Source organism: Podarcis bocagei (assembly GCF_964188305.1).
Source record: "Podarcis bocagei genome assembly, chromosome: 10".
In the NCBI taxonomy this organism is placed as follows: Eukaryota; Metazoa; Chordata; class Lepidosauria; order Squamata; family Lacertidae; genus Podarcis; species Podarcis bocagei.
This window is the reverse complement of record NC_138135.1, coordinates 8,179,364-8,229,875: the sequence shown is the minus strand read 5'-3', so window position 1 is coordinate 8,229,875 and position 50,512 is coordinate 8,179,364. Positions and strand designations below refer to the sequence as shown.

The 50,512-nt window shown below is 48.0% G+C and overlaps 1 protein-coding gene and 2 long non-coding RNA genes across 3 annotated transcripts; 1 reads left to right on the top strand and 2 right to left on the bottom strand.

The window, feature by feature from the left end:
* Nucleotides 1–3,187: 3,187 nt before the first annotated feature.
* LOC308595588 (DNA excision repair protein ERCC-6-like) lies at nucleotides 3,188–8,783 on the top strand. Its single transcript, XM_081210005.1, has 2 exons — nucleotides 3,188–3,351; nucleotides 5,870–8,783. Exons 1-2 carry the CDS (start codon nucleotides 3,296–3,298, stop codon nucleotides 7,998–8,000), a joined length of 2,187 nt encoding a protein of 728 aa, XP_081066131.1. The 5' UTR covers nucleotides 3,188–3,295; the 3' UTR covers nucleotides 8,001–8,783.
* On the bottom strand, nucleotides 8,410–45,561 carry LOC308595907. Its single transcript, XR_014012203.1, has 3 exons — nucleotides 45,361–45,561; nucleotides 14,323–14,424; nucleotides 8,410–8,503 (listed from the first exon to the last, which is right to left on the bottom strand). It is a non-coding gene; the product is annotated as an uncharacterized lncRNA (long non-coding RNA).
* Nucleotides 15,761–17,227, bottom strand: LOC308595941. The gene is made up of 2 exons (XR_014012240.1): nucleotides 17,159–17,227; nucleotides 15,761–16,932 (listed from the first exon to the last, which is right to left on the bottom strand). It is a non-coding gene; the product is annotated as an uncharacterized lncRNA (long non-coding RNA).
* Nucleotides 45,562–50,512: the final 4,951 nt, after the last annotated feature.

Sequence of the window (50,512 nt, the reverse complement as noted above, 5' to 3'; positions counted from 1 at the left end):
AACAACCTTTCTCCCTCCTCTATGTGACATCCTTTTATATATCTGAACGTGGCTATCATATCACCCCTTAACCTCCTCTTCTCCAGGCTAAACATGCCCAGCTCCCTTAGCCGTTCCTCATAAGGCATCGTTTCCAGGCCTTTGGCCATTTTGGTTGCCCTCCTCTGGACACGTTCCAGTTTGTCAGTGTCCTTCTTGAACTGTGGTGCCCAGAACTGGACACAGTACTCCAGGTGAGGTCTGACCAGAGCAGAATACAGTGGCACTATTACTTCCCTTGATCTAGATGCTATACTCCTATTGATGCAGCCCAGAATTGCATTGGCTTTTTTAGCTGCCGCATCACACTGTTGGCTCATGTCAAGTTTGTGGTCAACCAAGACTCCTAGATCCTTTTATTAGGTCCAGTCGTGGCCGACTCTGAGGTTGCGGCGCTCATCTCGCTTTATTGGCCGAGGGAGCCGGCAAACAGCTTCTGGGTCATGTGGCCAGCATGACTAAGCCGCTTCTGGCAAACCAGAGCAACGCATGGAAACGCCATTTACCTTCCCACTGGAGTGGTACCTATTTATCTACTTGCACTTTGATGTGCTTTCGAACTGCTAGGTTGGCAGGAGCAGGGACCGAGCAATGGGAGCTCACCCCGTCATGGGGATTTGAACCGCCGATCTTCTGATCGGCAAGTCCTAGGCTCTGTGGTTTAACCCATAGCCCTACTCCTCATTTAATCCCCACAATAGCCCTGTGAGGTAGTTTAGGCTGAGACATAGTGACTGGGCCAAGCCACTGAGCATCATGGCTGGGTGGGTATTTGAACCCGTGTCTCTCCCAGGCCCTAGTCCAACACTCTAACCACTGCACAGCGCTGCCTCTTATTTTGCATGGTGCTTTCCTTCCCTGCGCCCTCAGTACCTTTTTTAAAAATTAGTTTTTATTAAGTTTTACATTTTTATCTTTGTCACAATAACATCATATCAAATAAAAGAACAATACCAAACAACACCCCCCACAATTTCCCTCAGCTTCCTCTTCTCATTTTTTGTATAAACTTCTTAATATCGTATTCTCTAAATTAAATGCTTTCTGTATTCTCTTTGCTGGTTATAAGTGCTTAGTCAAATCCTGCTAGTGAGTCCGTTTCTTTACAATGTTTCCGTAGATACATTTTTTTATATATATAATTTTTTTATTAGTTGTTTAACATATCATTTTGAACAGTGATTAAACATACTTTTAAATCTTATTCAATTTTTTTGACTTCCATCAGTCCTGTCTGAAAATTTTCCAGTCCAATCTCTCAGTATGCATTTCTTATCTTCCCTATTACATTTCAAACTCAGAACCAATATCTCTATCTTTTTCTACTTTGTAACACTTCGTGTATTTCTCCTTACAAAACTTCTTGTAGTCCTACTAGCGTAATTTGTTGATTAAAGTTGCTCTTCAAATAATTCGTATACTTCTTCCAATCTTCTGTAAATCTCTGGTCCCGCAGGTTTCGAATCCTTCTTGTCATTTTGTCCAATTCTGCATAGTTCATTCTTCTTTCGTCGGAATTTCTTCTTGTTTCCATTTCTAGGCTAATAATACTCTTGCCACAGTTGTTGCATATAAAAACAATTTAACATCTTGCCTATTAATGTCCTGACCTATAATACCAAGTAAAAATGCTTCTGTTTTTTTAAAAAATGTATATTTCAACATCTTTTTCATCTCATTATATATCATATCCCAGAAGGTCTTCTGTAGATACAACATAAATGGTTCCCAATCTTTTTTGAAGTCTCTATTGTCTTAGTCTCTTAGTCTTTCAGTTAGTTTCGACATTTCAGCATAATCCATTAGTTTTCTTTCCATTCTTCTTTAGCTGGTATCACATCACTTTTCCATTTTTGAGTTAGCAGCATCCTAGCCGCAGTTGTAGCATACATAAAAAGTTTCTTCTTCTCTTTTGGCAAGTCTTGACCTATAGAATGATCAAATTACTTTAATAGTGGCTGAATTTTTGAGTGCTGTCCATGTAGAAAGCCTGGCCCATTATAAAGAGATTTAGTGATTCTTAATTGATTGGTGATGCAGTAATGTTGTATTGTATTATTTATGCAAATTGATTTTCTCTGGAGTTAAAGATCTGACTGGGACAAACCTTGTTAAGTTGAGCTCATATTTAGCACAATTTGTATACGGTGTCTGTTTGATAATGTGTGGTTTGCTATGCCTAATAAAGGATATTTGATTGACCTATAATGCCTGATAAAAAAGGCTTCTGGATTTTTAGCAAAGTTTACCTTAAACATTCTTTTCATTTTGTTACAAATCATTTCCCAGTAATTCTGAATTATTTTGCATTCCCACCACATATGAAAAAAGTGCCGTCTTGCAAAAATCTATCACTTGCCCGATAATAAATGTTGGAAATGTAAAGAAACTGAAGGTACATTCTTTCACCTTTGGTGGACATGCCCAATGATTAAGGCTTTCTGGGAGATGATATATAATGAAATGAAAAAGGTATTTAAATATACCTTCTTGAAGAAACCAGAGGCCTTTCTCCTGGGCATGGTTGGCCAATTGGTGCCAAAGAAGGATAGAACTTTCTTTATGTATGCCACAACAGCAGCAAGAATACTTATCGCAAAGTATTGGAAGACCCACCTTGGAAGAATGGCAGATGAAGGTGATGGACTATATGGAATTGGCAGAAATGACTGGCAGAATCCGAGACCAGGGAGAAGAGTCGGTGGAAGATGATTGGAAAAAGTTTAAAGACTATTTACAGAAATATTGTAAAATTAATGAATGTTAGAATGATGTTGGATAGAAACTAAGCGGTTTATAGCTGTAACGTTATAAGGGAATATGAGAAAATGGACTATTAATAGGTAAAAATCTAATGTTACAATACTTTAAGATTGAAGACTAGGATAAACAAAGAGGAGAGGGATTTGCTGAACCAACAAACTGAACTGGAATACAGAAAAGGGAGGCGTGAGGAGGTCCGGGAAATAAGCAAATGAAAGATAAGTTATTGAAAGATTGGATTGTTTTTAACTATTTTTATTTTGTATTTTTCTTTTCTATTTTTTATTTTGTAATACTTTGAAAATCTTAATAAATATCTTTTTTTAAAAAAATGGAAAAAGTGTCGTCTTTTTTCTTTACACTTCCAACATCACCCTCAGTACTTTTAAGATTCTCGGTTCACCCATCCTTCCCACCCTATTCACCTCTTGTTTTCCTTTGTTTCCAGGGTTCTTAGATCGGATTTCTTGCTGGCTGGTTCCACAGCAGCACCATGATGACAGTAGTGAAGAAGAAAACGTCTCGCAGGCAGGTGGAGCAGTATCAAAGGTGAGAGTCCTGTCCGAATTCTCCCTCGGGTGACAAACCAGTGTCTGCCCGGTGCTGCTTCGGCCTGCGATGGAGGGCTTATGTAAGAACTCTAGGGAACTGCCGTGGTTCATTGGTAGAGAATCTGTCTTGCATTCCCAAAAGAATGCAAAAGAATTTTGGGGATTATAGGGACAGAACTACCTAAATTGTATAGAAATATATTTATGTATGCTTCTACAGTAGCAAGAATGCTGCTTGCCCAAAAATGGGGAAAAGCAGAGGTCCCAGCAAAGGAAGAATGGATACAAAAACTTATGGAATACAGTGGTGCCTCGCAAGACGAAAAGAATCCGTTCTGTGATTCTCTTCGTCTAGCGGTTTTTTCGTCTTGCGAAGCAAGCCTATTGACGATTAGCGGATTAGCGCTATTAGCACTATTAGCGGCTTTTAGCGGCTTATCGGATCAGCTGATAAGCGGCTTAGCGGCTTAGAAAAAGGGGGGGGGAAAGGAAAAAAAACCCGCAGGAACTCGCAAGACATTTTCGTCTTGCGAAGCAAGCCCATAGGAGATTCGTTTTGCGAAGCACCTCCAAAACGGAAAACTTTCGTCTAGTGAGTTTTCCGTCTTGCGAGGCATTTGTATTGCGGGGCACCACTGTATGCAGATATGGCGAAACTTACTGGAAGAATAAGAAATCAAGATGACAAACTTTTTATAAAAGAATGGAAATGGTTTGTTGAATATTTCCAGATAAGTTGCAAAGATAAAAACATTGGCAGGACTATTGTAATAACCTGCAGTTTCATAAGAGTACATATTTAAAGTAGCTAATTAAATGAATTTGGATATGCAGAAGATAAAAAAAAATAAGGAACCACAGAAAGAGGGGGAAGGAAGTCAGACTTTGAAACGTTAAAATGATTGTAAAATTAATGAAATATATAAATTTGAAAAGCATAGAAAAACCTTTTTAAAAAGAAAGAATCTGCCTTGCATGCAAAAAGTCGTGGGTTCGATTTCCCAGGCTCTTCCTGAAAACTTGGAGAACTGCTGCCAGTGTTGTTGTTGTTGTTGTTTAGTCATTTAGTCGCGTCCGACGCTTGGTGACCCCCTGGACCAGAGCACGCCAGGCACTCCTGTCTTCCACTGCCTCCTGCAGTTTGGTCAAACTCATGCTGGTAGCTTTGAGAACACTGTCCAACCATCTCATCCTCTGTTGTCCCCTTCTCCTTGTGCCCTCCATCTTTCCCAACATCAGGGTCTTTTCCAGGGAGTCTTCTCTTCTCATGAGGTGGTCAAAGTCTTGGAGCCTCAGCTTCAGGATCTGTCCTTCCAGTAAGCATTCAGGGCTGATTTCCTTCAGAATGGAGAGGTTTGATCTTCTTGCAGTCCATGGGACTCTCAAGAGTCTCCTCCAGCACCAGAATTCAAAAGCATCCATTCTTCGGCGATCAACCTTCTTTATGGTCCAGTCAGCATAGACAATACTAATCCCAATGCACCAATGGTCTGACTTGGTGTAAGGCAGAGCTTAGTCAGTAGAGAGTGCAAGACTCTCAATTTCAGGGTTCTGGGTTCGAGTCTCATGTTGGGCAAAAGATTCCTGAAATGCAAGCGGATGGATTAGATGACCATGTGGACGTTTTATGGGATGCATGTCTGTGGTTTGGTCTGTTCCACTCTCTTTAATTCCTCCTAACTTTCTGCCATCAAAGTTGTGTCATCTGCATATCTGAGGTTGTTGATATTTCTAGATTAGCTCAATTGAAGTTTGCCTGCCATACATACAAACACATTTTCCATTTCAATGTACAGTGGTACCTTGGGTTACATACGCTTCAGGTTACACACTCCGCTAACCCAGAAATAGTGCTTCAGGTTAAGAACTTTGCTTCAGGATAAGAACAGAAATCGGGCTCCGGCGGTGCGGCGGCAGCAGGAGGCCCCATTAGCTAAAGTGGTGCTTCAGGTTAAGAACAGTTTCAGGTTAAGAACAGACCTCCGGAACGAATTAAGTACTTAACCCGAGGTACCACTGTATAATTAAACAATAACAACCAGGGGGTCCCATTTGTCCTGAAAGACCATTCCCCTCCCCCAACCACACCCACCAGCTGACATGAGTTGTGATGTCATTTGACAGGCGAGATGGCAGACAGGAGTCTGCCTGGCAGTCAGGGAACGGGGTGCATAGCCAAACGTTGCAGGATTTAATCTCCACTCATCAGTCGGTGAGTGGGGGTTAAATCCTGCTTAGTTCAGCAGGATTGGCTCAGGAAAGGGGTCTCAGTGGAAACCCCTGCTAAAATGGAGGAAAACACCTTCCTTGCAAGGTGCTTTGAAGTCCCAACTTGGGGACTTCAAAGCACCTTGCACCTGTGATGCCAGGTGATTGACAGCCCTGCCTACCAGTAAACTCTGGCCTGTGGAGCCAGAAAGGTCCTCCATCCCTGTAGAAAGTGGACTGGCAGCCCCCAATTTTTTGGTTTCCCCCCCACCTGCTCTTCTAAACAGTCATTATGTTGTGCCTTGCAGATACGTGACCCAAGCAGAGCAAGAATCCATGAACGGAAATCTGGAGGAATCCCTCAAACTTTACAGCCAGGCTGATGAAATCCAGCCCAGCGAAAGTCTGAAGGGGTGCATCACAAACCTCGAGGAGAAGTTGGTGACCCTGGATTTGGATCAGGAGTCGGATGAATATGTGGACGTCTGTCGGAGTGGACTCCTGTTGTACAAGGAGATACACGACAAGCTGTTTGAGCATCAGAAGGAAGGTGTCGCCTTTTTGTACAGTCTCTTCCGGGATGGAAGGAAAGGTGGCATTCTGGCCGATGACATGGGCTTGGGAAAGACCATCCAGATCATCGCCTTTCTTTCAGGGATGTTCGATGCCAACCTGGTCAGGCACGTGCTACTCATCATGCCAGTTACCTTGGTTAACAACTGGGTGCAAGAGTTTGTCAAGTGGGCCCCGGGAATCCGGGTGAAGGTTTTCCACGGCACTAGCCGGAAGGAACGGCGCCAAAACCTGGAACGGGTGCAGAACAAAAAGGGGGTCCTCCTCACCTCGTACCAGATGATCTTGGCCAACTGTGAACAGCTCTCCACTTCAGACCAGCAGGAGTTTGTCTGGGACTACATCATCTTGGACGAAGCGCACAAGATTAAATCGCCGTCGGCTAAAACCACCAAATCGGTGTATGCCATCCCCGCCAAAAACCGCATCCTCCTCACAGGGACGCCAGTGCAGAACAACCTACGAGAGCTGTGGGCTCTCTTTGATTTTGCTTGCCAAGGGGCACTGCTTGGCACAGCCAAAACCTTCCGGATGGAGTATGAAAACCCCATCACCAAGGCACGGGAGAAGGACGCAACTCCCGGAGAAAAAGCCCTAGGCCTTAAGATCTCCGAGAACCTGATGACCATCATTCAGCCATATTTCTTGCGGCGAAGTAAAGGCACGATACAGACGCAGAGCTCAGAACGAGAAAGCTGTTCGCTGGGAGAGGAGAACAGCACTGCTGTCCTAGAGATGCCGTCTCTCCCGAGGAAAAACGACTTCATTGTGTGGGTTTACCTAGCGCCCATGCAAGAAGAAATCTATAGGAACTTCCTCGACTTGGACCATATCAAGGAGTTGCTCATGACGACTCGTTCCCCGTTGGCGGAGTTGACTGTCTTGAAGAAACTGTGTGATCACCCCAGGCTTCTGTCGGCGCAAGCTTGCATCCAGCTCGGCTTGGAGGTCTCGGGCTACTCTGAGCAAGAGGAAGGGGAAGCTGGGGCCGTTTCTGACATGACCCGGGAAATCAAACACGTGCCCAGTCAGGTTCTGATCGAGGAGTCCGGCAAGTTGAGGTTCCTCTTGGCGCTGCTGGAGAATCTGCGGGAAGAAGGGCATCAAACTCTCGTGTTCTCCCAGTCGAGGAAAATGCTCGATATCATAGAATGCATCTTGACGCATCGGCGTTTTAAGGTGATGCGTATCGACGGGACGGTGACTTGCCTAGCGGAGCGGGAGAAGAGGATTGGCGCGTTTCAGAACGACAAAGGCTATTCGGTCTTCCTCCTGACCACGCAGGTGGGCGGCGTTGGGCTCACCTTAACTGCTGCTTCCCGCGTGGTGATCTTTGACCCCAGCTGGAACCCCGCCACGGATGCCCAAGCCGTCGACCGGGCTTACAGGATCGGGCAGAAGGAGAACGTTGTGATCTACAGGCTCATCACCTGTGGGACGGTGGAGGAAAGGATCTACCGGCGCCAAGTCTTCAAGGACTCGCTCATACGGCAGGGCACGGGCGATAAGAAGAACCCCTACAGGTATTTCACCAAGCAGGAGCTGAGGGAACTGTTCACGCTGGAAGATACCAGGAGTTCGGTGACGCAACTGCAGCTCCAGTCTTTGCATGCCAACCAAAGGAATTCGGACTTGCAGCTGGACGAGCACATTGCGTATCTCCACTCTTTGCACATGTTCGGCATATCGGATCACGACCTGATGTACTCGCGTGAAACGGCTCACGAGGAGCAACCGGAAGACGAGGAGGCCCATCAGTACATCGAGCTCAGGGTCCAGAAAGCCCAAGAACTGGTGCAACTGGAGTCTCAGCTCGTAGATGCGAGACAGCAGAAACGCCCATCAAGATGTCTTCCGTGTAATTGAAGGCCTTCCCTAGATCTTTATTGCAATGTTTGTCTTACCGGGAAGGCCGGCTGCTGTAGGACTTTGGCGATTGCCGGAGTTGAGCAAGAGACTTCTGTTTTTCTGCCCCTCCAGAGACCTTTCTATCAACCAACTTGCTTTCGACTTCACTCATTTCTGGTTGGCCTGCTTCAGGAAGGGGCAGCCAAAGACGTACCTCCCCCACGTTGATTTTTGGTGGTGCCAAATTTCCACAACTCACCTTGTCCCAGTAATTTATTTGACTCTCCTGTTGGTTTTCCAGTAAACTTCGTTGGGTGTTATTGGGGCATTATTAGAAACCAGCGTCCACACAGAAAAATGGAGGATGAGAATATATTCTCGGTTCAAGGCTGAAATTTTCCCTTTCAAAGAACGAGTAGACTTCAGTGGAGGAATGGCTGGCAGCTGAACAATCTTCTAGTTCCAGGTAATAGTTTGCATGTTACTCCGCAAAGTTTAGCAAGGATCAGCCATGACTGTTTCTCTCCAAAAGGAAATGAGAGGGACAAATGTTGTATTAGACGCAGTGGAGCACATTTAGCTCAATAAGTGACTGGATATAATTGTTTGGAGTTACCTTTCTCCAGCTGGCGGGAGAGGAAATGAAACGAGCCCCAAGAAAGTGAAATAAATGGCTCTTTGGGGTTCTTCCTATTTGTCTTCTGAGCACTTGTTAAAAATAATTACTTGCATAAACTTAGATGCATCTTTAACTGTCTTTTCTAGTAGTAAAGTTTTTCAGATTAAAAAGCTAATATTGGAGTTGAGAGCATTATTTGGGGCTATTGGAAGAGGGAGCTGGGTTGTTTTAGGGGCAATCTTCATAAAGATTGAAGTGTAGGTGGGGTCCCACAAAGCAAGACACAGCAATAACCACAAGAACTTTTATTGAACTAACAAAACTGGACAACAGGGGCAAAGCAACTGCTTATATATATTTCTGAAGGCCGGGGCCACTCCCACTCCCAATGTGATTGGCTGTCTAAACTTCCAAGCTGCGAATCACGACTCAGAGTTTAAGGTCCAGTGGCAGAGGCCCAAATCCTGAATTGTTCTGTGATTGGATAGGTAAAGTAAAGGTACCCCTGCCCGTATGGGCCAGTCGTGTCCGACTCTAGGGTTGTGCGCCCATCTCACTTAAGAGGCCGGGGGCCAGCGCTTAACCTGAAGCACTATTTCTGGGTTAGTGGAGTCTGTAACCTGAAACGTATGTAACCTGAGGTACAACAAAGGAGATGCTAACTAAACATTGCCAAGAACTCTGTGACATTAAGAGCCGTTCAACAGTGCAAAAGGCTCTGGACTCTCCTTCACTGGAGGTTTTTAAGCAGAGGCTGGATGGACATCTGTCAGGGACTCTTTAGCTGTCATCCCTTCCAATTCTGCCGTTACAGTGGTACCTTGGTTCTCAAACGCCTTGGTACTCAACCAACTTGGAGCCCAAACACTGCAAACCCGGAAGTGTATGTTCCAGTTTGCGAACTTTTTTCAGAAGCCGAACGTGCTCCGTTTTGAGTGTTACGCTTCCGTTTTGAGTGTTACGCTGAGGTCTTGTTTTTGCTATTTATTTCGCATTTTTGCTTTTGTGGCTCTGTTTGTTCTGTTTTTGTGACTGGGTGGAACCCAGTTCAGCTACTGATTGATTGTGTGACTGCAGTACATTGTTTATTGCTTTCATTTTATGGATCAGTGGTCTCGTTAGATAGTAAAATTCATGTTCAATTGCTGTTTTAGGGGTTGTTTTTAAAAGTCTGGAATGGATGAATCCATTTTGCATTACAGTGGTACCTCAGGTTAAGTATTTAATTTGTTCCGGAGGTCCGTTCTTAACCTGAAACTGTTCTTTAACCTGAAGCACCACTTTAGCTAATGGGGCCTCCCGCTGCTGCCGTGCTGCCACAGCACGATTTCTGTTCTCATCCTGAAGCAAAGTTCTTAACCTGAAGTACTATTTTTGGGTTAGCGGAGTCTGTAACCTGAAGTGTATGTAACCTGAGGTACCACTGTACTTTCTATGGGAAAGCGGGCCTTGGTTTTGGAACGCTTTGGTTTTGGAACAGACTTCCAGAACAGATTAAGTTTGAGAACCAGGGTACCACTGTATATGATTCTATGGCCATGGAGCAGGACTTAGCCTTGAATCCTACCTAGAAGTAAACCCCGCTGAATCCTGTCTGTTTTGCTTCTGAGTGGACAAGTGAATTACAGAAGGGTTGAAAAAGGCCCGAGAAGGGTGGAAAATTCCCTTTGTGCGTTTTTCCCCTGAGTGCAGCCCTTTTTTTTACCATTCGCTCTGAAATGGCGCCAATTTTTCTTTCTCTCTGTTTTTTTTCCAGCCGGGCTTGGGCTGGGTCTTGTGTTTTTTCTGACCTCCTCACCTGCCCTTTACGCCGGCCTGAAATGCCGTTTATAAATAATTTGCGGGCCCCATGCGTGCCTTTCTGAGATATTTTCATCCCATTTATTAGAGTTTCCTGGCGTGCTCCCGGACCATTGTTCTCTCCTCCTGGCCAAGGAAAGCAAAATGTGGCTGGCCCAGGGATGGAATCCTGTTATCACAAGAGCCCACGCCAGCAAAAGTTGCCTCTGGCAATGCGGCTGGCTGCAAAGAAAGGAGCAGGGAAACCGAGGAAGAGGGTCTCGCCTGGGTCCCAAGGGAAGGTCGGGGAACGACCCCCCCCCAGCCCCAGATAAAACACAGGCCCTTGACTTTTGCAGGGCTTTGTCCCAATTTGGAATAGATGCTGCAAGCGCAGGGCAGAAATCAATTGTTAAGGCTTCTTTATGGAATAAAGGAGCCCAAAGTTTGTTACTCCTGGCAAACAAAGCCATTCTGAGTACAGTGGTACCTCAGGTTACATACACTTCAGGTTACATTCGCTTCAGGTTACAGACTCCGCTAACCCAGAAATAATGCTTCAGGTTAAGAACTTTGCTTCAGGGTGAGAACAGAATCATAGAATCATAGAATCATAGAATCATAGAGTTGGAAGAGACCACAAGGGCCATCGAGTCCAACCCCCTGCCAAGCAGGAAACACCATCAGAGCACTCCTGACATATGGTTGTCAAGCCTCTGCTTAAAGACCTCCAAAGCAGGAGACTCCACCACACTCCTTGGCAGCAAATTCCACTGTCAAACAGCTCTTACTGTCAGGAAGTTCTTCCTAATGTTTAGGTGGAATCTTCTTTCTTGTAGTTTGGATCCATTGCTCCGTGTCCGCTTCTCTGGAGCAGCAGAAAACAACCTTTCTCCCTCCTCTATGTGACATCCTTTTATATATTTGAACATGACTATCATATCACCCCTTAACCTCCTCTTCTCCAGGCTAAACATGCCCAGCTCCCTTAGCCGTTCCTCATAAGGCATCGTTTCCAGGCCTTTGACCATTTTGGTTGCCCTCCTCTGGACACGTTCCAGTTTGTCAGTGTCCTTCTTGAATTGTGGTGCCCAGAACTGGACACAGTACTCCAGGTGTGGTCTGACCAGAGCAGAATACAGTGGCACTATTACTTCCCTTGATCTAGATGCTATACTCCTATTGATGCAGCCCAGGATTGCATTGGCTTTTTTAGCTGCCGCGTCACACTGTTGGCTCATGTCAAGTTTGTGGTCAACCAAGACTCCTAGATCCTTTTCACATGTACTGCTCTCAAGCCAGGTGTCACCCATCTTGTATTTGTGCCTCTCATTTTTTTTGCCCAAGTGCAATACTTTACATTTCTCCCTGTTAAAATTCATTTTGTTTGTTTTTGCCCAGTTCTCTAATCTGTCAAGGTCGTTTTGAAGTGTGATCCTGTCCTCTGGGGTGTTAGCCACCCCTCCCAGTTTGGTGTCATCTGCAAATTTGATCAGGATGCCCTTGAGTCCATCATCCAAGTCGTTGATAAAGATGTTAAATAAGACCGGGCCCAAGACAGAACCCTGTGGCACCCCACTAGTCACTCTTCTCCAGGATGAAGAGGAACCATTGATGAGCACCCTTTGGGTTCGGTCAGTCAGCCAGTTACAAATCCACTGAGTGGTAGCAGAGTCAAGACCGCATTTTACCAGCTTCTTTACAAGAATATCATGGGGCACCTTGTCAAATGCCTTACTGAAATCAAGGTAGGCTATATCCACTGAGTTCCCTTCATCTACCAGGCTTGTAATTCTGTCAAAAAATGAGATCAGGTTAGTCTGACATGACTTATTTTTCAGAAATCCATGCTGACTATTGGTGATCACAGCATTCCTTTCTAGGTGCTCACAGACTGTTTGCTTAATGATCTGCTCCAGAATCTTCCCTGCTATTGATGTCAGACTGACTGGGCGGTAATTATTTGGGTCCTCTCTTTTCCCCTTTTTGAAAATAGGGACAACATTTGCCCTCCTCCAGTCTGCCGGGACTTCGCCTGTTCTCCAGGATTTCTCGAAGATGACTGCCAGTGGTTCTGAGATCACATCTGCCAGTTCTTTTAATACTCTTGGATGCAGTTCATCTGGCCCTGGAGACTTGAATACATCTAAACTAGCCAAATATTCTTGTACTGTCTCCTTAGTTATTCTGGGCTGTGTTTCCTTTGCAGAATCATTTGCTCCAAATTCTTCAGGTGGGGCATTGTTTTCTTTATCGGAGAAGACTGAGGCAAAGAAGGCATTGAGGAGTTCAGCCCTTTCTGTGTCCCCTGTTTGCATTTCACCATCTTCTCCTCTGAGTGACCCCACTGTTTCTTTGTTCTTCCTTTTGCTACGAACATACCCATAAAAGCCTTTTTTGTTGCTTTTAACCTCTCTAGCAAGCCTGAGTTCATTCTGTGCTTTAGCTTTTTTGACTTTGTGTCTACACGTGCTGGCTATTTGTTTGAATTCCTCTTTGGTGGTTTCCCCCCTTTTCCATTTTTTGTACACATCCTTTTTTAATCTTAATTCAGTTAAAAGTTCTTTAGATAGCCACCCTGGCTTCTTTAGGCACCTTCCATGTTTCCGTCTCATTGGTATTGCCTGACGTTGTGCTTTTACTATCTCCCTCTTAACAAACTCCCAGCCATCATGAACTCCCTTTCCTTTTAGTATTGCTGTCCATGGGATCTCACCCAGCACTTCCCTAAGTTTTATGAAGTCGGCTTTCTTAAAGTCAAGAAATTGAGTCCTAGTATGCTTGGCTGCTCCTTTCCGCTGTATAGTAAACTTCAGAAGAGCATGATCACTCGCGCCTAATGATCCTTCCACTTCTACCCCACTAACCAGGTCATCAACATTGGTTAGGACCAGATCTAAAATGGCTGTTCCTCTTGTTGCTTCTCCCACTTTCTGGACAATGAAGTTGTCTGCAAGGCCAGTGAGGAATCTGTTTGACCTTATGCTCTTGGCTGAGTTTGAAATTGTGCTCCAGTGGCACGGCGGCAGCAGGAGGCCCCATTAGTTAAAGTGGTGCTTCAGGTTAAGAACAGTTTCAGGTTAAGAACGGACCTCCAGAACGAATTAAGTTCTTAATCCGAGGTACCACTCTATGTATATGTATATGTATATGTATATGTATATGTATATGTATATGTATGTGATATATGTGTGTGTCTGTGAGTGTGTGTGTGTCTGTGAGTGTGTGTATGTATGTGCAGTGGTACCTCAGGTTCCAGACACTTCAGGTTACATTCGCTTCAGGTTACAGACTCCGCTAACCCAGAAATAATGCTTCAGGTTAAGAACTTTGCTTCAGGGTGAGAACAGAAATTGTGCTCCAGTGGCGCGGCAGCAGCAGGAGGCCCCATTAGTTAAAGTGGTGTTTCAGGTTAAGAACAGTTTCAGGTTAAGAACGGACCTCCAGAACGAATTAAGTTCTTAATCCGAGGTACCACTGTATGTATATGTATATGTATATGTATATGTATATGTATATGTATATGTATATGATATATGTGTGTGTCTGTGAGTGTGTGTGTGTCTGTGAGTGTGTGTATGTACGTACAGTGGTACCTCAGGTTCCAGACGCTTCAGGTTACATACGCTTCAGGTTACAGACTCCGCTAACCCAGAAATAGTGCTTCAGGTTAAGAACTTTGCTTCAGGATGAGAACAGAAATCGTGCTCCGGCGGCGCAGCAGCAGTGGGAGGCCCCATTAGTTAAAGTGGTGCTTCAGGTTAAGAAGAGTTTCAGGTTAAGAACGGACCTCTGGAACGAATTAAGTACGGTACTTAACCCAAGGTGCCACTGTACAAGCTTCCATGTGGCCATCAGGCAGTCCTGAGCTTAACAAAAGAACAAAACGGCAGCAGCAGCAGGAAGGAAGGAAGGAAAGCCTGAGAGAGAGAAGGCTGTTACTTACGAGGGAATCAGAAAGGATAGGTTCCCTTTCTGTCTGTCGTCCCCAGCTCAGGCACCGTATTATTCGCTCCATAAGATGCACCTGACCATAAGACGCACCTAGTTTTTAGAGGAGGAAAACGAGAGAGAAAATATTCTGAACGAAACGGTGGAGGTATGATTTTTGTGGTTCAGGCTGTGGCCACAGACATGTGATCTGATGGTGAATTTGGGGTGACCCAATGCAAAAATCCTGAGGATCCATGTGGATCCGTGCTTTGTAACCACGTTTTTGCGCCATTGCGGCCCCACACAACAGTGGGTGCATGATTTCTTTGGTGCAGGCTGTAGCCGTGGACATGCTATGTGATCTGATGGTGAATTTGGGGTGACCCAATGCAAAACTCCTGAGGATCCATGGGCTTTTACCTCCCCCCTCCCAGGCAGCTTCCGCTAGCGTCCCTTATCTCTCTTCCGATCCCACCGATCAGCTGCTTCCTTTCAACACTCTTATTTGCCTTAGTGTCTTTTCCTTAGCTGGAGCAGTTTTTTGCTCCTCCTTTTCTTCTAATTTCTCTCCTTACTGCTTTAGTCTTCCTGTTTCCCCCTTGGCAAGTTTGCTATCTTTACGTCCCCCCTCCCAGGCAGCCTCCTTTATCTCTAGCGTCCCTTATCTCTCTCCCCAATCGGCAAACGATCAGCAGATTTCTTTCAACACCCACTTCCCTCTTTCAAAAAAAAAAAAAAAAAAGGATGATCTGCTTTTTGCCCCTGAGCAATTAGGCTCCAGGGACCACGCATTCGCTGCATAAGATGCACAGACATTTCCCCTTACGTTTTAGCAAGAAAAAAGTGCGTCTTATGGAGCGAAAAACAGTATTGCAAGCATTGTTGCTTTAGTAGCAACAGACTAGACTCCTCCTCTGACTTAGGGATGGAGAGAAATTCACTCTGGTTTGTGCTTTTACCTGATGCCCATTTCCCAGAACAAGCTGTAATAAATGAAACCTGCCCTTATTCCCTTATGGGGGACACAAGAGCCCTTATAGAGTCCTTTGTAGGTTCTCCATCGGCATAGGCGCCGACTCCATGGGGCCTGAGGGGGCCCGAGCCCCCTCAAAAATTCGTTTGGGGGGCTCCGCCCCCCCAATAATCTCGGACGCCCCTCCAGCAGAGCGCCACCGCCGCCCCTCCCCCAGCCCAAAATGCACAGGGTCGGGCTGCATGCCTCCTGCCCTCCCTCCCGAGCAAAAGCTCCACCCAATTTCCTTCGGAGCTGATTAATAGGCGCAGCACGCTCTCCCCTATTCGCTCACGAGGAGGCGGCGCCACTTTATCTGCATATTCATGAGCTTATTAATTATTCATGAGCTTTCGCGGGCTCCCCCAATATTTTTTATAAGTCGGCGCCCCTGTCCATCGGTCGGAGAAAAGAACAGAGGCCAACCAGAGAATATTGAGAAGCAAAGCAGCTCGTAAGCCTGATCTTTATTGAACTGTTGCAACAGGGTGCTCCCCTCACACGCAGGAAAGGAGGAGGACCCAGAACCAAGGTGTGCCCCCCCCTTATATAGACATTTTAAATTGCCCACCCTGGAGTCCAAGACCACCCCCAGAAACATCATACATACATCACAGAAGGGGTGTAGCTCAAGACCACCCCCAGACACATCATACCTACAACACAGAAAGGGTGGTCTACAGCAGAAATCTGAGTGTGTTGTTTACCTCCTGTCTGGCAGGTGACCTGTTAATGCTTACTTGATTGGATACCCTGGGGAGCCTGGCCATTCTTTTGTAGTGATAAATACTTAGTTCCTGAGCCAGGTCACAGGCTCGCCCTATTCATACACAGACATACCCTTAAGACGGATTTGTGAATGAAAAGACAATGGGGGGGCTTTTCCATTTCCCTTTGACCTTGCAGAGAAAACATTTGGTCAGTTTGGGAGCCAAAATGGCTCCAGGGCTGCCCTCCTGTGCTGCCTCAGACATGTGGCCCATACATTTATGTACATGTTTGCCTGGCAAATCCATGAACATTTGTTATATATACGGTATATAAGACTTTAATTTTTTATTTCAAAACAAACCACAGCAATCCTTCCAAATTTGCACGGCTCCAAATTTTGTGGCACAGTTCTTCAGTGTATATGGGGGGAAGGCTTGCGTAAAATTTGTGGGGTTGCAGCTACGGTTGCCCTATTCCCCATAGTAAAAACCAGGACACTGCGAACGTTGTTGAGCTTTTTCTGGAAACCCAAACACAGCCATCCCTTGCTTCTCAAACGCAATCCGTTCTGGAAGTCCATTCAGCTTCCAAATATGTTTGAAAACCAAGGCACAGCTTCCAAGTGGCTGCAGGAGCTTCCTGCACTCAAACAGCAGCCGCAGAAGCAACGTCGGATGTTTGTGTTCCAAAGAACATTCAAAAACCGGAACACTTCCGGGTTTTCAGCATTCGGGACCCAAAACGTACGACTACCAAGGCGTTTGAGAACCAAGGTATGCCTTTAATTGTTGAGCATTTTTAAGGAAAACCCTGAAATTGTTGAGCTGTTATTACAATAACGTCAAATAAATGCAATTTTTCGATTGGCTTGCCTAAGATCCAGGGCAAAGCACCGCCTTTCGGAAATCCCCCCCCGGACATCAATTCCACCTTTGAATTCCTAGTTATGGCACAGGGAATTATGGAGTCATTGAATCACACAATTGTAGAGTTGGCAGGGACCCCAGGGGTCATCTAGTCTAACCCCCTGAGGTGCAGGAATCACAATGAATTATCAGTGCTCCTCTGGGTGGGGGGCAGGCTGGGGGTGACAGGAGCCGCAGTGCAGCAGGTTGGGAACACCTGATTTGGGCAGGTAGTGATTTGCTGAAGATGGCTAGGCGGAATTTGTGGTTAAGTATGGCTTTGAACCTGTGGCTTTAATCATCATCATCATCATCATCATTTATTATTTATACCCTGCCCATCTGGCTGGGTTTCCCCAGCCACTCTGGGCGGCTTCCAGCAGAACACTAAAATACAATAGTCCATTAAACATCAAAAGCTTCCCTGAACAGGGCTGCCTTCAGATGTCTTCTAAAAGTCTGGTAGTTGTTGTTCTATTTGACATGTGGTGGGAGGGTGTTCCACAGGGCGGGTGCCACTACCGAGAAGGCCCTCTGCCTGGTTCCCTGTAACTTGGCTTCTCGCAGGGAGGGAAAAGCCAGAAGACCCTCGGAGCTGGACCTAAGTGTTGGGCAGAACGATGGAGGTGGAGACGCTCCTTCAGGTATACTGGACCGAGGCCGTTTAGGGCTTTAAAGTTCAGCACCAACACTTTGAATTGTGCTCGGAAACTGACTGGGAGCCAATGTAGGTCTTTCAGGACTGGTGTTATGTGGTCTCGGTGTTCGCTTCCAGTCACCAGTCTAGCTGCCACATTCCGGATTAGTTGTAGTTTCTGGGTCACCTTCAAAGGTAGCCCCACATAGAGCGCATTGCAGCAGTCCAAGCGACAGATAACCAGAGCATGCACCACTCTGGCGAGGAAGTCCGCAGGCAGATAGGGTCTCAGCCTGCGTACCAGGTGGAGTTGGTAGACAGCTGCCCTGGATACAGAATTGACCTGCGCCTCCATGGACAGCTGTGAGTCCAGGATGACTCCCAGGCTGCGCACCTGGTCCTTCACACAGGGGCACAGTTACCCCATTCAGGACCAGGGAGTCCTCCACACCCGCCTGCCTCCTGTCCCCCAGAAACAGTACTTCTGTCTTGTCAGGATTCAGCCGCAATCTGTTAGCCGCCATCCATCCTCCAACCGCCTCCAGACACGCTTTTAATCCAGAGGTGTTTTCTCTCGGGAACACCAATAGTGTGGCGTGTGGTTGTAGCTTTTCCTACAACCCACACATGTTCCCTTGTTCCCGAGAGTGTGCAGGCTGCTGCCACTGCTTTTTTCTTTTTCAGTATCGCCAGAAAAACACCAGGGAAACTGGAGGGATACTAAATCGGAGCACTGGTCCATCCACCTCAGTATTGCCCACTCAGACTGGCAGCTCCTCTCCCGGATTCCAGACAGGAGATTCTCTCAGATCTACCTGGACACTGAGCCTGGGACTTCCTTCATGCAAAACAAATGCTGCCCCCACTGAGATGCAGCCCTTCTGCAATCAAAAGCCAATTTTCCTCACAGTACCTTCCTGAGCACGTGGCTTGCAGGAAACACTGGATGTTGGATCTCTCGGAGTGTTGAAATGTTCCAAAAAATTCTGGGTGTGGCCTCGTGATACATCTGCAGGAAATGTAATGTACTAATGTAGTTGTCTCTTGAGAGAACAGTCCCCACGAGGCAGGAGGGCGCCTGGGGAAAGTGTGTTATTGTTACGACTGCAAGTTGGAACTGCAGTAAAATGTTGCAGTAGAGAGTTGTTGTTGTTTGGTCATTTAGTCGTGTCCAACTCTTCGTGACCCCCTGGACCAGAGCACGCCAGGCACTCCTGTCTTCCACTGCCTCCCGCAGTTTAGTAAAACTCATGTTTGTGGCTTCGAGAACACTATCCCACCATCTCGTCCTCCGTCATCCCCTTCTCCTTGTGCCCTCAATCTTTCCCAACATCAGGGTCTTTTCCAGGGAGTCTTCTCTTCTCATGAGGTGGCCAAAGTCTTGGAGCCTCAGCTTCAGGATCTGTCCTTCCAGTGAGCACTCAGGGCTGATTTCCTTCAGCAGTAGAGAGTAGACCTATGGATTACTATGCTGCTCCATTCCACTCCAGTCTCCCCTCTTCCTGGGTTTCCCACCCACCCAGCATTCAGTCAGTATCCTATGGGCACTGAGGACCACCATTTCTTCATTAATCTGAGTGTCTGGGGGTCTTTTTTTGTCTTTTTAAAAATAAAATTTTATTAGTTTTACATAAAACTTATACACCATAAACATAACATTTTCACACATGAAAAAAGGGGTTCTTCTGAACCTTCCTTCCCTCCAGGGGTTCCAGTTCTAAATTTTATTCCTGCATCTTTTACCGTAACTCATCTGTTACATTATCATAGTATCCATAGTATGTTACAAGTGTCATCGTATTCCTGCCAATGATTTCAGCTGTTTACAATGACCTCTCCAGCATGTTAGAAAGCTATTCCAGCCTTTTAAGAATACTTGGTCTTTCTGGTTTCTGATCTGTCCCGTCAGTCTCACCATTTCTGCATATTCCAACATTCTGGGGGGTGTTTTCCAAGGTGTGTCTCCCTAAAGATTGTTCACACTGCTGCAAAATTTGAGGTTCCCCCCAAAAAACTAGGAATGGAGGAGAATTTTAAAGCAGTTTTGCACTTTCCTGTTTTGCCTCAGACAACAAAATGGGCCGGGCCGCTTCTGGGCCAGAGCGATGCAAAGGCAAAATCACTTCCTATACCTTAAATATCCGAGTACGGGAGCTGGTTGCCAAAAAAAGGTGCAAGTTTCCCTTCGCTTTGCATGGCCGAACTGTACCGGCTCAGTACAGATCCTCCTTCCAATTAAAGATACACGAAACCCGCCTTTTCCTTTCACATTTCTGGTTGTCCTAGAGACAAGGGGTCAGCTATGAGGAGGAGGATACCCTCCAACATTTCTCTGATGGAAATAGGGGCAGCCTATTCAATAATAAGAGCAGCACTGTGGCGCTGAGGGTTAAACCACAGAGCCTAGGACTTGCTGATCAGAAGGTCGGCGGTTCGAATCCCCGCGATGGGGTGAGCTCCCGTTGCTCGGTCCCTGCTCCTGCCAACCTAGCAGTTCGAAAGCACATCAGAGTGCAAGTAGATAAATAGATACCACTCCAGCGGGAAGGTAAACGGTGTTTCCGTGTGCTGCTCTGGTTCTCCAGAAGCGGCTTAGTCATGCTGGCCACATGACCCGGAAGCTGTACGCCGGCTCCCTCGGCTAATAAAGCGAGATGAGCGCCGCAACCCCAGAGTCGGCCACGACTGGACCTAATGGTCAGGGGTCCCTTTACCTATTAAATAACAATAACAATAATAATAATAATATTTATACCTTGCCCATCTGACTGGGTTGCCCCAGACACTCTAGGTGGCTTCCAACATATATAAAAACATAATAAAACATTAAACATTTTTTAAAAAACTTCCCTATATTGGGCTGCCTTCAGATGGTTCTGGGATCAGATAACTCTATACCCTCCAACATTTCTCCAGTGAAAATAGGGACATGCTAAGGAAAAGATGACAAACCTAGACAGCATCTTAAAAAGCAGAGACATCACCTTGCTAACAAAGGTCCATATATCCAGTTGTAGATAGGTAGCCGTGTTGGTCTGCCATAGTCAAAATAAAAAAAATTCCTTCCTGTAGCACCTTAAAGACCAACTAAGTTAGTTCTTGGTATGAGCTTTCGTGTGCATGCACACTTCTTCAGATACCTGAAGAATATCTGAAGGGTATCTGAAGGGTATCTGAAGAAGTGTGCATGCACACGAAAGCTCATACCAAGAACTAACTTAGTTGGTCTTTAAGGTGCTACAGGAAGGAATTTTTTTTATTTTGACAAAGGTCCATATAGTTCAAGCTATGGTTTTCCCAGTAGTGATGTATGGAAGTGAGAGCTGGACCATAAAGAAGCCTGATCCCCGAAGAATGGATGCTTTTGAATTCTGGTGCTAGAGGAGACTCTTGAGAGTCCCATGGACTGCAAGAAGATCAAACCTCTCCATTCTGAAGGAAATCTGCCCTGAGTGCTCACTGGAAGGACAGATCCTGAAGCTGAGGCTCCAAGAATTTGGCCACCTCATGAGAAGAGAAGACTCCCTGGAAAAGACCCTGATGTTGGGAAAGATGGAGGGCACAAGGAGAAGGGGACGACAGAGGACGAGATGGTGGGACAGTGTTCTCGAAGCTACCAGCATGAGTTTGACTAAACTGTGGGAGGCAGTGGAAGACAGGAGTGCCTGGCGTGCTCTGGTCCAGGGGGTCATGAAGCGTCGGACACGACTAAACAACAACAAGGAAAAGAGTGACTTTTTGGGATCAAATCAGAAACCGGGATGGTTTCTGTAAATCCGGGACTGTCCCTGGCAAACAGGGACACTTGGAGGGTCTGGAGGGGTGTGTTTCTCTGTGTGTGTGCATCTAAGCTCATCCCCACCACCACATCCCAACCCTTATGGAGCCTTTCTTCAAAGCCAGACCCGTCTCTCATTAATATCATTACGCGCTTGCTACGTGCTGTTTGCCTGTTCTTTGCCTGCCCTAAAGTACTTAGAGGGACTCCCAGGCCCCAGTAATCAGTTCCAAATGCCGGCTCTGGTGGAGAGGGGAGAACAGCTTCCTTGATTCAGAACAGGCACAATTTGCAAAGGCGAATGCCACGTGGGTCTCCACCCCAGCGAAGCAGCGTCGGAAAACAACCAGCTTGCTCTCTTTAGAAAAGCATGATCAAATACTGATTGGGGTCTCTTTAAAGGTAAAGGGACCCCTGACCATTAGGTCCAGTCGCGGACAACTCTGGGGTTGTGGCGCTCATCTTGCTTTACTGGCCGAAGGAGCCGGCGTACAGCTTCCGGGTCATGTGGCCAGCATGACTAAGCCGCTTCTGGTGAACCAGAGCAGTGCACGGAAATGCCGTTTACCTTCCCGCCGGAGTGGTACCTATTTATCTACTTGCACTTAGACGTGCTTTCAAAGTGCTAGGTTGGCAGGAGCAGGGACAGAGCAACGGGAGCTCACCCCTTTGCGGGGATTCGAACCGCCGACCTTCTGATTGGCAAGTCCTAGGTTCTGTGGTTTAACCCACAGCGCCACCCGCGTCCCTTGGGGTCTCTTTAGCTTCCTGGAAACTGTAGTTTCTTTTGTTGAAGCTCCGGGCATTTCTGCCTTCCGCCTTTGTAAGTACACATGTCAGAACGGCAGGTATATAATTATGCACAGGAGAGCTGCCAAATGCTCAAGCTTCACAACAAGCCGGGAAGTCCTTTGATGGCGATCACGCATTGTTGCATGGAAAAAGCTCCTGTGCGCTGCGTGGTTTAGAATATCTGCCTGTTCGTTCGTGCTTATCCACTGTCTGATTCTAGTGATAACAACTCTGCGTCACGGAGAACTCCACCGTGGCTTCCAAATGAACCAGGAAGTTCAGGAGGCTTCTCAGACCAGGAGACCTCTCTTTTCACAGAATCACAGAGGGACCCAGAGATCATCTAGTCCGACCCTCTGCAACGCAGGGGGCACCATGCCTTGAGCAGCTGCAGGACAGGCAGAGATCAACAGGTGAAGCTGCTTTGCTTTGTTTCCAGGCTGATAACGGCAAGGAGTGAGTAAAGGTGGTGGTATTTGGACCCAGAAGTTCAAGTTAGTAAATCGTGAGACTCTGAATCTCTGGTCTGTGGGTTCAAACCCCATGTTGGACAAAAGATTCCTGCATTGAAAGGGGGTTGGACCAGATAACCCTTCCAATTCTATGACTGTACATCACCTTGCCAACAAAGGTCCATATAGTTAAAGCTATGGTTTTCCCAGTAGTGATGTATGGAAGTGAGAGCTGGACCATACATAAAGAAGGCTGATCGCCGAAGAATTGATGCTTTTGAATTTTGGTGCTGGAGGAGACTCTTGAGAGTCCCATGGACTGAAAGAAGATCAAACCTCTCCATTCTGAAGGAAATCAGCCCTGAGTGCTCACTGGAAGGACAGATCCTGAAACTGAGGCTCCAAGACTTTGGCCACCTCATGAGAAGAGAAGACTCCCTGGAAAAGACCCTGATGTTGGGAAAGATGGAGGGCGCAAGGAGAAGGGGACGACAGAGGACGAGATGGTGGGACAGTGTTCTCGAAGCTACCAACATGGGTTTGACCAAACTGCGGGAGGCAGTGGAAGACAGGAGTGCCTGGCGTACTCTGGTCCAGGGGTCATGAAGAGTCAGACACGACTAAACAACAACAACAACCATTTGCGGGAGTCTTTTTTTTTAGAGGGAGATGGAACATACCCATTTCTTCCCCCCACCCTTTAAGTATTTCTCATTACCCATTTGGCTCCTGTTGCTGATTGGCTGCTGGAACAGCCTTCTGATTGGTTGCTCATTTTATAAAAACTGCCCCATCAGGAGGTCATTCTCAGTCTTCTTGGCCACTCGCTTTGTGGGTTAAAAGTAACACTTAAACTCCCAGCGTAGCCCATCGATAGCAGCAGTTCATAGGTCTCGGCAGCCAGTTTCCTGGACTCTATAATCACATCAATGCAGCTAGGAAAGAATAACAAACAGAAACAGCAGGATGCGAGGCTGTGGGTCGGCCTTCTCTGCCCCACCCACACCGCCCTACCCAATCTAAAAATAAAAATGAGGGGAGTAAAATCCCATTGGCTTTGATCCTCGGGCTGCCAGCATCTCTAGAAACGAAGGTCTTTAGCAACAGCATTTTCTTTACGTAGTTTTCATCATATGCTGACGTCCGTTCCAAAACCAAAGCGTTCCAAAACCAGGGCGCGCTTTCCCATAGAAAGTCATGCAAAACGGATTAATCCGTTCCAGACCTTTAAAAGCAACCCCTAAAACAGCAATTGAAGATGAATTTTACTATCTAACGAGATCATCGATCCATAAAACGAAAGCAATAAACAATGTACTGCCGTCACACAATCAATCCATCAGTAGCTGAACTGGGTTCCACACAGTCACAAAAACAAAACAAAAAAATAGCAAAAACAGACAGACCTCAGCATAACACTCAAAATGGAAGTGTGGCACTCAGAACCATGGGCAGGCAAACTAAGGCCCGGGGGCCGGATCCAGCCCAATTGCCTTCTCAATCCGGCCCATGGACGGTCCGGGAATCAGTGTGTTTTTACATGAGTAGAATGTGTCCTTTTATTTCAAATGCATCTCTGGGTTATTTGTGGGGCATAGGAATTCGTTCACCCCCCCAAAAAAAAAATATAATCCGGCCCCCCACAAGGTCTGAGGGACAGTGGACCGGCCCCCTGCTGAAAAACTTTGCTGACCACTGAAAACCGAAGCGTAATACTCAAAATGGAAGTGTGGCACTTAAATTGGAAGCTTAACACTCAAAATGGAGCACCTTCAGTTTCCGAAAAAGGTTCACAAACCAGAACACATATTTCCAGTTTTGCACTGTTTGGGTTCGAAGTTGTTTGAGTACCAAAGCGTTTGAGAACCAATGTACCCCTGTACTTGGAATGAAGGTTGGAGGAGACTGTGGTGTCTTTCTGACACATCCCCCACCTGAGAATAAGATGGAGGAGCTCACAGCATTAACACCCCCCAAGAAATCTCGTTTCTCCATTAGCCACAGCTTTGGATCCAGCTCAGAGCAAGCAGGTCTCTGTGGCTCCAGCTTCCAACATCCTGTTCAGATACCTCTGGAACTCCTTCCTGCAGGAAGCAGTGGACACCACCAACCCAAAGGGCTCTTGCGCGCCAGTGCTGCTTGCGGATTTCCCACAAGCGTCTGTTCAGCCACTGTGAGAACACTGGCCTGATCCAGGACTCTCTTCTTCAGTCCTTATGATGATGATCATAGGCGCCGACTCCATGGGGCCTGAGGGGGCCCGAGCCCGCTCAAAAATTCATTTGGGGGGGCTCTGCCCCCCAATAATTTAAGAAAATTATTAGGCACCTTGCCAAAAACCGCGCAGGGGACTCCGGCGCGCGCCTCCCAAAGTGACCGGGAGCTCCTGAGAAGGAGCGGGCAGGTCGGTCAGTCAGAGGAAGACCCCCAGCGGCGGGACTTTAGAAAGGAATGGAGCCGCGGGGCCGAGGAACGGCGTATTCGTCGCCGGCGAGGGACCGGGGTGAGGGGAGAATGGAGGGGACGGGAGTTCCCGCCGCCGGAGCGGGGCTTTTTTTCTGGGTTCGGCTAAGGTGACGTTGGTAGGAGGGGGTGGCCGCCTCCCGGCGCGAAGCCTGGGGAGGGCAGGCCGGTTCTTGCATGCAAAAGCACCACTGCCATCCTGCCGCCAGTATGGACCCCGGTATGGGCCCCCCCCAATATTTTTTATAAGTCGGCGCCCCTGATGATGATAATAATAATAATAATAATAATAATAATAATAATAATAATAATAATAATATATTTATACCCCGCCCATCTGGCTGGTGGCTTCCAACAGAACACTAAAATACAATAACATATTAAACATTAAAAGCTTCCCTAAATAGGGGCTGCCTTCGGATGTCTTCTGAATGTCAGGTAGTTGTTGTTCTCTTTGACATGTGGTGGGAGGGCGTTCCACAGGGAAGGCGCCACTACTGAGAAGGCCCTCTGTCTGGTTCCCTGTAACTTGGCTTCTCGCAGGGAAGGAACTGCCAGAAGGCCCTTGGCGCTGGACCTCAGTGTCTGGGCAGAATGATGAAGGTGGAGACGCTCCTTCAGGTATACTGGACTGAGGCCATTCAGGGCTTTAAAGGTCTGCACCAACACTTTGAATTGTGCTTGGAAATGTACTGGGAGCCAGTGTAGGTCTTTCTTTTTTTTTTTAAATGTTTTTATTACTTTTTTTCCAGATAGATATCAACAATACAGAAAAACAAAGAAAACAAGAAAAGAAAAAGAAAGAAAAAAGAAAAACTGATTTTTCCAAAGCTTGTTTCAATCCTCCAACGGACTTCCCCGCATCTCCCGCACAATGCAATCTTTATAATAAATTTGTCAGCAAATTATAACCTTGTTTCATGTATTTCTTTTGTACTTTCAGTTGCATTTTAAGTTTAAATTACTTATTATCCAATTACTCTATAAACACATATATTATCCTTTTTTTAAAAAACATTTAAACATTGGTTCTTTCATTAATGTTATCTAATTTCCATGTCATCAACTCTCATTGCTGGAGCTAACCTTTCTAAATCATGCGAATTTTTATAGTTCATATAACTTATAAAATTTTTGCAAATAGTCCTTAAATTTTTTCCAATCCTCCTCAATTGTTTCTTCTCCCAAATCTCGGATTCTGGCATTCATCTCGGCCAATTCCATATAGTCCATCAATTGCGTTTGCCACTTTTCCAGGGTGGGCAAATCTTGAGTCTTCCAATATTTTGCGATAAGTATTCTTGCTGCTGTAGTTGCATACATAAAAAACGTTCTATCCTTCTTTAACACCTTTTGGCTGACAATGCCCAAGAGGAAGGCCTCCGGTTTCTTAGGAAAGGTGTACTTAAACACCTTTTTTAACTCATTGTAGATCATTTCCCAGAAGGCCTTCACTCTTGGACAGGTCCACCAAAGGTGAAAGAATGTCCCTTCAGCCTCCTTACATTTCCAACATTTGTTATCGGACAGATGATATATCTTAGCGAGCTTGATTGGGGTCATGTACCACCTGTATATCATTTTCATAATGTTTTCTTTCAGGGCATTACATGCCGTAAATTTCATACCGGTGGTCCATAACCTTTCCCAGTCTTCAAACATAATGTTGTACCCAATGTCTTGAGCCCATTTAATCATGGCTGATTTAACTGTTTCATCCTGAGTATTCCATTTAAGCAGCAAGTTATACATTCTCGATAATACCTTGGTCTTTGGTTCTAACAGCTCTGTTTCAAGTTTCGATTTTTCCACCTGGAATCCTGTTTTTTTATCCAACTTAAAAACCTCATTAATTTGGGCATAATGAAACCAATCTTGCACCTTATCCTTTAATTTTTCATAGCTCTGCAATCTCCAATTATCTCCTATCTTTTCTATTATTTCCCAATATTTCGGCCAACCGGCCTCCATATTGGGTTTTTTCCGGGCCTTGGCCTCAACTGGTGATAACCACCTCGGAGTCTTACTTTCAAGTAAGTCCTTGTATTTTGTCCAGACCATAAATATTGCTTTCCTGACAATATGGTTTTTAAACGGAGCCAGTGTAGGTCTTTCAAGACCGGTGTTATATGGTCTCGGCAGCCGCTCCCAGCCACCAGTCTAGCTGCCGCATTCTGGATTAGTTGTTGTTTCCGGGTCACCTTCAAAGGCAGCCCCATGTAGAGCGCATTGCAGTAGTCCACGCGGGAGATAACCAGAGCATGCACCACTCTGGCGAGACAGTCCGCGGGCAGGGAGGGTCTCAGCCAGCGTACCTGGTGGAGCTGCCCTGGACACAGAATTGACCTGCGCCTCCATGGACAGCTGTGAGTCCAAAATGACTCCCAGGCTGCGCACCTGGTCCTTCAGGGGCACAGTTACCCCATTCAGTACCAGAGAGTCCTCCACACCTGCCCGCCTCCTGTCCCCCCAAAACAGTACTTCTGTCTTGTCAGGATTCAACCTCAATCTGTTAGCCACCATACAAAGGTGAACCTCACCTTTCCCATCTGGCCTCTGCCCATTCCTCTCTGCCACCGTTGTGTGTCTAGCCTCAGATTATCAGCCTTTAGAATGGCGCAAGCATTCAAGAAGGATGGAATATTAGCAATGCCATTGTTGTACCATTCAGGGCAGCGTTATTGTTGGGCAATGAAGTGCAACGAGACACTTTTCTAATCTCCTTATGTAACCGGATCTGAAAGCACAACAGTGACTCTGAATTCTTCGCTGTCTCAGTCACAGAAAAGGAGGATGGAAACGACCGATTGGGACATCTCCCTCACCCATCCCTTGTGACTCACGATGGGCTCACCTGTTCACTCAGACGATGCTCGGATGATCCCACCCTTCTCATGCCTTCGCTGAAAAGGACAGCATCGCCGCTGAGCTTTCAGTGATTTAGTCACCAGGATCTGACCCCCGGCTCCCCTTCCACTGGGGACGGCAAGAGCCGGAAACCCTGTGATGGCTTCACGGTGGCTGGGCTTGTCTGCTAAGGAATTTCTTGCCATCAGGTGCTCTTACCAGCTATAAATACAGGCATGTTCCTAGTCCGTATGTCGGAGGCAGTGCGGTGCAGTGGTTAGAGTGATGGACTAGGTCCTTGGAGATGAAGTTCTGAATCTCCACTTGGCTATGAACATCACTGGGTGACCCTGGTGGGGCGGGCAGTCACTACCTCTCAACCCAGTCTACCTCACAAGGTTGTGGTCGAGCTTAAAGGAGCAGGTGGAGCGCTACGTAGGTCACCTTGAGCTCCTTGCAGGAAAAGCTGGGATATCAATGCAATAAACAAGCAGGCGGCAGCCGTAGGGGTCCAATCCACTATCCATCCTAAAGATGCCAAATGAAATTGTCAGGGCTGCCACTCAGTCCCAGCTCACATAGGACCACGCTAGCCAGCGTTCAGGTTAAAAGAGTCTTTATTGGATTACAGGTTCCATTTCCAAACTGCAATGTGCAGCCCTACTTCTTCTAGGTCAGACCGGCGAAGACCCGTCTGAGTCTCCGCCTCTAGCACACCAGCTTAATATCCTAGCCTTGCTCCACCTCCTGCGCCTTTCCTTCCGTCTCTGGGTCCTTCTGCCCCCCGGGGTCTCTTCTTTCCTACTCTCTTCTGACGCGGACCCCCCTGACCCTTCCGCCTCCTTGCGGCGGGCTTTGGGACCTGGCTCACTCTCTGGGCTGCTTACTGCGCCAGCTTCCGCTACATTTGAACTTGGCGCGCGCGCCCAACTCTCCACCTTCCTCTTGATCGTTTCGTCGCTCCCCGGGGTGGGCGTGACTACTCCTGACTCATGCCCTCCCTCCTTCTGAAAGCCTCCGGAACCCGATATCTGGTCCCCTTCCTCCCCGCTGCTCCCGGCTGGGTACGTGGGTCCCGATCTCCAACTGCTGCTCTCTGATCCCTCTCTGGACCCTTCTTCCTGGGGTGTCCCCCTGTTTTCCCCCCTTGCTCTGACCGCTGGCGCTCCCTTCTGGGAATCCTCGGACTCACTGGATAAGCTCGGCGATCTCGGTTCGTCATCCCCACTCATCTTTCCTTCGTATTCCTCCCCCTCGCTCTCTGTCTCCTCCCTTCTCTGCGTCTCTGCTCCTGAACCCCTGACATCCATCCCCCCCTCGAAGCCCCCCCTTCCCCCCTCCCCGCTTTCAAGGGTGGTTGCTGGGTGCTCCATCATCACAGGAGTGAATGCCGGATACAGTTCGCTCCTCGTCGCTGGCCGCCAACTGAAGATCTCCGAGTCTTCCTCCTCGCGTTCGTCAACGTTGAGCTGCTCCGCCTCCATTTCGGTGCCGCCGTGCTCGAAACCGAGATCCTCCCCGCACACGTCCATGTCAGTCTCTGCGTCGGTCGCTTGACCTGGCATCTCCAGCCACCTCCGGCGCCACTGCTCCTCTGGCCGATCGTCCCACCAATACGAGGTGTCGGACGCCGAACCCTCCGGTGACCCCTCTGGGGAACGTGTGCGCTGTGCGGGCTCCCCGTCCGAGTCGAAGCCATGGAACGTGCTGGAGGAAAGTGTGGGTGTGAACAGCCAGTCGTCGAAGAAGCCTGCTGGCATGGGTCTGTGTGGGAAAAGGGCATGAAACTCGTCCTTGAGCAGGGGTTCCTCCAAAGCGTAGTCTGGCACCCAGCTATTAGCACTGGCCCGGGTGCCCTCTCTGGCTAGGAGGTATTCCACTCCGTCTTCCCCCCATCTGGAGTCCAAAATCTCCGTGACTTCGTTGATGGGGTCCTGCTGTGGCAATCTCCCCGCCTCCGTCCGCTCCTGAGACGGACTCGGTGCTGTTCCTGGTTCCTGGAACCTGTGAGGTGTCCTGTAGGGAGTGAGCACCGACCTGTGGAACACCGGATGCATCCTGGAACCCTCCGGTAGCACCAGCCTGAAAGCTACTGGGTTGATCTGCGCTTCGACTTGGTATGGACCGAGTTGCTTGTGCCCCAACTTCTTTTTGGCTAACGATCTGGTCGGCACTGCGTGGGCTGCCAACCAGACCCAGTCTCCCACTCGGATCTCTTCGCCAACCCGCCTGTGCTTGTCCGCTTGCACCTTGTAAGCGTGCTTCGCTAGCTCCAGCTGCCGTCGGAGTTGATCGTGGACCTCCTGCAACTCAGACGCGAAAGCGTCCGCCGTCTGCGGTTCCCCTTCCCCCACTCTGTCCAGTCCCGGGAAGGTTCTGGGATTCCTCCCATTGTTGGCGAAGAACGGCGTCACCCCTGTGGACACGTGCTTCGTGTTGTTGTAGGCAAACTCGGCGAGCGGTAGGTAATCCACCCACGTCGCAGGCTGTTGATTGGCATAGCATCTCAGGTACTGCTGCATGATGGCATTGACCCTCTCCGCTTGCCCGTTGGTCTGCGGGTGTCTCGCTGATGTCAGGTTGATCTTGACGTTCAGGAAGCCCATCAGCTTCTGCCAGAAATTCGAGATGAACTGGCGACCGCGGTCGGACAGTATAGACCGCGGCAGCCCGTGCACTTTGAACACGTGATCTATGAACAGTTTGGCTGTTTGTTCTGCCGTGGCCACCTTCGCACACGGTATGAAGTGTGCCATCTTGGTGAACAAGTCCACCACCACTAGTACAGCTGTCTTGCCTCTCGAGCTGGGGAGATCCGTGACAAAGTCCAGGGCCACCCTCTCCCACGGTTCAAACGGCGTTTGCAGCGGTTCCAGCAGTCCCGCCGGTGGTTTGTGCACCGGTTTGGCCCTCTGGCAGGTGTCGCACCTCGCGACGTAGTCCGCGACTTCCCCTCTCAGTCTGGGCCACCAAAAGTCCCTTGCGACTAATTCCACCGTTTTTTCCGTGCCAAAGTGCCCGGCCGTGGGTGCGTCGTGCAACTGCTGCAGTACCTTGGCGCGAAGTTCATCTCCCGGCACGTAGATGGCCCCTTTACGTAAGAGCAAGCCGTCCCGTATCTGGAACTCGTCGCTCTTCGCTGTGCCCTTGTGCACCTCGGCTATCTTCGCCTGCGCGAATGAGTCGTCCTGCAACGCCCGCCGCACCGCATCCAGGTCTACTGTGGCTGAAGCGCACGCCCACGCAGCTGGCGCGAAGATGTGCATGGCTGCCGCTGGCGTCGCCTCTTCGAGGTATTGCGGTTTTCGGGACAGTGCATCCGCCATGATGTTGGTGTCGCCTGGGACGTACTCTATTCGGAAATCGAAGTCAGCAAAGAACTCCGCCCAACGTATCTGCCTCTGGTTCAGGAACTTCGCCGTGCGCCAGTGCTCCAGATTCTTGTGGTCCGTGCAGACCTGCACCGTGTGCTTGGCGCCGATCAGGAAGTGTCTCCACGCCTTGAAGGCTGCATGAATGGCAAGCAACTCCCTGTCCCAGATGGTGTAGTTCTGCTCCGACTTGGTGAGCTTTCTGGAGTAGAACGCTCCCGGCCTCCAGACCCCCTGTGGGTCCCTCTGCAGCAGGACAGCTCCCACTGCTCTATCGGACGCGTCTGTCTCTACCCGCATCGGTCTGCTGGGGTCGATATGCAGCAGTTGCTCTTCCGACGCGAAGAGACGCTTGAGTGCCTGAAAGGACTGCTCCGCCTGCTCCGTCCAGATGAATTTCTTTTTCTTGGAGCTTAGCGTGTCCGTAATAGCCGCCGTCTGCATCGCGAACCCTTTGATAAACTTGCGATAGAAGTTGGCGAAGCCGACAAACCGCTGGACCTCCTTCCGGTTGCGCGGGCTCTTCCAATCCAACACCGCTCGAACCTTGGCGCTGTCCATGGCTAGCCCCTTGTCCGACAACTTGTAACCCAAGAAATCCACCTCCGTCGTGTCGAACTGGCACTTCTCCAGTTTGGCGTACAGTCTATGCTGCTGCAACCTCTCCAGCACCTCCCGAACATCCTGGTCATGTGCTTGCTGCGACTCGGAGAATATCAGGATGTCATCCAGAAAGCAGACGCACTTCTTGTAGAGGAGTCCCGCCAACACATGATGCATGAAAGCTTGAAAACAGTGAGAACCGTTTTGCAATCCAAACGGCATCACTCTGTACTCGTAGGTTCCCAGAGGCGTGAACATGGCTGTCTTCCACTCATCGCCCTCCCTCATGCGGATGAGATTGTACGCCCCTCGCAGGTCCAACTTGGTAAACACGCGTCCCTTGCGCACCGTCGCCAGTAGGTCGTCAATCCTGGGCATGGGGAAATCAGAGGGCTTGGTCATCTTGTTCAAGAGGCGAAAATCCACCACCAGCCTTTTTTGGGGCGTGTCCTTCTTCTTCACAAAGAAAACAGGACTGCCCCCTACTGCCCTGGACTCCCGGATGAAACCGCGCTCCAAATTGTGATCTATGAACTGTTTGAATTCCTGTAGTTCATCCTCCGACATGGAATACAGCTTCCCCTTCGGTAGCGTCGCCCCTGGTAGGAGGTCAATCTTGCAGTCATATTGCCTGTGCGGTGGTAACTTGTCTGCCTCCTTCTCGCAGAAGACCTCCAGAAAGTCTGCGTATTTGTGGGGGACTGCTTGCAACGTTCCCAACTGCAGTTGTGATTCCTCCTCCTCTCCCTCCTGTTCGGGCAGGATGCAGTGTTCTGCGCAGTAAGAGGAGCCGAAGATCAGCTGTCGCTGGTACCAAGCCAGTGTCGGACTGTGCCTGTCCAGCCAACTCATGCCCAACACAATGGGTGTGTCCGACAGGCGGGTGACGTTAAAACTGATGACTTCCCTGTGGTTGCCAAGGCGCATCACCATTGGCGGCGTTTGCTTCACCACCTGCCCCCCCAGCAACTCTCTACCATCCACTGTGACGACTTGCAGGGGCAGAGTGGCCGGTAATAGCTGTATAGCGTGCTGCTCCACAAAATCCTGTGCTATAAAGTCTGCGTTGCTTCCAGAATCCACAGAAAGCGGCACTTCGATAGTGACGCCATCGGGCAGCTGGAGAGATGCTGTGAGTTGCACTACTGGTTTGGGCGGGAGGGGGTCCGTGGGTTGCAAGATTGCTGGGGACTGCTTCAGTGATGCGTCTGGCTGGGCCCCAGTGCCTCTGTCTCCAGCCAGACATCGTCGTTTCCCTGCTGTTGTTCGCTGTGTTGCGTGGCCGCTTTCACCGTTGCGGAGGCTGCAGTGTGCTTGGAGCTCCTCTGGGGACACTCTTTCGCCAAGTGTTGAGAGCTGTCGCATATATAACACTTCCTGGTCCCTCTAGGAGTTTTAGTCTTGACTGCCGCCGGTGCAGGGGCTCTGGTAGCTGACTGAGCCCTGGCGCCTCCCACCTCCATAGGTTCCACTCCCCCTCCTGGCGGAGGTGTGGATTGCGCACGCGCAGCTTCCCTGGGAACGAAAGAGAAACTTCTCGCTGCTTCGCGCCCTCCACGTCCTTCGTCTCTGCACCATGGACGTTCTTCCAGCCTCACCCCCACAGTCAGCGCCCTTTGGACCACCTCCTGCGTGCTCCGGGGCCTCTCCCCCCTCGCAATTTCGTCTTTAACAGCACTGCTCAAACCTTCCCAGAAGAGGTCTCTGACTGGGGGCGAATCCCGGTCCCATTCTAAGGCACTGACCAGCGCAAAAAAGCGGGCGTGATACTGGCGTACGCTCGCCCTCCCTTGTTTCAGTCCATGAATCTCCCGTCGGGCAAGATCCACGTCAATGGTAGATAAAAAGCACGCATCCATCGCTTTGATAAAGGCATCTGCATTCTGAAGCGCCGGATCTTTATCCCTCCACAAATTGCGTAGCCACGCTTTCGCATCCCCATGCAAATGGGATAGTATAAACCCCACTTTCTCTTCCTCATCCCTAAAGTCTTTCGCCAGCAGTTGCAGTGCGCACATTACGTCTGCTCGAAAATTGGGGTACTGTTGTAAATTCCCATCGAAGTGAGCCACAAGCCCTCCTGCTCTCCGTGCCAACCCAACCCCCTCCGGTCTGGGTCCTGGCTGCCCATGCTTAACCAATGCTTCAAACCTGGCGTGGAGATCTCTGTAGGCGGCTGCCGCATCCTCCTCCCTTTTCTTGGATGCCTGTACCTCCGCGTTCAATTGGGTCACTGCCTGTTGCAGCGCTGAAATTTTCTCTGCTTCCGTCATCTCTGCCAACCGTTGTGAGCTCGCTCCCAAACACCAATTTCCTCCTCTCGCTGCTTCTGCCTCCGCTGCGAGGTATCAGGTGTCCGAAGCTTTAAAGAGATGGGTCTTACTGTCAGGGCTGCCACTCAGTCCCAGCTCACATAGGACCACGCTAGCCAGCGTTCAGGTTAAAAGAGTCTTTATTGGATTACAGGTTCCATTTCCAAACTGCAATGTGCAGCCCTACTTCTTCTAGGTCAGACCGGCGAAGACCCGTCTGAGTCTCCGCCTCTAGCACACCAGCTTAATATCCTAGCCTTGCTCCACCTCCTGCGCCTTTCCTTCCGTCTCTGGGTCCTTCTGCCCCCCGGGGTCTCCTTTTTCCTACTCTCTTCTGACGCGGACCCCCCTGACCCTTCCGCCTCCTTGCGGCGGGCTTTGGGACCTGGCTCACTCTCTGGGCTGCTTACTGCGCCAGCTTCCGCTACATTAGAACTTGGCGCGCGCGCCCAACTCTCCACCTTCCTCTTGATCGTTTCGTCGCTCCCCGAGGTGGGCGTGACTACTCCTGACTCATGCCCTCCCTCCTTCTGAAAGCCTCCGGAACCCGATATCTGGTCCCCTTCCTCCCCGCTGCTCCCGGCTGGGTACGTGGGTCCCGATCTCCAACTGCTGCTCTCTGATCCCTCTCTGGACCCTTCTTCCTGGGGTGTCCCCCTGTTTTCCCCCCTTGCTCTGACCGCTGGCGCTCCCTTCTGGGAATCCTCGGACTCACTGGATAAGCTCGGCGATCTCGGTTTGTCATCCCCACTCATCTTTCCTTCGTATTCCTCCCCCTCGCTCTCTGTCTCCTCCCTTCTCTGCGTCTCTGCTCCTGAACCCCTGACAGAAATGATTAAGGATTAACGAAAACACACAGAGACATGACGCCGTAGCCTCATTTATCACACCTGTAGCATTCTGGGTTGTTGTTTTTTCTTTCTTTCTTTTTTATTTGAAATTTTATTTACAACATAACATAACCCCCACCCCAGTACATAAATCCACCCTCATTAAACGTGAACATAACATACAATGAGCATAACATACAACAATACAAACAACCAAATAAAAGACTTCCTTTATCCTGTATCTGGGCTCCTTATTTACTTCTTATAAGCTGTTTCCTTTATGAGTAATTATTAAGATTTTTCCAATTCTAACTTAAATATCCACAAAGTCTCCTGCAGACATTAATCGAAACAAGTCCAGCTATGTATTTTAGGGCACTGTTCTGTGAAGTATTCTCTGCATTTCCCCCATGCTTTTTGAAACTCTTGTCTTGTGTGATCTCTAATTGCCTCTGTTAATCTAGCCAGTTCAATATTCTCTAACAGTTTGTCTTGCCATTCCTTTTTTGTTGGCACAGTTTCTTTTTCCCAGTTTTTAGCAGTTAGAATCCTTGCCGCTCCTGTGGCATAGAGGAATATTTTCTGATCTTCTCTAGCTATGACTGTGTCCGTTATCCCGAGTAGAAAAGCTTCTGTATTTTTCATAAGGTTATACTTAAACATTTTTTAAAGCTCGTCATACACTATGTTCCAGAAGCTTTTGATTTTTTCGCAGCTCCACCAAACATGTATAAGTGTCCCCTCTGTTTTACCACACCTCCAGCACAGAATTGTTTTTGTCTTATCCGTTTTAGCTATTTTGGTAGGTGTTAAGTATCATCTATAAAACATTTATGGGGACACGGGTGGCGCTGTAGGTTAAACCACAGAGCCTAGGACTTGCTGATCAGAAGGTCGGCGGTTCAAATCCCCGCGACGGGGTGAGCTCCTGTTGTTCGGTCCCTGCTCCTGCCAACCTAGCAGTTCGAAAGCACACCTGTGCAAGTAGATAAGTAGGTACCACTCTGGTGGGAAGGTAAACGGCATTTCTGTGTGCTGCTCTGATTCACCAGAACTTAGTCATGCTGGCCACATGACCCAGAAGCTGTACGCCGGCTCCCTCGGCCAATAAAGCGAGATGAGCGCCGCAACCCCAGAGTCTGCCACGACTGGACCTGATGGTCAGGGGTCCCTTTACCTTTACCTATAAAACATTTATCACACCTGTAGCATTCTGAAAAACAATATAACCTGCCAGCCAACTATGGTTGGAAATCCTGCACAGGGAAGGAAAATAAAGGATTTATCTCGGTTTTTGTGGGCAAGGGGTGTGGAGGAACTGAGTGGCAGGTGGGCCAGGTGGCTGCCGTGAGCCACGCGATAACAGGTGAGGCAGCTTTGTGCTCTGGCGGTTGGGATGAAAGGTGAGTCATGACGGCCGCCACACTTGCAAAGGATGGAGGGGACAACGCACCTCTCCTCCCCCTCTTTTTCCGGCTGCAAAGCTGCAATTTTCGGGTCTGCCCTACGACCACAATCTGATGGGGCAGGAGGCTTAGCCTTTAATGAGGGCATCGCTGGCCCTGCAGCCGGGGACAGCCGTCACCTGCGGCTTGCCTTCAAAACACTACTTATCTCTGGTGGGGTTTTAACTTTGGGGAAAACAAACAGAGAGCCCAAATAACTGGTTTGGCATAGCTTCAGGGTCTAAAGAAGGGAGGACGACAGGCGTGTTTGTCGCTTGGCCTGCGTGTCTGAAAGGGGCCTTGAATGTCCACACTGCTGTATGTCCCTATCCTTCCTTCCTTCCTTCCTTCCTTCCTTCCTTCCTTCCTTCCTTCCTTCCTTCCTTCCTTCCTTCCTTCCCTCCCTCCCTCCCTCCCTCCCTCCCTCCCTCCTTCCTTCCTTCCTTCCTTCCTTCCTTCACAAGAGTCATAGAATTGTAGAGATGGAAGGGAACCCAATGGTCATCTCTAGTCCAACCCCCTGCAATGCAGGAAATATTATTATTATTATTATTATTATTATTATTATTATTATTATTATTATTATTATTATTATTATTCACTGCAGATGGTGACAGCAGTCATGAAAGTAAAAGACGCCTGCTTCTTGGGAGAAAAGCAATGACAAACCTAGACAGCATCTTAAAAAGCAGAGACATCACCTTGCCAACAAAGGTCCGTATAGTTCAAGCTATGGTTTTCCCAGTAGTGGTGTGTGGGAGTGAGAGCTGGACCATAAAGAAGGCTGATCGCCAAAGAATGGATGCTTTTGAATTCTGGTGCTGGAGGAGACTCTTGAGAGTCCCATGGACTGCAAGAAGATCAAACCTCTCCATTCTTAAGGAAATCAGCCCAGAGTGCTCACTGGAAGGACAGATCCTGAAGCTGAGGCTCCAAGACTTTGGCTACCTCATGAGAAGAGAAGACTCCCTGGAAAAGACCCTGATGTTGGGAAAGATGGAGGGCACAAGGAGAAGGGGACGACAGAGGACGAGATGGTTGGACAGTGTTCTCGAAGCTACCAGCATGAGTGTGACGAAACTGTGGGAGGCAGTGGAAGACGGGAGTGCATGGCGTGATCTGGTCCAGGGGGTCACGAAGAGTCAGACAACAACAACAATTCCTTTTAGAGAACTCCTAACATGGACATGGGTTTAGATTTAAACCTGATAGAAGCAGCAGCAGCAGCAACAACAACAACCAGATTTGTAATTTCTCTTCCCTGGAAACCTGTTCTCTTCTTGTTTCATTCTGCCGTGTCCGGCTGTCGTTGAAGGCAGATGACGCAAGAAAGGGGGAGCCTCAAATGTGACTAAGCTCTCTAAGAAAACTTCTCACGCTTCATCTATCCTAGAAGAGGCTTTTCTGCAAAAGAGGGAGGCTAACCACTGTGATGTGTGCATTAGCAGAGATTCCAGAAAGATTTGGTGACTCAGACTTGAGCCACAGGAGAGAGACTTTCCCTCAAGGCACAGCTACCCATTTTAGCACCAATTGTTGTGTTGTTTTTTCAGGGAAAGCTCAGCAAATCCTCTTGAGGGAACTTGCCCCTGTCTGGTCCAAGAGTTAAGTCAGCGGGGAGTCATAGAGAGCAGCTTCCTGACACCCACAACCTTTGAAAGTTGAGTTACCTGTTGCGGACTCACACAAACAAGAATCAGTACCACGCATTCCAGATTTACAGATTTATCTGTAATGATACACTGGCGAAAGATATTGGGTATTATATACAATTTACAGCATGGGAGAAGTTATGGAAATGTGACTTAAAATGTACAGCATGTTGTATGCGGAAAGGAAATTACCATATTTTTCCGTGTATAAGACTAAGGTTTTTTACCTAAAAAATTAGATTTAAAATTGGGGCTCGTCTTATACATGGGTAGTGCTGAGGGGGCGTTTTCTTAATTTGGAGTCCCCAAAAATAAGGGGTGTCTTATAAACAGGAGGCGTCTTATACACGGAAAAATATGGTATGTGAAAATAAGGGATCACCAAAGAAGAAGGAGGAGGAGGAGGAGGAGGGGCTAGGAATAATGACCCTGAGATTAAAAGCTCTACTGACTGACCTATAGCACGTTTTACTAGGGAACAATCCAGGGGTTGTTTGGCCAAGTACACACCATATATTCAGTGCTCCATGGTGTCACTGTAAACAGCCATTTCATGTTTGTTCCGGGTGCCGAAATTTGCTGTGAGACTCCAAGTCCCCTCAAAGATCTACTGAAATATACTCAAGAGTCGAGAGTGGATTTCATGCTCTTTATTCAGCTCATAGTGGTGAGGAGGAATGAAAGTTTCCCCAAAGTATCTGCTTTATATACATTATTTACACAATGGGCTGCACGTGATTGGCTAATTCCAGAATTCTCCTGTAGGCCAATCAGGTTGTGGATTCACTTCCATCTGGAGCTGGATTGGGTGGCTCCTGCAGACCAATCATACTGCTGCATTGTTCTAGGACCAATCAGACTGCTGCATTCTGGATCCTATTGTTCTAGGACCAATCAGACTGCTGCAGTTTGGATCCTATTCAACTCAGCACATAACATCTACAATTCCAGGAATTCCACACAAAGAGGGATTGACCCGGGCGGGAATTTGTTCTGGAATCAGCCTCGAGCCCGGATTACTATCCTCACCTAGGCTGCATCGGCTATATTTCGTAAAATTGGTTTGTAAAAAGAACCTCAAAGCGGTTTGCAAAAAGACGGAGCCATAAAATCGAGGAAAATCTTACTCGGCTACGAGGGATCGCCAAAGAAGAAGGTTTCAAGAGGGGCAGAGGTAGGAGGAGGCCCCAGAAATATCTGGGTTGTTTTAACACTTCCCTTCTCCACCCCTCTGCTCCTCTTTCCAGAATTGTTACCCAGAAAAACTCTGGGACTAGAGGACAAGCTGCTCTTTGATGTGGCTGTTTGCCGTCCCGTTTCCATTCACAATCCTCCAGTTGTACAGTTCGATCAAACACACCGAGACGCTTGTCTCGTACATTTCCAGGTGTTCCTTAATCCTTTGTGGCTGCCGGCAGCGCATGTGGCTGGAAGATGTGAGGCAGCCCTGCAAAAATATGACAGCTTGCAAATTTGGATGGAGTGGTGACATAACAGCGCCTCTCGCTTCTCACTCTTTTCCGAAAGGACGGCATTATTCTTTATTATTCTTAATATTTAATTCTTTCCATTTTCTTATTTAAACATATTTTTACGCAACAAATTCCACGTAAAGGTAAAGGGTACCCCTGATCATTAGGTCCAGTCGTGACCGACTCTGGGGTTGTTGCGCTCATCTCGCTTTACTGGCCGAGGGAGCCGGCGTACAGCTTCCGGGTCATGTGGCTAGCAGGACTAAGCTGGAAACGTCGTTTACCTTCCCGCTGGAGCAGTACCTATTTATCTACTTACACTTTGACGTGCTTTCGAACTGCTAGGTGGGCAGGAGCAGGGATCGAGCAATGGGAACTCACCCCGTCGCGAGGATTCGAACCCCCGACCTTCTAATCGGCAAGTTCTAGGCTCTGTGGTTTAACCCACAGCGCCACCCGCGTCCCATAAATTCCACATACCCAGTATTAATATCAACCCCCTCCTTTCTGCTGTTACTTAAGTTATATCTTTTCCTCTGCATATCCAAGTTAAACCTAATTATTTTTGGTCCAAAACAATCATATTTAAAATATTTCACTGCGTGCTTTTATGTCAATCCTGCTAATGGTTTAAGTTGTTTCCTTTTTGAAAATATTCAATAAAGGATTTCCGTTCTAAATTAAAAACTTTTTCTTATTCTTCCGGTATGTTTTGCCATTTCTGCATATTCCAGTAATTTCTGCTGACAATCTTACTGGGTTGGGACTGTTTTTCTTCCTTCCATCCCTGGGCATACCGGTATATCATCCTCGCAGCTGTGGTCGCATACATAAATAATTCTTTTCAGAAAGGACTGTAGGGTCCAACGTCGAAGCATCATGCCAGACAGAGAACAGGCCAAGGGATTAGGCAGTGGTGAGTGTTACGGAACATCTGATTGGTTGAATTGCTCTCGTGTCACAGAGGCAGGTAGGAGGAGCTCGGACTGCCATTGGCGATCCATCAAACTCGATGGATTGTTTGAGCGAAAGACTTTGTTCCGATACGTGAGATTGGATGCCAGCCAGCCAGCCCTTATCAGAAGCCTCAGTCAAAGAAGATGATAAAGAAGATTGGCAAAATAAAATACTGAACTATGCAGGACAAATTATTACAGAAAAGGGCAACTGTTCAAGGCATATTTTTAAAGCTTTGGGTATAGATTCTTACATTAGTATAACTTTTGAAAGTCACTTGTAATAAGATGGAGCAGTTTTTAAAACTGGATTGTTAAGTATATAAGGCAGGCACCCCCAAACTCGGCCCTCCAGATGTTTTTTGGGACTACAACTCCCATCACCCCTAGCTAATATGACCAGTGGTCAGGGATGATGGGAATTGTAGTCCTAAAACATCTGGAGGGCCGAGTTTGGGGGTGCCTGGTATGCGGTAAGGTTTTGTGGATGTGCATGAACAAGTATATGATAATGGAACTGTTACGTACTGAGTTGAATAGGATCCAAAATGCAGCAATCTGATTGGTCCTAGAACAATAGGATCCAGAATGCAGTAGTCTGATTGGTCCGCAGGAGCCACCCAATCCAGCTCAAAAATCAAAAATCAAATAGATAATCCCCAGGGCTAGCTGGCTGAACTGGTCCTACGTGGGCCAGCGAGGAGGCCAGGGGAGAATTAGCTGTGGGGTCTCAGAGCGGGTAATCTTCATAAAAGGGGAGGGGGAGGGAAGAGAAGGGAAATAAAAGATCTGGCTGAATTCAAATTAAAGGCCAGGTGGAATAGCTCTGTCTTACAGGCCCGACGGAAGGAGGTTAAATCCTGCAGGGCCCTGGTCTCATCGGACAGAGCATTCCACTAGGTCGGAGCCATCACTGAGAAGGCCCTGGCCCTGGTGGAGGATAGTCTGACTTCCTTAGGGACCTCTAAACTATGATTATTCATGGACCTTCAGGTCCTCTGCGGGACAGACCAGGAGAAGCGGTCCCGTAGATACGAGGGCCCTAAGCCACAAAGGGCTTTAAAGGTCAAGGTTATGTAATGGTTGCGTATTATATGTTTTCATAATTAAACGAAAACTGAGAACTTGTGGCTATCCAATGAAGCTGGATGCTGGAAGATTCAGGGCAGATAAAAAGATGTCCTTCTTCAGGAAGCACATAGTTAAACAGTGGAACTCCCTGCCACTGGAGGCAGAAATGGCCACAAAATTTAACAGTTTTAAAAGAGGATTAGAGAGATTCATGGAGGAGGAGAGAGCTATTGATGGTTGCTAGCCAGGAAGGCTATGTTCTGCCTACACAAGGTGGAGGCAGCGATGCTTCTGAAGAAAAGTTGCTGTTAAACTGCAGGAAGGGAGATCTGCTCTTGGGTTCAAATCCTGCTGGCGGTTTCCCCATGGCCCACGGTGAGAGCAGGATGCTGGACTTGATGGGACATTGGCCTGATCCTGTAGCTTCTTCTTACGTGTTAGGAGAACCATTCCTGTCACTTGGCACAAGGCGCATTCCTAGGTTCCTAAATTCAAATATTTCCCCAGGCTGCGCAAGATCTCTAGTTTCTTTTAGGCAGATTTTGTTCCTTTCTTTCCAAAGCCCCCTTTCTTCTATGCAGCAGGAGTTTTTATAGTCATTCCGGGACGCAGACGGCCGAAAAGTCCACATCCCTCCCCCTCTTTTTGCCTCAGTACAATAAAGAAACGAGACGTGGAAAATTGTTGTTTTTTTAATTAGAGAAAGTGAAGCGGAGAGGGGCTGCGAGGCATTTGAATCCATTTTTGAAAAAGAGAAAAAGAAAGGCAGGCAGACTTGGACAGATTCCTTCCTGATGACTTTTCCATGCCCTACAGCGACTTGTTTTCAAACCGTCTGCGAGGAGCCAAATCTTGTTTTTTTGGCTAGTAGGGGCCTTTGTTCCCGGGGTTCAAGTCTGCTGGCTTCGACTTCTCACTCTGCAAAGGTGTCGCTGTTAAACTTCCCAGACTGAGGAGGACTAGTTTTCCAACTCTGTGGGATATCTGCATTTTCTCAGGGAGTATGTAATGTTTGTTCTGCGTTACGTTGGACAAAGCGAAGGGCGGTGAACTCTCCATTTAAAATGGCACGCTTGTCAGGATCCCATCGCCCAAGGCTTGGCACCCGAGGGCAACTGCCCATAGCTGTCAACTTACAGATTTGAAAATAAGGGACCAGCAGCCTCGAAAATAAGGGATCAGCAGCCAAAATAAGGGATTTTCAGAGCACAGGTATGTTCGACTTCTGAGCCCCTCCAAGCCAAAGGCAGAAAGCCCAGCCAGCAGCCAAACAAAGCCTCAAGCGGTGGTTCCCACAGCGCAGCAACCCGGCAAAGGGGATGCAGCAAGGAAAACCAGCGCCACCTCTCCACTGGGAAGCGCTGAGCAAAGGCGAGTCCCCAGGCAACGCGGCCGATTTGATTGGCACAAGGCATGCAAGCTCCACCCCCCAGTCGTTCTTAGACTCCTTATTGGGTGAGCAACGCAGCCAAGCAACACAGTTGGACCCTCCCTCCTCCCTGGCCGGCAGGGAGGGAGGGAGAGGAGCTGCTTCCTTTGAAACCCGGGAATTTTACGGGACATCATTAATCCGGGACAGCAGCGGGACACGGCGCTGGGATAAGGGAGTTTCCCACCAAATAAGGGACAGTTGACAGCTATGCACCTGCTTGTGTGCCCCGCCAGAGAGACCCCTCGCTGCTGAGGCTGCCCCTAATATCCCCACACCAGGGCTTGCATTGGGGAGATGCCTGCCATTTTAATAACCCACAATGCTCTGGTGCATTGTGGGAGACTGAACTGACAGGTGACTTGATGCTGGTGGTGCCATCAACACGTTAGATTTCCAGTGGGATCATAGAGTCATAGGGACCCCAAAGGTCCTCTAGTCCAACCCCTTGCAGTGCAGGAATCTCAGCTAAAGCATCCACAACAGCTAACCATCCAAGCTCTGCTTAAAAACCTTCAAGGAAGGAGAGTCCACAACCTCACAAGGGAGATTGTTCCACTCTTGAACAGTTCTTCCTGTCAGAAACTTCTGAAGCATTTTTGTTAGGGATTGTAGGGAAAGACCCGCCAAGGAAATTCAAGAATGTTTTCATGTATGGGACAACGGCGGCAAGAGTCTTAAGGATGGAAGAATGAGGAAATCCCAACTAAAGAACTGTGGCAAGAGAAACTGATGGACTATGCGGAATTGGCGAAATTGACACACAAACTACGTGATAAGGTTCCAGTAGTAGATAGGTAGCCGTGTTGGTCTGCCATAGTCAAAATAAAAAAATTCCTTCCAGTAGCACCTTAAAGACCAACTAAGTTAGTTCTTGGTATGAGCTTTCGTGTGGATCTGGCAACTTCTGTTTCAGTGTATCTGAAGAAGTGTGCATGCACACGAAAGCTCATACCAAGAACTAACTTAGTTGGTCTTTAAGGTGCTACTGGAAGGAATTTTTTTACGTGATAAGGACAACTGTGACTTTAAAGAAAAATGGGAACCTTTTACAAAGTATTTAAAGAAACAACAAAATGAACTGGACTCCTTGGCGTGTTTTGAATAAACATACACATTTTTTTTATTGGTAACATATGGATGGATAAATTAAGGATCTTTATAATTTCATAATAGGCAGAGAATAATATGTGCTGTAAAACCAGAGAGATGAGCTGAGGGAAGATCAAACCTATCCGTTCTTAAGGAAATCAGCCCTGAGTGCTCACTGGAAGGACAGATCCTGAAGCTGAGGCTCCAAGACTTTGGCCACCTCATGAGAAGAGAAGACTCCCTGGAAAAGACCCCGATGTTGGGAAAGAGGGAGGGCACAAGGAGAAGGGGACGACAGAGGACTAGATGGTTGGACAGTGTTCTTGAAGAGACCAACAGTGGTGTAGCGTGGGGGGTGCAGGGGGGCGGCCGCACCGGCGCAACATCTGGGGGTTAGGGTTAGGAGGTGCAAATCCACGGGTTAGGGGGCGCAAATTACTTGCCTTGCCCCAGGTGCTGACAACCCACGCTACGCCACTGGAGACCAACATGATTTTGAGCAAACTGAGGGAGGCAGTGGAAGACAGGAGTGCCTGGCGTGCTCTGGTCCATGGGGTCACGAAGAGTCGGACACGACTAAACGACTAAACAACAACAACAACAACAACAACAACAACAACAACAACAACAACATAAAATTGAAAATCATAAATAACGTAATAATAAAAAGAAAGTTTGAAGGTCGGCTCTTGTTCTGCTGTCCTGCATCTCATTTCGGGAGGCTTTTCCTCTCTCTATATATTAAAAAAGCAGGAATGACCAAACCTGGGATGAGCCTCAAAGGAAACAAAAAATGGAGCCTCAATTTTCTCTCGGCCACTTCTTGAGCGACGCTTCCTGGAGCAATCTCCCCTCTCTACCTGCATGTTTTTACCTGTGCAGTTTTTGAATTGTTAAAGCAAAGAGGCTGTTGCCAAGCCAAACACCAAACACCAAGCCTCCATCCCCTCCCTGTTATGAGGAAACCTCCTTGGCTTGTTTATTTTCCTTCCAGACAAGCGAGGACTTGCTTTCCCCCCCTCAGAGCTTGTCATTTGCAGGAACATTTCATAAGGCTCACCAGGAGGGACCGTGGCAAAGAGAGAGGAAGAGAGAGAAAAGAAGGCGGTTATTGGACACGGCGGGGACCAAACCACAGAAACGGACGGTGTCTCCTTTCTTGCCGAACTCAGCCAGCACCGTCACGCCCTGGATTTGGGGAATAATAAAGGGCTTACCTGCAGCTCCGGGTGCAAAAGTTCAACCGCAAACCCAACACCTGAGACGTTTCTCTCCCTGCCTCGCTTCACCTGCTCTTACATGAGACTGGGTGGTGACAAATCGCCGGGAACGGAAAAAAGGCCTTTTTCGGAGCCAAACTCCACTCCGATCATAAACATGCAACTGATGGTCAAAGCGACACCCTCATATAGCTGTACAGTGGTACCTTGGTTCTCAAACTTAAATTGGTTCAATAATAATAATAATAATAATAATAATAATAATAATAATAATAATAATAATAATAATTTATTATTTATACCCCGCCCATCTGCCTGGGTTTCCCCAGCCACTCTGGGCGGCTTCCAACAAAACACTAAAATACAATAACCTATTAAACATTAAAAGCTTCCCTAAACAGGGCTGCCTTCAGATGTCTTCTAAAAGTTTGGTAGCTGTTTTTCTCTTTGATATCTGGCGTTCCACAGGGCGGGTGCCACTACCGAGAAGGCCCTCTGCCTGGTTCCCTGTAACTTGGCTTCTCGCAGCGAGGGAACCGCCAGAAGGCCCTCGGCGCTGGACCTCAGTGTCTGGGCAGAACCAAAGCGTTCCAAAACCGAGGTGCGCTTTCCCATAGAAAGTAATGCAAAACGGATTGATCCATTCCATTGAACATGGATTTTGCTATCTAATGAGACCATTGATCCATAAAATGAAAGCAATAAACAATGTAGGTAAAGGGACCCCTGACCATTAGGTCCAGTTGTGGCTGACTCTGGGGTTGCGGCACTCATCTCACTCTACTGGCCGAGGGAGCCGGCGTACAGCTTCCGGGTCATGTGGCCAGCATGACTAAGCTGTCGGTGATCATGCAGGCATTCTGGTTCCAAGCGGTTAAGGAATTCTTTTAATTTTCTTTTTAATTTTTAAATTTTATTAGTATTTGCCACACAACAACATGAAAAATATAAAAAAAAATAACAATACACAAAACCCAACATACAAAATAAAAAATAAAAAACCCACATCTTACAAATTAATAATATACACATTAAAAAGAAAAACAAACATTGACTTCCACCAATCCCACAGCACCTCCTTTACCTCTCCTTATAACTTCCTGTTTTCCTGTTTTCCTTATCATCTCTATCCTAGCATCTAGATATAAATCCCTCTTTCTTATCCTTTCACTTCACAAGCTTATTCCAGACTCAGCCAGATTTCTGTCCTCAAACCTTGGCTTTTAAGGTATTCATTTAGACACTCCCATTCCTTTTTAACTTCACTTTTTGCTTTTTGCCTTATTATATCTGTCAATCTGGCTAATTCTAAATATTCTGAGAGTTTACTTAACCATTCTCCCCTAGTGGGTAACTGATTCCTTTTCCAATACTTCAGGAATTTAAAGGGATCTGAACTGAGCCCAGGAATCCAACTGGGAACCTGTGTAAACAGAACAATTTGATTCATCCTCCCAGCCCCACTTAGCAAATTTTGTAGTTTTCCAAATTGCGGAGTTTCCGGTCGGTTTTTAGAGACATCCCCACTTGCAACCCTTCCACAGAAGGGAGGATTGTTTGCTTTTATCTTTATTGCCTTATATTGGCCTTGTGAGCAAAGTGGATTTAGGTGTGGCTGATAAAGGCTTGTTTTGATGAGCTTTGGCGAAGAGGCCGGAAGTTCGGTGACTCAGTGGGGCTTTTTATGATCAACCCCCCCTCAATTCCTTGCACCCAGCACAACTAGCCGGAAAGAGAAAGTGATGACAAGGCGCCGAAGTTTGTTTAGCCTTTCCACGGAAGGCCAGATGGTTTTGTCTCTGCTGTTATCTTTCGCACCCTCCCACGCTGGGTGGAGCTGGTCCCAAGACGAGCTGGAGGAGTGATAAGCTGATGGTGGTTAGCTGAGGGAACAACCAGTGGAGAATTGCTGCATTGAAAGAAGAGATTAGGGCACACAGAATGCAATAGGCGCAAGCCCCGCACCCCCCGCAACCCTCGCAATGGCACAGGGCCTTCTCGGTGGTGGCGCCCGCCCTGTGGAACGCCCTTGCATCAGACGTCAAGGAAATAAACAACTACCTGACTTTTAGAAGACATTTGAAGGCAGCCCCGTTTAGGGAAGTTTATAATGTTTGATGTTTTATCGTGTTTTTAATACAGTCATACCTCTTGTTACGTTCGGTTCAGGTTACGTTATTTTGGGTTACTTCCGGGTTTCGCCGCTCGCGCATGCGCAGATGCTCAAAATGACGCCGCGCGCATGCGCAGAAACGGCGAATCGCGACCTGCACACGCGCAGATGCGGGTTGCATTCTGCTCATGTTGCGAACGGGGCTCCGGAACAGATCCCGTTTGCAACCAGAGGTTGGGAGCTGCCCAAAGTGGCTGGGGAAACCCAGCCAGATGGGCGGAATATAAATAATAATAAAAAATTGTTATTATTATTGTTTAGTAGAGATGCAGAGAAGGACCCATCAGGCCTCTGAATGCATGAAGATGCCTGACGCCGAGACAAATCTGCATGGTGCCCTTAAATCAGGCAGTGTGGTGCAGTGGTTAAAGTGTTGGACTAGGACTGGGGAGAGCAGGGTTCGAATCCCCACTCAGCTATGAAGCTCACTGTGTGACCTTGGGCCAGCCACTATCTCTTAGTCACACCCCTTCTCAGGCCACACCCCCTCTCACAAGGCCGCACCCTCCGCCGGCCCTGTCCTGCACCCTGCTTGACTCCTTTTGCCTGGCTGGAATATGCCCTTAGCCTGTGGTCATTGCCTCTTGCACCCATGAGAGAAATTAAGGAAATCCTCCTGTTTGATTTCTCCCTTGCTTGGGGTAGTAGAACAAGGCCGTTCCGCTGCCCTTCTTGATTCCTTCCTCCCTCTCCTAACACAAACCAGGATTGCACATTTACCCCCCTCCTCTGGCACACTCCCCAAAATGAATGGAAGTACACAATGAAGATTCGACTCAGCTGTTGTTAGGATTAGGCGGCGCAGGAGTTTGCATGACATCTGGCAATTAGCTAGGCTGGGACTGGGCGCCGCAGAGATCTGGACCGGAGAGATATAAATACGAGGGTTCTCAGACCCCAAACAACACAAAGTGTTTCGGTGCTTGCCCTTGGGGGTGGGAGGGAAGCAAGAAATTTGTAAAGAGGGTACAAAATAATGGGCTCATTCAAAGGGATTTTAAAAATGCATCGTGGAGCCCACATTTTGCAAAAGGAAGGGAAGTGATATTCACTTCAGGCAGCATGTCAAGGACGAAGATAAACAGATCTCAGCTTCACGTTAGCCGCTGCGAGACAAAGTGAGACAAACAAACCCAGCAAAACCAGTTTCTAAGTTCCTAACCATTCCTGTTTGGGTTATAGTGGGAGGGTCGGAAAGTGTTGTGAGGTGCTCTCCAACAGCAAATCCCGGGGGGGCGGGGCCAGCCACATATATCCACTGCGAGAAGCCAAGTTACAGGGATCCAGGCAGAGGGCCCAGTGGCGTAGCGTGGGTTGTCAGCACCCGGGGCAAGGCAAGTAATTTGCGCCCCCTAACCTGTGGATTTGCACCCCCTAACCCTAACCCCTAGATGTTGCGCCTTGTGCGGCCGGCCCCCCCTGCACCCCCACGCTACACCACTGAGAGGGCCTTCTCGGTAGTGGCGCCCTCCCTGTGGAACACCCTCCCACCAGATGTCAAAGAGAACAACAACTACCAGACTTTTAGAAGACATCTGAAGGCAGCCCTGTTTAGGGAAGCTTTTAATGTTTGATGTATTACAGTATTTTAATATTTTTTTGGAAGCCGCCCATTATTATTATTATCCAGGTCAGATAACCCTAAAATCTCTTTGGCATGAAAAAGGACTGGTTTAATAGGGGAAGGTGGGTTAAAGACCCCATGTGCACTACTCTTTTGAAGCAGTATTATACCACTTTAAGCAGTCATGGCATCCCCCAAAGCTTCCTGGGATCTGCGGGTAAGTTAAGGGGGCTAAGAGACCCCTATCCCTCTAGGGACGCAGGTGGCGCTGTGGGTTAAACCACAGAGCCTAGGACTTGCCGATCCGAAGGTTGGCGGTTCGAATCGCCGTGACAGGGTGAGCTCCCGTTGCTCGGTCCCTGCTCCTGCCAACCTAGCAGTTCGAAAGCACCGCAAAGTGCAAGTAGATAAATAGGTACGACTCCGGCGGGAAGGTAAATGGCGTTTCCGTGTGCTGCTCTGGTTCACCAGAAGCGGCTTAGTCATGCTGGCCACATGACCCGGAAGCTGTATGCCAGCTCCCTCGGCCAATAAAGCAAGAGGAGCGCCGCAACCCCAGAGTTGGCCACAACTGGAAATGGTCAGGGGTCCCTTTACCAATTCCTCTAACAGAGATAACGTTTTTATTTATTATTTATTTCTCGCATTCATAGCTCCCCGTTTTTTGCCAGGAGATCAAAGTGGCGTGCCTGATTCTACCTCTCATGAAATCCCCACAACAACCTTGTGAGGAAGGTCAGGTTGAGATGCAGCGACTGGCCCCAGTGAGCTTCGTGGACGATCAGGGATTCGAACCCTGGTCCCAATCCGACACCCTAACCACTGCGCCATGCTGACTCTCAAAGTGGTTGGACAATCTTCGCATGAAACTCTGGGAACTGTAGCTTTCTACGAGGAATGGGTGTCTCCCCTAATAGCATGCTTCACATACTACAGCTCCCATAATTCTGTGGGAGACTCTATGGCTGTTTAAAGGGGTATTGTTGTTGTTGTTGTTGTTGTTGTTGTTGTTGTTGTTGTTGTTGTTGTTGTTGTTGTTGTTTAGTCATGTCCGACTCTTCGTGACCCCCTGGACCAGAGCATGCCAGGCACTCCTGTCTCCCACTGCCTCCAGTAGTTTGGTCAGACTCATGCTGGTCTCTTCGAGAACACTGTCCCACCATCTCGTCCTCTGTCGTCCCCTTCTCCTTGTGCCCTCCATCTTTCCCAACATCAGGGTCCTTTCCAGGGAGTCTTCTCTTCTCCTGAGGTGGCCAAAGTCTTGGAGCCTCAGCTTCAGGATCTGTCCTTCCAGTGAGCACTCAGGGCTGATTTCCTTCGGAATGGAGAGGTTTGATCTTCTTGCAGTCCATGGGACTCTCAAGAGTCTCCTCCAGCACCAGAATTCAAAAGCATCCATTCTTTGGCAATCA

Excerpts from the sequence above, each read along its gene's own strand:
- LOC308595588 (XM_081210005.1), top strand. The coding sequence starts at position 3,296 with ATGATGACAGTAGTGAAGAAGAAAACGTCTCGCAGGCAGGTGGAGCAG. Across the intron at positions 3,352-5,869 it reads CAGGTGGAGCAGTATCAAAG|ATACGTGACCCAAGCAGAGC; the intron begins GTGAGAGTCCTG and ends TGTGCCTTGCAG.